Source organism: Arachis hypogaea, chromosome 18 (assembly GCF_003086295.3).
Source record: "Arachis hypogaea cultivar Tifrunner chromosome 18, arahy.Tifrunner.gnm2.J5K5, whole genome shotgun sequence".
NCBI classification, from domain to species: Eukaryota; Viridiplantae; Streptophyta; class Magnoliopsida; order Fabales; family Fabaceae; genus Arachis; species Arachis hypogaea.
Window position 1 is genome coordinate 108,579,709 of NC_092053.1, and position 72,089 is coordinate 108,651,797.

General features: G+C 36.2%; 1 protein-coding gene across 3 annotated transcripts; it reads right to left on the reverse strand.

The window, feature by feature from the left end:
- Nucleotides 1-36,361: 36,361 nt before the first annotated feature.
- Nucleotides 36,362-49,246, reverse strand: LOC112771008 (myosin-12). Of its 3 annotated transcripts, none has more exons than XM_029295108.2 (40): nt 48,818-49,246; nt 48,611-48,739; nt 47,819-47,962; nt 47,575-47,720; nt 47,332-47,488; nt 47,193-47,251; nt 46,941-47,100; nt 46,706-46,855; nt 46,469-46,605; nt 46,241-46,387; nt 45,764-45,865; nt 45,623-45,680; nt 45,439-45,540; nt 45,305-45,342; nt 44,979-45,105; nt 44,687-44,857; nt 44,475-44,606; nt 44,269-44,375; nt 43,873-43,933; nt 43,564-43,741; nt 43,231-43,436; nt 42,974-43,093; nt 42,740-42,838; nt 42,160-42,375; nt 41,509-41,648; nt 41,330-41,431; nt 40,752-40,920; nt 40,622-40,669; nt 40,469-40,528; nt 40,173-40,343; nt 39,906-40,058; nt 39,620-39,826; nt 39,032-39,181; nt 38,870-38,940; nt 38,670-38,769; nt 38,523-38,579; nt 38,378-38,434; nt 38,108-38,188; nt 37,609-37,691; nt 36,362-37,155 (listed from the first exon to the last, which is right to left on the reverse strand). In XM_029295108.2, exons 1-40 carry the CDS (start codon nt 48,818-48,820, stop codon nt 37,014-37,016), a joined length of 4,740 nt encoding a protein of 1,579 aa, XP_029150941.1. In that variant the 5' UTR covers nt 48,821-49,246; the 3' UTR covers nt 36,362-37,013. The 3 variants fall into 3 exon arrangements, with proteins under 3 accessions (XP_029150941.1, XP_025671327.1, XP_029150942.1); XM_025815542.3 differs by having other exon boundaries at nt 40,734-40,920; XM_029295109.2 differs by lacking the exon at nt 40,622-40,669 and having other exon boundaries at nt 40,734-40,920.
- Nucleotides 49,247-72,089: the final 22,843 nt, after the last annotated feature.

Genomic DNA, 72,089 nt, shown 5'->3' on the forward strand with positions numbered 1-72,089 from the left:
ACCCTTGATTTTTGTTTCTTTATTGGCACAATCACCTTGGTGTGCAACACCAAAGTTAATTCCTTGCAATGCATAGAAATTCAACTAACTATTTATTCTGGAAAGAGTATGAAATAGTTACCTAAGGTTGGGTTGCCTCCCAACAATCGCTTCTTTAATGTTGTTAGCTTGACGTTTGTCCCTTATTAGGGAGGGTGATGATCGTAGTGCTTCAGCTCTTCCCCTCTCACAGTAAGTTTTCTTCCAGTGCTTTCTTTGATTATCTCAGCATGCTCTAGTGAGAGGATCTTGTTCACTATGTAACATTCAGACAATTGTGGAGATTGCTCCCTTGATTGGTAGCTCAACATCACCTTATCCCCAGGTGAAAAGCCTTCAGTCGGGATTTTCTTATTTCTTCAATCCCTTGACACCTTTTTCTTGAGATTTTTTTCTTTTTCAGGAGATGATTTATGCATTGGGGTCTCAGTGTTTGGAAGGTTCTTGCTGAGGGTCTCATATGGAGGCCTTGGTTGTAATTCCTTCTTGACATCTTGAGCCTGTTGCACCATTTCTACTTCTTCTCTGTCTTTCAAGCATGGGCTTAGAAGCTTTGGAGGTGGCTCATTGAGTGCCTCCTTCAAGTTTGGATCTCTCGCATTAACCTTCATGCATTCCTCTTCTTGAGTGGGCTCATGCAAGGTCTTGAAGACATGAAACACTAGGTGCTCATCATGTACTTTTAGCATCAATTCTCCTTTTTCAACATCTATTAATGCTCTGTCGGTAGCTAAGAAGGGCCTTCCCAGAATTATGGGAGTATTGAAGTCCTCCTCCATGTCTAGGATGACAGTCAACTGGGAGAAAAATTTTTCCCACTTTTACTAATACATTCTCCACAACCCCAAGTGCATGCTTGATAGATTTGTCAGCCATTTGGAGAGCTATCCGAGTGGGTTTCAGTTAAGGAATTTGAAGCTTCTTCATGAGAGACAGAGGCATCAAGTTTATGCTTGCACCAAGGTCACAGAATGACTTCTCAATTGTTATGTTTCCTATTGTGCACGGGATATGAAAACTTCTAGGATCCTTTTTCTTTACTGGCAAATTTCTTTGGAAGATAGCACTACACTCCATTGTCATCTCAACAATTTGTCCTTCTTTCAAGGATCTTTTCTTTGTCAACACTTCCTTCATAATCTTAGCATACAGTGGCATCTGTTCAAGTGCTTCTATGAAAGGAATATTGATGTGGAGTGTCTTGAATATTTTCAGAAATTTGGAGTATTGCTTCTCCTTGTTTTCTCCCTTGAACCTTTGAGGATATGGAAGTTTGGGGACATATGGCTTCACCTCTTCCTTCTTCTCTTGTGGCTGTGGTTCAAGGATGTTCTTGTCTTCCTTTGAGATTTGTGAGTCTTTGGTCTTGTGATCCTCCTCACTTTTCTCCTCTATCTTTTTCTTTTGGAACTTCTCTGTTATGTTCTTCCTGAATGGTGGCTTCTTTTTCCATAATCTTCCCACTTCTCAATGTGATTGCCTTGCACTCGTCCCATTTTTTAGCTTTTCCTTTGTCCTTTGGGTTGTCTTCTGTGTCACTAGGGAAAGCATTTGCTCGCTTCTCACCTATCTCTATGATTTGTTTAGCCATTTGTCCCATTTGCCTTTCAAGATTTCTTATTGAGGCCTCCTGGTTTTTGCTTGTCAGGGCTTGATCTTGTCTTGCCATCTCTTGATTATTGATAAGTTTCTCCATTAATATCTCTAGGTTAGAGATCCTTTGAGAGTCTGGATGTGGATGTGGTTGCATGGGATGTGATGGTTGCTGATGAAAGTTATTTGAGACATTGGGATAGGTGTTTTGTGAGTTAAATGGAGGTGTGGAGAAGTTGTTCTGGGAAACTTGTGAAGTGTTATGGGGTTGGAGGTATGTGTTTTGTGGTTTTGTGTATTGGTTGTTGTTAGTAGGGGGTGGTTGTGATTGTTTATGTTACAGAAGCTGTTAGAATTAAAGTTCCTTTTTCCTTGATTTTGGTTGTCACCCCACCTCAAGTTAGGATGATTCCTCCAAGATGGATTGTATGTATCACCATGGAAGTTATGTTGGAAAGAACTTGAGGTGTTGTTCATGTACTGCACTTGCTCAGGGCCTTGTTGCTCATATTTCAATGACTCAAAGCCTTCTTCAGATTGATTCCATCCATTTGATCCTTGAGCTTGACTTTGTGTGCTCACAGCAGCTAGCTGTAATCTGTCCATTCTCTTAGCCATCATTTTCATTTGTTACTGGATTTGTTGGTGCATGAGTTTGTTCTGTGCCAAAATTGCATCCACACCCTCAAGCTCCATCACACCTTTCTTTGGAGTTGAGTTATGATGCCTCTCAGAAGAATAGAAGTATTGATTATTTGCAACAACATCAATGAGATCTTAAGCTTCTTCAGGGGTTTTCATCATGTTAAGTGATCCTCCTGAGGAGTAGTCTAATGCTCTCATTGCTTCTAGATTTAAGCCCTCATAGAAGTTTTGGAGTTTTACCCAATCACTGAACATGTCAGGTGGACATTTTCTCATCAAAGCCTTGTATCTCTTCCAGGCTTCATACAATGACTCCCCCTTTATTTGCCTGAACGTTTGGACCTCTGTCTTCAGCTTGATGATCTTCTGAGGTGGGTAGAATTCAGCTAAGAACTTGCTCACCAACTCATCCCAATTAGTGATGCTCTCTTTGGGGAAGGTTTCCAACCATTGGAATGCCTTGTCCCTTAGAGAGAATGGAAATAAAAGTAGCTTGTAAATGTCAGGATGCACCCCATTTGTCTTGATTGTTTCACAAATCCTTAGGAAAACAGACAAGTGTTGGTTAGGGTCTTCAAGAGGACCTCCTCCATAAGAGCAGTTATTCTGAACCAAAGTGATGAGCTGAGGTTTCAACTCGAAGTTATTTGCATGAACATTTGTGGTGAGGATGCTGCTTCCATAGTGTCTGGGATTAGGAATGGTGTAAGAGGCTAACACTCTCCTAACAGGTTAACCAATGTTGTTGGCAACCTCCTCAGTGGGGTTGTGCATGTCATCTTCCATGATGTGGTCTTCTTCTAATTCCTCTTCACCTACTACTCCCTTCCCTCTTACTTCTCTTCTTAGTCTCAAGAAGGTTCTCTCTGGCTCAGAATCAAAGAAAGTTGATCCCACTTTTCTTCCTCCTGACATAACAAACACAAACAAAACAAGTTAAAAAATGGACACTCTAGTGCTTGAGTGTTGTTAGAGTTAGGTGACACAAAGTGTCAAACAGTTAGTGTGCTTAATCAAAACAAAATAAAAGTGTTTAATCTAGAGTATCACCAACTTAATCATTGTCAATCTAAATCAATCCCCAGCAACGACACCAAAAACTTGATGGGTGAAAATTGCACAACACAAATTCCTCTGGCAAGTATACCGGATCGCAGTCAAGTAATAACTCACTGTTGAGTGGGGTCGATCCCATAGGGATTGATGGATTAAGCAACTTTAGTTAGGTGATTTCTCTAGTCAAACAAATATTTGATAATTTTCTGTAATTGAATGAACAAAGTGTAATTGACAAAGAAAGTAAATATGCTGAATCTAAATTGCTGAATAATAAAGAGCTGAAAGTAAATTGCGTAATAATAAAGAGCGGAAACTTAAATGACACGAAAATAAAGAGTTGAAACTTAAATGACAAGAAAGTAAAAGCAAGAATGTAAATGGAAATAGAATGTAAATTTCATGAAAGGTAAAGGGGTTCTGGGTGCTGGGAATCAAAGGAAATAAGAAATTCAAAGCAATTGAAATGAAGAACAACAATGGGTGAGATTCATTAGGGATCGGAGATATTATGATCCTTCATGAATCAATGGGTCTCAACTTCTTTCTCAATCATATGAAGTAGATCTATGGCGGATTGTAATTAATTGAATTCTAATTTCTTGGCAACTCAATTTCTCTTAACACAATCAATCGCCAATCTCTTGATCTAATTATTCATGAGAAGAGGTGAAGTTCCATTTCTAATCCAAGAGCCACACAACCTTTAGGATCTCAATTCAAAGAGGTTATATGTCACGTACCAACTAAGAACGTATTGATCAAAAGGATTATGAGGGAGAAGCTTCAAATTGAATCTTATGATCCCTTTCTCAAAGCTCACATAGAGATTCTAATAGATCCAAACCCTCTCTCGGTAGTAAATGGATCTTTGAAGCACAAAAGCTTTCCCTTAGCTACAATAAGTAGATTGAGAAGAAGAAGAATTTCATTGATTTATTTTGAATTACAACAGAGCTCCTCCCCTAATGAGTGGGGGTTTAGTTGATCATCGCTCTAAGAACAATTGAAAGAAATTGAAATTACATGAAAGTAAACTAAAACTGAATACAAGCAAAATGTAAAAGTGCAGAATGTATAGTGTGTAAAAGCTAAGAATCTCCAAGCCCCCTTTCTAGTTCAAAGTTCCTTCAATATATAGTGCTTCCCCAAGTCTTCACTTGATGTACTTCCTCTGGGCCTTTGGACTTCATTCTGACACTTGGGCCTGACGCTTGCTAGTGAACTTGACAAGTGAGCACCAAGTGCAAGTGGTTCAGTTCCTCTCTGAAGTAAGCATCGAAGACGCTCGCTTGCGAGAGTGGTTGCAAGCGATGGGGCGAGCGTGACTTTAGACTTCATTTTCTTTCTCATTTGTTCATCGAACACACTCTCTTGTGAGCTTGAATTCGAGCGCTAGTTGCGAGCGTTGCTCTTCTCAGTAGAGCGCCACGCTTGCTTACGAGCGTGACTTGAGAGCACTGGCAACTTTTCTTCTTATGCGTGCGCACACCTGCTTGTTTGTACGTACACACTTCAACTTTTTCTTGGTGCAGTGTCAAAGGCTCTTTCCAACATGAGCTTGCAAACGAGCGCTAGAAACGAGTGCTAGAATCCTCTTTTGTGTGTGTGCACAGGCTTGTGCATGCGCACACTTCCTTAAAATTGCATGTTTTGTGCGTTCACAGGTTTGTGCGTACGCACACAATAAGAAAAATTCAAATTTTTAGAATCGAAGGCGCTCTTGAGTGAGCGCCCATGTGAATGCTGCCTCTTCTCCAGGGGTGTTTTTGTTGCTGGTGCTGGTGATCAAGCTTGCATGTGAGCGTGGTGAGTGAGCTTGACACTTCCAAGAGAGCGCTAAGTTTGCTCAAGAGCGCCCTTTGAGAGCGTGACACCTTCAGGGCCTTATTGATGGTTGGCACTCTCTAGCAAGCTTGCTGAAGAGCGCCCTAAATGAGCGCTGACACTAAGGTTGGTGTGCTTGTCTTGGCGCTCTTGAGAGAGCTTGAGATGGAGAGCGTGGCCTTGGTTAATGCTTGTGACAAGGGGTGTGTCAAGGTTTGTTGGTGTCATGGTGGTTTGTGTATGGGAGAGTGGCGCTCTCCAGCAAGAATGAGCGTGGGGTGAGCAAGGGTCATGAGTGAGTGGCGCTCTCCAGCAAACTTGCTGGAGAGAGCGTGGACAAGGCATGAAGGTGAGTATGGCATGGGGTGTCAAAGTTTGTGTCATGACAAGGGGTGGTGTTGAGACTTGATGGTGTGTGTGGCATGTTGAGGTTTGGTTGGTGTCCTAGCAATGTTGGTGTGGCATGGGGTGATGCTTGACAAGGAACTTGACAAGGTTAAGGTAGAGCTGGCGTGCGAGCATTGAAGCAAGTGCCCTTCAGATTGAGTGATGTTTTACTTCGCGATGTGTACGCGTCGCCCTTGATTCTGGCGCTCCCCAACGAGCGTGGATGCGAGCGTGATGCCGACCGTTGGGTATTTGGCACTCTTGGAGGCAAGCGTTGCAACAAGCATAGCGCTGTCAGCCTTGTCACGCGTACGAATCGCCTACGCATATGCGTGACCCTTGTATTTTCACCTTGTCTCGCATACGCGTCACCTACGCGTACGCGTGACCCTTGAGTCTGGCGCTCTTGGACAAGCGCTGAAGGAGAGCGCTGGGTTGCTTTGCTGGGCGCTTCAGTGTGAGCGCTGGGTCTTCCTGTCACGCGTACGCGTTGCCCATGCATACGCGTGACCCTTGATGCTTGCGCTCTTTTGCGAGCTTGAAAATGAGCGCTGGAAGTGAGCTCTTGCTCCTTGCCTCTACCTCAGGTTCCCCTGTCACAAACCAAAGAAGGTGCGTCAAAGTTTGAAGTTCATGAGCATGCAAAAACTTCTTTTAAAGGCCATAAAAACTGCTTGATAATCAGTGGCTAAGACTCATAGGCAAGCTACAATTTAACACATTCAAAATAATCTTCAAATGCTTCATAATCACCATCATCAGTCCACAAGCTCAGCAAACAAGTCTATAAAATTAGGAATCACATATAATCTAAGAGATGCATTCACGTAATAACATACAGAAAAGAAGATCCTGCCTTGAGTGAAGCTCAAACATGTTTTCTATAAAACCAGTTATACTAAGTATAGAACTTTAGCACTAAATCTGGTTAACATCCAAATGTTAATTTCAACTATGGAAATTTCAATAATCTTGGACAAAGACATATCTTTCTCAAAGAAACTCATGCTACGGACTTAGTTTCTTTAAAATCAATTATCCATCATCCGTATTATAATTAGCAAACTTATTTAATATTTGTTTAACCAGAAACCAAAAAAACACATTTCAAACAGATCATAACAATTAAAGATTGAACAAAATCTAAAACAACATAATAATTTAATGTCTTAAGGTAGATAAAAGTGAGGTTAAATATTAATTCATAATATGTACCATTACAAGGAAGATCACTAGTTAGTCAAAAAGTCATTAAAAAAAGATTTTATTTTATTAGATTTGATTTTATTTTGATTGAGTTTGAATTTAAATTCTAGGTATAGTCTTAGAGGTTTTAAATGACTTCTAGTCCACGAACAGGGGGGACGACTCATTATCTTCCGTCTTTCATTCATTAGTTTTAGGTTTTACATATTAGATTAGGATTTTAATTTTTTGCACTATGAGGATTTAAATTTTCTGCACTATAGGCAACTAAACCTCCATTGTTAAGGTTAGGAGTTCTGCTTACTTTAATAGATTAATAATTATTTGTTTTTTTACTCTTGATTAATGCATTGATTATTGTTTAAGAATTGGTTTGGGTCTTCATCCTAAGGATTAGTGATTATTGAAAAATAACTCTAAATTTAACTTGAATTCTATTTGAATCTTAGAATAGTTATATCATTAGAATTACAACTTGAAACCAATTTCTCACAACTCCTTAATTATTTGGACTTAATGTGGTATGTGACATATAACTGTATCATGCTTTTAGGTTCTTAGGGTTTGTGTGGCTTATAAATCAGAATTTGAACTTAACCCTCTAATACAATTTTATGATCAAAGAATTGACGGTCGGTTGGATTAGAAGAAATTGGATTGCCTAGGAATATGTCACGACCCAAAATGAGTCATGACCGGTGCTCAGGAAAATAATCCTATAGCAAGCCTAACATAGTCAAATATAAGTTGAATATGCAAGTTACAATTATTTTACAAGTTCTAAAATAAATAGTTATATATTTTTAACAAAAAAAATTAAAATAACTAAGAATGGTTGGATCCTGCCTGTGACATATGGAGCATACACTTCTAGGAATTCGACAAAGAATAAGTACTCATTGTAGACCGTTGCTCTTGAATAGAAAGTCTCACATAATCAAATATTTGTTCCTAAAAAATATTTTTAGAAAAACGGGGTGAGTTTTACAACTCGGTGACTAGACAATACATCTATAATTGACATGAGACTATACAAAAATTATTATCAAAGTAATTTTAATTAGGAAATAATAGTTGATTATAATAAGTGAATCAATAAGGGAGTTCTCATACAGAAATCAAATCAAAAGTCCACACTTGGGCGGCTCCACTTCTATGGGTAGCCCTTTCCTCGTGTATCCTAACAGAATAACAGATCTAACATGTGGCCTACACGTTAGGCTAGCAACACCCCTGCTAGCAACTACGGTTTTCTAATACGAGCCTCCCAAACCAATTGAAAACATATAATTTCAAATACAACAAATATTTTATCCTTCAAATATATAAGATATCGAATCAAATCAAATCAGATAATACTTTCTCATCAGAAATCTTTTTCAGTCATACTTTTTCAATCATAAGAGATTTCAAATATATTTCACAATTTTTAAAGTAAGTGACTACCAACAAATACTTCAAAAATAGATATTCAAGTAAAATCAAACATTTTAGAATAATGCAAAACTTCATAAAAAATATAATAGTCTCATGTATAGTTCCAAAAGTATAAACTTCATAAAAATGAATTATTTAATTCTAATAAATCAATTATTCTAATCAATTTAAAATCGTTCAAAGCAAATATAATGAGTATAATTCAAAGATCATAATAGATATATGTCAAAATAATTATAGATGCATAATCAAACAATTATAAATGTAAAGCCTACTCACAATGAGGTCCCAAGGGACCGAAGATACCAAACCCAGAGTGGCAAATTCAAGGTAAGAAGGATTGAAGTAGAATAGAACTGTAGAATTTGGACCAAAGTAGCGACAAGATGGAGCTGGCGATAATTCTCGATTGTTGAAACTATAATCCAAACGTGTCAATGGAACCTTTCCTCTCAACCCGAAACTGCGGCAGCCGTAACCTCACTCCAAACTTCTTTCTCAGCAACCACAACGACTCGGACTTAAGGGAAACATGTAGCGGCAGCACCGGTGGTGGTTCCGGCAACAACAGCACCATACCCATTGACCATAAACCCCGGCAGCGGCGACGACAGAAGAACGGCGACCTCAATGTGACTTCCCGGCAGCCGGAGGTGCGATGGCGTTTGCGGCAGCGGTGAGCCACTCCAGCAACCCCTTGTGCAAGCTCTCTTCCTCCGGCAGCGACCCAGACATTGACGACTCCCCATGGATGGCGACGGGCCGTAGCCGGCGGTGAGCTCCTCGTAGCAGCTCCCCCGACAGCCAGCCCTCCAGCACGACGACAACAACACGGCAGTAACTGGCAGCGAGGTGTGGCGGGTTCGGCGGCTCGGTGGGGAGGACAGCGGCAGGACACGCAGCGGCAATCCTCTCTTCTCCCTCACAACGCAGCTCTCCCTCCATTCTTCTCTTCTTTGTTCATGTGATTTTGTGTGTGTTGTGAGTTTTGTGTCTGTGTGTGAGTGAGGAAGGGGGTTTGGGGAGGGTGACGACTAGTAGGGACTGAAGGTTAATAGAGAGTGTTTGTGTGTGATTAGGGTTAGGAAAAAAAGAAAAAGAAGAGTGGCCCACAATTTTTTTTATTTGCATATCTTTCTCCATTTTATTATTTATTTTTTTGAGCTATTACATTCTTCCCTCCTTTAAAAATTTGGTCCCCGAATTTTAAACCAACTTACTATTTATATTATCTCTTCGGCAATACAAGTCACATCTATTTCATACAACTAGACCCTGATGCAAGAAATGATGCATTTCAGAATAAGGAAAGAAAACAACATTGAAACAACCTTAACCGAAAGAAATATAACCGCATCATGACACCATAAGTTTAATAATTTGCACAAATAGTTAGCAAGAACAAGGCTAAAAATCAAGCTATCTGAGCAAAGTTGCAGGAAAGAACTTAAGCACTTCATCTATACAATATTACATCTAGATACAAATTGAACTCAATGCATAAAGAAAAAACATTTTGCGGATATTATGCAACGATCAAATGTTGGACATTTTCTTAATATTCACATATACAATATAGCAAAAGGAATCGATATGAAGTACCATCAATCTCAAAGAACAGATGTCATAATTAGATTGATAAGAAAAATCTCAAAAGCACACTACAAACTCAAATTGAAGACCAAATAACACAGCCAAAAGTGTAAAACATATAGAGTAACACAAATTCCAACAATACACCCAAAACATAAAATAATAATTAAAAAGCACGGTCATATGAGATTCTAAGAGTTCGAGTGTAATTATGTGGTGGATAAAGATGACAAAGGAGAGAGGCAAGGTGAAGAATTAAGCAGAATATACATAGCCAGATTCCAGATTTAGGACAAACATAACCAACACATCAAACCAAGCATGCAAGAAATAGCCAGTAAAACATTTTCAAATCATATTATGCATATTAACCTTAAATGTCAAGTGATAAGGGATAGTAAGGTTAAACAGAAGGATGAATTTAATCGATCTACAAGGCTCTTTAAGGACATTGTGAGAACAGCATATTAGGATGAACAGTTCCGTTTACTCAAACATAGCATTGTTCCTAGCCATCCTTCAGGTTAGCAATTGACAATCCCAGATAATAAACTAACAAATGTGCTACATATACACCAACAGATAAACTAAAGACATAAAGTGGTTCATAATCAACCAACTAAACAAACAGAATTTCATTAGTTGGAAAACAATACCACCAAATTTAGCAAAATTTCAAATTTCATTACTCAACCACCATTACAATGCAGGGGACTCAAGGAACAATAGAACCATAGATTTAGTGAAGCTCACAAATATCGATAAGGCAACAACATATTTCAATTAGTTGCAATCCTGAGCAACTTGAAACCAGCAAGGTGATGTCTCAAAAAGGTCATACAACATAAGATCAATTAAGCAACGAACAAATGAATCAATATAATTGCCTAAAAAATTTGATCATGTTAAGAGCTTTGCAAAGCCTATATATCTTTGGAAGAAAAATGGTTAATACAACAATTTAAAATAATTGTACTTAGATCATAATGTGCGAATTTAAAGAATAACAGTGCAACTGATATCAAACCCTTAACGATAAAGAAATGTCAAGCTAAGATGTGGGCTATGAACTAAGGCAAAAGCACTAGTAATGAAACAGTCAATTCTCAGAATTTTTCCACAGACAATATTCGAAATACACTGTGATTGTTACGGGAAAAAAATTTGGCCAAAAAGGAACAACTTAACACAAAACCCTTAATGTAAGGACTCTTTAGTCAAATTAAAATCTTTATTGGGAAAACAAAGTAGAATTCGCGACAGTTGGATAACCAACAAAACCAATGGGGTAATAGAAAATATTGATTCTCCAAATGAAACATAATTAGAAAAAGAAAAACCTCTCTTTTTTTTTGAAACCATTAGTAGGAAGGAGTAACTAAATACAAACCCAGCTACTAAATATCACCAGAATTTAAATCTACATAACAAAATCAACAATCCTATCAGCCAAGATGATCCAGCCAAAAGTACAAAGCTAATTTATCTCATTGCCTTTCACTATTAAAACAAACGAATCAAAGCTCAACAAGCTGTAAAATGATAGGCTAATAAATTTATTACACTAGAGCATATAGTCTGCAATCATGCAATCACCAGAAGCATATAAAGCATTTGCACTCAATAAGCGATGATAGACCTGAATCAAACATCCATTCGCAACTCAATTCATTTCACAACCATCATTTAAGAAAATTATACAGTAACAAAAATAGCTTATTGACAAAAACATTCATGATGCTTGACATTACTTAAGAACCAAAGAAACCGTCGGTGTGTCACTACAAAGTAACACAACACAGCTTTCTAAAAACATACAAGAACGTAATTTTAAAGGCAAATGCCATAGAGATAAATAAAAAGGTGTACCACAACAACTTAAACTACAGGCTAGGAGCATTTTAAGGGAGAAAAATGAAGAAACAAGCCAAATCTACAAACAAATTGGGCGGAACAAAATGAAAATTCATGAGTATGAATAATAGATATAAAAAGAGATTGCATATACAACAACAATTTAAACTAGAGGAAAGGAGAAAAAAAACATAAATAGACACAGCATGTGAACAGACAAGCTAAAGCCACAAACAAAGCAAGGCAAAATGAACATTCATCAGAAAATTGTCAAAAATGTGCCACTCTGAAAATAGAAACACGGTAATCCTATTTATAAAAGAAATAGTCACATAGCACAATTGTAAATTGCATGATAAGCACAACACTTGATAGTTTTGACATGTTAAAAATTAATTAGGTTTTAAAAAAATAATGTGGAAAAAGAAAAATAAACAAGGCAAAGTCATTAAGCATTTTTTTTACGGAGAATGTGACTGCAATACTAAACATTTTTACATAAATCTTATAGTGCAGACCAGAGAAAATTACTTTTATGTTAAGCATCATGTAATGGACCACCAATGAGAAAATATTGAGTAAAAGTTAGAACAGCATGCTGAAAGAGTTGGAACCATTTTTCTAGTCAATAAAATAATTAATTTTGAAGGGAAAAAAATTCAGATGCTCAAGTGTGTCACAAAAGTATTGTTCAGATCACAAGTTTATCATGACAAACTTTAATTCAAAATTATCAAGCTCTCATCGTATCAGAGAAATAAAAATATTTATTAATCCACCATATATAACTACAAACAAGGCATATGATCTTCAACAACAACACAAGCAATTAAGAGTATTCATTACCTCCTTTCAATAGAAATTTTACAAGATAACAACCAAGATTTACCCAGTTACAGTCACATCAGTCACCAATTCAACAACAAATAATATTATTAACTCCTTTATAGCAACAACAACCAATACCCTTATGGATCCCTAAAAAATAATTAACCAAAATTATTTACTTGTTAGTTACTGTAATAGTCACTAATCAAGTGACATGAATCAACAAACAAGTATCTAATCAGTGGCTAACACTCATAGGCAAGCTACAATTTAACACATTCAAAATAATCTTCAAATGCTTCATAATCACCATCATCAGTCCACAAGCTCAGCAAACAAGTCTATAAAATTAGGAATCACATATAATCTAAGAGATGCATTCACGTAATAACATATAGACAAGAAGATCCTGCCCTGAGTGAAGCTCAAACATGTTTTCTATACAACTAGTTATACTAAGTATAGAACTTTAGCACTCAATCTGGTTAACATCCAAATGTTAATTTCTATGAAAATTTCAATAATTTTGGACAAAGACAAAGCTTTCTCAAAGAAACTCATGCTACGGACTTAGTTTCTTTAAAATCAATTATCCATCATCCGTATTATAATTAGCAAACTTATTTAATATTTGTTTAACCAAAAACCAAATAAACACATTTCAAACGGATCATAACAATTAAAGATCGAACAAAATCTAAAACAACATAATAATTTAATGTCTTAAGGTAGATAAAAGTGGGGTTAAATATCAATTCATAATATGTACCATTACAAGGAAGATCACTAGTTAGTCAAAAAGTCATTAAAAAAAGATTTGATTTGATTAGATTAGATTTTATTTTGATTGAGTTTGAATTTAAATTCTAGGTATAGTCTTAGAGGTTTTAAAGGAGTCCTAGTCCACGGACAGGGGGGACGACTCATTATCTTCCGTCTTTCATTCATTAGTTTTAGGTTTTACATATTAGATTAGGATTTTAATTTTCTGCACTATGAGGATTTTAATTTTTTGCACTATGGGCAACTAAACCTCCATTGTTAAGGTTAGGAGTTCTGCTTACTTTAATAGATTAATAATTATTTGTTTTTTTACTCTTGATTAATGCATTGATTATTATTTAAGAATTGGTTTGGGTCTTTGACGAACTAACTTTTGTTGGTAAAGAATTTTATAGATAAATTCTTGTTGCTAGTATAGATTCTAAACCAACAAAGAATCCTTTCGTACAAAAGTTTGGTTGTCACTTAAGCAAACCCAATAAAAATAAACCAAAGTATTTGAACCTCGGGTCATCTCTCAAGGAATTACAGGGAGGTGTATTTATTATTGGTTATAGAAGATTCTCTTTTGGGGTTTTTGAAAGGTTGAACAAGGAATGTAAATTGCGAGAATTAAAGTAATAACTAATAAAGCTCTTGGCAAGGTATGAAAACTGGAAATCCTATCCTAGTTATCCTTATCAATTGTGATGAGAATTGTTCATTACTTCCACCTAGTTAACCCTTACTAAATAAAGGAAAGTCAAGTGGACTAATCAATTTGATTCCTCAAGTCCTAGTCAACTCATACGAAAAGACTAGCTTTAGAGGGATCCAAATCAACCAGCAAATTCCAATTATCAATCAACAAAGGAGTTTGATAACTCAAGTGTCACCAATTAATCAATTCAAACTAAGAATGTAAGAAGCTAAATTAAAATCATAAAGCTGAAACACCTCAAATTGCATTAAATAGAAATTCAAATCTAACATGAAGAGTTCATAAACCAATTTGGCAACATAAGTAATTAACAAGAGAAATAGATAAACCAAAGTATTAGAATAAATAAAAGTAGAAGAGAAACTAAATTAAAGGAACATTGAACCTAGAATGGAGAAGAAGTAAACCTATCCTAAGAGAAATCCTAAATCCTAAAACCTAAGAGAGAGGAGAGAGCCTCTCTCTCTAGAAACTACATGTAAAACCTAAATTGTGAATAATGAATGAATCCTCCATGATTCCCCCATTCTCCAGCCTCTATTCTGTGTTCTTGGGCTTGGAATTGGGCCAAAACAGAGCCCAAAAATCGCCCCCAGCGTTTTCTGCAATTTTCTACGCGTAGCGCATGTCACGCGTGCGCGTCATTTGGCGAATTCCTTTTTACGCGTACGCGTTAGTCACGCGTACGCGTCACTCGTGTTCTGTGCTAGGCACACGTCCGCATCGTCCATGCGTGCGCTTCGCTGCCAGTTTCTCAAAACTTCATTTTCCCGCATTCCTTCCACTTTTGCATGTTTCCTTTCCGTCCTCTAAGCTATTCCTGCCCTATAAAGCCTGAAAATACTTAACACACAAATCACGGCATCGAATGGTAATAAAGGTTATTCAAAATTAACAGTTTAAAGGTCTAAGAAACATGTTTTCAACCATATCACAGAATAAGGAAGGATTTGTAAAACCATGCAAATCATATGAATACGTGAGCAAAGACTTGATAAAAACCACTCAAATTAGCACAAGATAAACCATAAAATAGTGGTTTATTAATCTACCCACACTTAAATATTAGCATGTCCTCATGCTCAACTTAAGAGAAACTGAAACAGAGTGAAGGCAGAATGGTGGAATCTATGCAATGCAATCTATCTAAATGCAAGCTACCTATATGAATCATGCAATTCTAATTACTATCCACCTATATATATATAAAGCTTACATGTGGTTAAATTGAGTCAGATTTTCAGGGAATCATATATGCACAACCAAGGGCTAAATCATATTAAAACACATTCACAATTGAGTTGAGTTAATCAAAAGAGTCACAAACTTGCAAGACAAACAGTGATCAAACATGGATATATGGAGATGAGCTATTGAACCCTTACTGGATTTGTATATGCACTTTAATCACTCAGTGTTTGGGGTTAATCACTCTACTCTTCTCTAGTCATGCTTTCTAAGACTTTGTTCTTCATCTAATCAATCAACAAATATTTAATATATCAATGCAAACATCATAAGGTCTTTTCAAGGTTGTAATGAGGCTAAGGTAAAAGTGAGGGTATATATATGGCTAAGTGAGCTATAAATTGAATCCTTGACTAACCTAAGCTCTCACCTATACACACACTCTATATACTTCTAAAATTATGCCTAACTACCCATAATTCCCACTTTTTCATCTCACACTCATGTACCAAATTATTTTTAATTTTATTACATATGCATTGATCTTTTACTAAACTTAATACTGGGGTAATTTTGTCCCTTTATTTATTTATTTAATTATAGGAAATTTTTTTTAAACATAACATATCAATGCACATGGTATTTTAATTATTTTGGTTTCACATGAGCATGCACCCAAATTTCAAATAATTTGTAAATTTAATACTTTCTTTTCAACCCAAGTTCCCACGGTTCCCCACACTTAATTGAAACATAATCTCTATCTTAATCAAACCAAAGATTCAATTTGGGATAATTAATTTGTTGTTCTGCTTAAGGCTAGTGATGTGGTAAAATGCAGAATAAATGGGGATTAAAAGGCTCAAAGTGGCAAACAAAAGTGATTGAAAGGGCAGGTTGTTTGGGATAAATGAGCTTTTAAAGAAACATGGCCTCAATCATATGCAAGCATGTAAACACACTAAACATTGGACATATAGAATGAAACAAAAGTAAAGATTGCAATTATAGAGAAGAAAACACATAAGAATAAAATATTATGGCTAAATAATGTAACCATGTAATTAAGCTCAAATCTCACAGGTTGTGTGTTCTTTGGCTCACAAACCATATATCAGTCATGTATATCATGCAAGTAAGAATAAAGAGTTTCAACTCAAATCAATGTGAATCTTTAAATGGCTTTTCTAAAAATAAATATATTCCTTGAAAATGTCATCCATTGGACTATATATATATATATATATATATATATATATATATATATATACTAAGTGGATTGTTGTGATTATGAAAAACTTAAAATTTCTAGTTTACTCTCTATTTTCAATCAATACCAAATTCTCATATGCTAAAAAGGGTAAACTAAACTTAATAATCCATATTTTTCTATATCACAACTAATAACTAAGAGTGAAATTCAAGCTAAATATCTAAGATATATACAGCCCAAAGTGCAAAATGTAATAAAGTAGAAATAAACAGAAATACAGTAAAAGAAAATGTGCAAGCACTGAAAGAAAAATAAGATAAAATAAAATAAAGTAAAATAAGAATGCAAAAATGAAGCAAAATAAGATGAAAAGGTCTAAAATAGTTCACCAAAATAAGATCCGCCAGAGATGGCGACCTCCCCACACTTATATCATAGCATCGTCCTTGATGATCAGTCAAGCCGGGTGCGAACGGTCATCACCTCCTGAAGGGTGTGTGGCTGCTGACTCTGTGGGCTCTAGTAGTGTAGGAGCCTGTGGCTCTGCCTGTATAAGGGCCTGTGGCTCTGCAGACTGCTCAAGCTGAGGCTCCTCGTGCTGGGACTCCTGGTGCTAATCCTCTGCCTGTGCATCCTCCTCATGCTCATCCGCCTCCTCCTCAGAGGGCTCCGATGGTGTGTTAGGCTCGGAGGGGATGTCAGTATGTCCCGGCCTGATCATCAGCTTCAGATGCTCATAGCGTCGCTTACTGCGACGCTCAGACCGCTCATAGCGCCGCTGGTTGTGGCGCTCCATCAGATCCAGGCGCTCAAAGAGTCGGTGCACTAGGTGGTAGATGGGCTGGGAAGCGGGTGATGGTGCTGTGGATGTGGGTGTTGCAGCAGGTGCTGAAGGGGCTGTAGAGGATGTGGCTGCGTCAACAGAGGCAGTAAGAGAAGGAGGTCTGTGGCCCAGAGCATCGAACCTCTTGCCGTGTGGAATGATCTTTTTGCATTCGGCAACTGGTGGCTTCTCATCCTCAAGCTCCCAGGGTACCTCAGCCCGGTGGGCCATCTGGGTAATCAGATAGGGGAATGGCAGAGTGCCTCGAACGTGAACTCTGGCCATATACTGCCTGATGAACTATGGAAGGTACAGGTCTTTGCCTTTCATAACGCACCAGATGAGAATTATCATAGTAGCTGGCACCTCTGTCTCGTGAGTACTCGGCATCACATAGTTGCTCAGGATTTGTTGCCATAGCCTGGCCTCATCATTAAGATAGATGATCTTGATGCCCTTTGGATTTACCGTTGACTTACCCATAACCTAGGGAATAGCAGGATCGATGGCTATGGTGCGCCTCACAGCATCCCAGTCAAAGCTCATAAACCTCATGGACTCCTCAGCCTTCTGATAACCATCTGGCTCGTCTTATTTAGGCTGGAAATGGAGGATATCCTCTATGGCCTCTTCAGTAACCAAAATCTGTTTCCCTCTTAGCTGTACTGCATCCAGGGTCATCTTGTAATAGTTGCAGTAGAATTTCCAGACCGAGGATGCATTAATCTCAGTCAAATTCCTCTCTAGAAAGAACCAGCCTCTCTGTTTGATCTGCTCTGTAGTGTACTGTTGTAATTCAGAGGGTATTCAGAGGGTCTTTTCCAAATATAAGTGCCTCTTATCCGCAAAGATCTGATATTTCAGTTCACAGTAGCGATTTGCAAACTTGATTGGATCAGTCGTAGGCACTTGTTGGTCTGCTTTTTCCTGCGGAGTGAAGTTCTTCTCACGCCAGGAATCATCATGCAGAATATCTGATAGAGCCACAGAAGATTGGCCTCTTTTCCTCTTACCTGTGGTGGCCTTAGCCTTACCCTTTTCTTTTGGGTCAGACATCCTGAAAAATAGAAATTTCAGGATATAATTTATCAAACTAAAGCAGAAAAACCAGAAGGCAAATAGTATGCAAGCAATATACGCAGTAGATGGGCAACTAAGGAATGAAAGCCAAAGCGTGAAGTGAGTTAAAAAGATATAAAGTTTTGGACTGAATTGCAAGATAAAATTCAAAGAATTCAATTAAAAATCACAATCCAAAAACTATTAAATGAAATGCAAGATGCTTGTTTTAGCAAGGAACAACAATCAACATGCCTTGAAAGGGGTGAAAGGAGTTAGTGTAAAACTAAGAGAGAAGTTAGGATGTCAAGATTTAAAAAGGTAAGTTAAAATTAGTGGCATGGTACTGGAGTTCCTAGTTAACAGAAGTTCACAAGTTTGAAGAACAAGCAACTCACTTTCAGGCAAAGAATGTGGATTATTGATGATAGTTCAAGTAGTAAAGAAAGCACAAAGGGAAATAATATCATCAATAATGCAATTCAATAAAGAAGGGAACCAATTGGAACGGAAATGCTAGCCCATCATCTCACGAAATGGCTTTCATGTTAAACCAAGTAAGTCACAATGTCAAAAGCATGAAAGTCAATTTATGAGTAGAAGTTAACTAAAATAGTGTTTCAGAAAAAATTGGGCAACATCCCGGCAGTAAAAGGAACGTTCCCGAAAAATCAAACAGCAGAATAATCAAAGCAAGCAACAGCAATTTCAAATAGAATTAGTAGCTTATATGAATCACAGAACAAGTTGTACCAAATTAGCAAGTAAAATGGCATTGAGCAGAATTTCCAATCAAGATAGACTCAAGGCAGAATATCAACCAAAATAGCAGTATTAGACTAAGGTAAGAAACAATCAAGCATGATTAAGTTTAAAGATAAAAGTGCAGGATTGAAATGGAAATTGAAATGGAGCACTTGATGAAACAAAGAAAATTTCATAAAAACAGCAACAGGAATCATGCAATAAGCCAGCATTGTCAGTTAGCACATGAATATTGATAGAAGGCAACAACATGAAGAACAAGGTAACTCATGTGACTTAGACATTAGAAAACAGAAGAAAGTAGCAGGCTAGTCATAAATTTAATTTATCAGTTGGGACTACCTATGAATGCATTAACCATTAGGAGCATGAAAACCATATGTAAATTCAGAAGAAACTAGCAATTGAGCCAATCCAACGCAGCAATAGACAGGTAAATGCAATTATCCTGGCCTTATCAAATTTAGAAAGCAAGCAATAGGAAGGGATATATATTCAAGGAAGTAATTTCACGGAATCAACAATGAAGATCAACTTGCAACAAGAATTTAATAATAACTCAGATTTGAATTCTACTAAAATCAAACATGAGGAATCCAATATCAAGGAATCAAATTGACTCAGATAGGAGGTCAGCAATTTCAGATATTACTCAGCAACAACAAGAGACCAGTGTAGCATAAAAGCAAACAATGAAAGATGACATGGTATCAGTAATAATGCAGCACGGGGCATAGCATTACCAGCATAGACAATAGAAGGTGCAACCAATTCAAATAGCAGGGCAATTGTGAAAAGCAGATAAAGCAAACAGCAGGAACGGGGCACTTATCAGGCCTAGAATCCTCTAACCACAACCTAGCTACCTAACCACCTAGAATCCACTACGAACATGCAATTCTAACTATCCTAATTTGAACAAAAAGTAAACATGCAAACTAACTTAAGTGAACAGAAAGTGAAATGGAAATGCAGGAGTGTAGACATAGGAAACCTGGGTGCTTAGCAATGGAATTGGAAAGAAAGGGGAAGGGAGTTGTCACTCGGAGATGGTGGCGCTGGTGGTGGCGGACGGCGGCTCTGGTGCTCTTCGCGGCGGCCTTGGGGTGGCGGGAGGAGAGTGGTGAAATGGGGGAAGGAGAAGAGAAGGAGAAATGAGGAAAAGGGGGGGTAAACGGCGGTGGTCAGGGGTCGCCAACGGTGGCGGCGTTGGGAGGCTGGTGGTGGTGAGTGGTGGTTTGGGGGTTTGGGGGGAGAAGGGAAAAAGGCAACGTTGAGGGGTGAGGGAGAAAAACACGCAAGGGAGGCTAGGGTTTTCGCGTCAAGGGGGTTATAAAATTGAATCCACGCGTACGCGTAGATCACACGTGAGCGTGGGTGAGGAAAAAATCGAACGACGCGGATACGTCATGGACGCAAACTCGCGAGAAGGGAATAATGAAGATGACGCGTACACATGAGACACGCGTACGCGTCCACTAGAATCGTGCTAAACGCACGAATCCAGCGTCGTTTTGGCGCAACTCTCTGTTCCAATTGAGGAGGCAAAAATTTGTGTGCGACGCGTGCGCGTCGCTCACGTCCACGCGTGGTGTGCTAAAATGAAAGTGACACGTACGCGTCATGGACATGCATGCGTGGGCAAATTTGTGCTTACAGCACACCAGCCGCATGATTTCAACCCAACTTTCTGGTCGTTGGATGGAGATGCCGATTTGGGATCGACGCCCACGCGTGGCCTACGCGCACGTGTGGTGTGGCCCCCTTTATATATATATATATATATGTGCAAAATGCAGAATGCAGAATGCAGATGCTGATGCAGACATTATGAATGAACACTAAGAAAAACAGAATAAAATAAAATAAAATAAAACTAAGACTGAAAAAGAAAGATCATACCATGGTGGGTTGTCTCCCACCTAGCACTTTTAGTTAAAGTCCTTAAGTTGGACATTTGGTGAGCTCCCTGTCATGGTGGCTTATGCTTGAATTCATCCAGAAATCTCCACCAACGTTTGCAATTCCAATAACCTCTGGGGTCCCACACTAGGCATATAAAGCCTTCGAGCAAGTTAAAGCAAGTGCCAAAACTCCAGGAGTGTTGATTATCAGAATGAATTCCAGGATCCCAAACCTTGCTTTTGTACCCGTCTTTGCCTTGATCTATATTGTTCCAACCGGGTGGTGTGCATCGGAATTTTCACTAAGATACCCAAACATCTTCCGAGACCCATTCAGTCGAGCTCTATACCAATCCTTGTACTTCAATTTGGAGCATGGAACCATATTGAACCTTGCATGCCAACTCCTATTACCAACCATCTCCCTCTTACTCTTAAAGCCACAAAGAGCTCTAAGCTGGCCGTCTGTTTCAAGCAAACCATATTCAAGTGGGAAAGTAAAGATATAGGCTAAGGATTTTACCCACTTGAAGTTTGTATTGGGTGGTAATGGCCTTGGGAGAGGTGTTTCCAGTGGTCTTTCAAGCTCCACTCCTTCGTACTCTTCTGTGAATTCTTCCACCTCCTTGCAAACCTCTTCAACTGCAACTGCGTCTTGATCAAAGTCTTAGACTTCTTCCCCATCACTCAAGTCATAAGTTGGAGGTTGAAAAAAGTCTACCTCCACATCATCTTCGTATTCACTTGGGGAAGGCTCTTCAAGCTCAAGGAGTTCAATTGCGGATGCAAGTTTATCACTAGGAGAGCTTGATTCATGATCATCATTGCCAAGGAAACTTGCTTCTTGATCTGTTCTGCCCAATTCTTCATAAGGCATATGCCTCGGAGGTTGTGCACTATCCTCCTGAGCATCAATTTCAAACTTCTTGGTAGAATTCTCTACAACTCTCGATTCCCATGGAGGTTCAGTGTCTCCTAGGTCTTCAACCACTTCCTTTTCTTCGATGAGTATGGCTTCCTCTAATTGTCCCAATACAAAGTCACGTTTTATCATTGTCCACTGAAGTTTCTAGTGTCTCCTTCATGCTACGTTCTTCATTAGATTCTCCATATGAAGCTATGGGAGTTCCTTGAGTGTCCAATCGCTGGGAGGCTAATCGATTTACTACCTCAGTTAAGGCAGCCGTGAATTTTAGTACCTTCTCAGTCATCCTTTCTTGCCCTTGAAGAAGTACACCAAGGGTTTTATTCATTGAGGATTGGGGTGGTTGGAAGGGTTCATTGCATGGGAAGAATGGTTCATGATAGGAAGGTGGTTCTTCTTGATAAAGATAAGGAGATGGTATATATGGGGTTGGTAGTTCTTAGGAGTAATTGTGTTGGAATGGGGGTGTTTGGTGGTAAGGTGCTTGTGAGTATCGTGGTTCAAAGCTATGTTGAGGAGATGGTTCATAAGCATATGGTGGGGCTTGTTGGTAACTACAAGGGGGTCCACCATATCCGTAGTCTTGGTACGCATCCTGGAATGGCTCTTGACCATAGTAATCTGGTGGAGGTTGGTTGTCACGAAGAGGTCTACCATAACTATTGTCTTGGTATGCATCATAGAATGGTTGTTGGTTATAGCGCATTGGAGGCGGTTGTTGCCAAAAGGGTTGATCAAATCCTCGTGGCTCCTCTCATCTTTGATTGTTTCAACCTTGATGCATATTCCCATTATAGCTTCCATTCCTTACAACAACATTGGAACCAAACTCTAAGCGACAGGGGTGAGAATTCATAGTAGCAAGTAAAAATAAAAACTAATAAAAATTAAAGAAAATAAACTCCTAAAACTAGAAACACTAACAAAGAAACGAAAAAGCAAATATTTACAATAACCAATAATAAGGCACACGTTTGCAATTCCCCGGCAACGGTGCCATTTTAACGAACTGACTTTTGCTGGTAAAGAATTTTATAGATAAATTCTCGTTGCTAGTATAGATTCTAAACCAACAAAGAATCCTTTCGTACAAAAGTTTTGTTGTCATTAAAGCAAACCCAATAAAAATAAACCAAAGTATTTGAATCTCGGGTCGTCTCTCAAGGAATTGTAGGGAGGTGTATTTATTATTGGTTATGGAAGATTCTCTTTTTGATGTTTTTGAAAGGTTGAACAAGGAATATAAATTGCGAGAATTAAAGTAATAACTAATAAAGCTCTTGGCAAGGTATGAAAACTGGAAATCCTACCCTAGTTATCCTTATCAATTGTGATGAGAATTGTTCATTACTCCCACCTAGTTAACCCTTACTAAATAAAGGAAAGTCAAGTGGACTAATCAATTTGACTCCTCAAGTCCTAGTCAACTCTTAAGGAAAGACTAGCTTTAGAGGGATCCAAATCAACCAGCAAATTCCAATTATCAATCAACAAAGGAGTTTGATAACTCAAGTGTCACCAATTAATCAATTCAAGCTAAGAATGTAAAAAGCTAAATTAAAATGATAAATCTGAAACACCTCAAATTGCATTAAATAGAAATTCAACTATAACATGAAGAGTTCATAAACCAATTTGGCAACATAAGTAATTAACAAGAGAAATAGATAAACCAAAGTACTAGAATAAATAAAATTAGAAGAGAAACTAAATTAAAGAAACATTGAACCTGGAATGGAGAAGAAGTAAACCTATCCTAAGAGAAATCTTAAATCCTAAAACCTAAGAGAGAGGAGAGAGGCTCTCTCTCTCTCTCTAGAAACTACATCTAAAACCTAAATTGTGAATAATGAATGAATCCTCCATGATTCCCCTATTCTCCAGCCTCTATTCTGTGTTCTTGGGCTTAGAATTGGGCCAAAACGGAGCCCAGAAATCGCCCCCAGCATTTTCTGCAATTTTCTGCACATGGCGCATGTCACGCGTACGCGTAGGTCACGCGTACGTGTAGGTCACGCGTGCGCATCATTTGGCGAATTCCTTTTCATGCGTACGCGTCAGTCATGCGTACGCGTCACTCGTGTTCTGTGCTAGGCACGCGTCCGCGTCGTCCATGCGTGCACGTCGCTGCCAGTTTCTCAAAACTTCATTTTCTCGCGTTCCTTCCACTTTTGCATGTTTCCTTTCCATCCTCTAAGTCATTCCTGCTCTATAAAGCCTGAAAATACTTAACACACAAATCACGGCATCGAATGGTAATAAAGGGTATTCAAAATTAACAGTTTAAAGGTCTAGGAAACATGTTTTCAACCATATCACAGAATAAGGAAGGATTTGTAAAACCATGCAAATCATATGAATAAGTGAGCAAAGACTTGATAAAAACCACTCAAATTAGCACAAGATAAACCATAAAATAGTGATTATTAAAAACTAACTGATAAACCACTATTTTATGGTTTATCTTGTGCTCAATTGAGTGGATTTTATCAACTCTTTACCCACTTATTCATACAATTCGCATGTTTTATATTTTCCTTCCTGATTTTGTGCTATGATTGGAAACATGCTTCTTTGGCCTTTAAATTGCTAATTATTAATCCTCTCCTATTACCATTCGATGCCTTGATATGTGTGTTAAGTGATTTTAGGGATTACAGGGTAGGAATGGCTTAGAGGATGGAAAGGAAGCATGCAAAAGTGGAAGGAATACAAGAATCTGAAGGAACTGCTAAAGTTGTCCAGCCTGACCTCCTGGCACTCAAACGACCATAACTTGAGCTACAGAGGTCCAAACGACGCGGGTTTAGTTGCGTTGGAAAGCTAACATCCGGGCTTCGATTTGATATATAATTTGCCATAGCTGCCCCGAAGCCAGGCGACGCGAACGCATCGGTCACGCGGACGCGTGACCTGGCAAAACCCCAATCCATGCTAACACGTGGACGACGCTTCTGCGTCACTTTTCCGCGACCTGAACGTAACAGAAATCGCTAGGGGCAATTTCAATGCTGTTTTTGACCCAATTTTCAGCCCAGAACACACAGATTAGAGGCTATAAAGTGGGAGAATGCATCCATTCATGATCATGCTTTCATAATTCACAATTTTAGGAGTAGATGTAGTTTTTAGAGAGAGAGGTTCTCTCCTCTCTCTTAGGATTCAGTTTTAGGATTGGGATTATTTCTTCTTCATTACAGGTTCAATGTTCCTTTTTATTATTTTCTTAATTTAATTTAATTTATGAACTCTTCCATGTTACATATGATTTTCTTAATTAATATTATTTGAGGTATTTCAGTTTATGATCGTTTTATTCTATTTATATGAATGCTTTTAATTTAATTTAGATATTTTCTCCCTTTTGGCTCTGGTTAAGTAATTGGTAACACTTGAGTTATCAAACTCATTGTTGATTGAAAATTGGAATTCTTCAAGAATTAATTCGAGTTCCAATAACTCTAGCCTTTCCCAAGGAAAGACTAGGACCTGAGGAATCAAAATTAATTCATCCATTTAACTTACCTTCATAGTTAGAGGTTAACAAAGTGGGGGGAAAATCAAATTCTCATCACAATTGATAAGGATAACTAGGATAGGACTTCCAGTTCTTATACCTTGCCAAGAGATTTTATTATTGTTAATTTATTTTACTTGTCATTTAAATTACCTGTTCATTACTTTCAAAACCCCCAATTTACAAAACTCATAACCAATAATAAGAACATACTTCCCTGCAATTCCTTGAAAAGACGACCCGAGGTTTAAATACTTCGGTTATCAATTTATTTAGGGGTTTGTTACTTGTGACAACCAAAAAGTTTGTAAGAAAGGACTTTTGTTGGTTTAGAAGCTATACCTACAACGAGGATTTATTCCGAATTCTAGACCACGCAAAAGTTCTCTCTTCAAAATGGCGCCGTTGCCGGAGAATCGCAAACGTGTGCCTTATTATTGGTTATTGTAAATATTTGCTTTTTACTTGTTTATTTGTTTTTATTTTTGTTTTTATTTTTGCTTTTTCGTAAATTAAGAGGTTATTGGTTTTCATTTAGTTATTAAAAATTTTTCAAAAATTTTTCTTCGTGTTCATCTTGATCTTCGAGTTGTTCTTCGTGTTCATCTTGACCCTCAAGTTGTTCTTAGTTGTTTTCTTTGTTTTGATCTAAAAATTTTAAGTTTGGTGTCATTTTATTGTTTTTCTCTTTCCTCATTTAATTCAAAAATATCTTTTCTCTTTATTTTTTATTGAATTTTCGAAATTTCCATAAAAAAAAATTTTTCAGATTTTGATTTTAAAATTTTTATCTTATCTTATCTTAGTTTTAAATTTCAAAAATCATATCTTTTTCAAAATCTTATCTTATCTTATTTCAAAATCAAATTTCAAATTTCAATATTTAAAATCCAAAATTCAAAATCCAACTTTAAAATTTTATATTTTAAATTTTAAAAAAATTAAACCTTTTCAAAATTTAAATCTTTTTCAAATTTTTATCTTATATTGTTGACTTTTTCAAAATTTAAATTTCAGTAACCTTTTAATTTAAAATTTGTTTTTATTTTTAATTTTTATTTACTATTATGAGTTCTCACCCCTCTCGCTTTGAGTTTGGTTCCAGTGTTGTTGCAAGGAATGGAAATTATAACAGGAACATGCATCAAGGTCAAAACAATTAGAGATGGAAGGAGCCACGAGGATCTGATCAACCCTCCCGGCAACAACACCTTCCACAGTACCACAGACAAAGACCATTCCATGATGCATACCAAAATAATAGTTATGGTGGACCCTTCCATGACAACCAACATCCACCAAATTACTATAGTCAAGAGCCATTCCAAGAGGCATACCAAGATGATAGATATGATGGACCCCCATCATATGCCTATGAACCTCCTCAACACAACTTTGAACCACCACACTCACAAGCCAACTACCATCATTCACCTCCATATGACCCTAACCCGTATCCACCATACCAACCACCTTATGAGCCAAATGAAACACCACCTCAATATACACCATCTCCTTATCATTATCAAGATGAACCACCTTCTAACCATGAACCCTTTCTCTCAACCAATGAACCCTCATATCCACTCCAACCTCCAATGGATGACAAACTTCGTGTTATTCTTCAAGGGCAAGAAAAGATGAATAAGAGTGTGCTAAATTTCACGGCCGCCTTAGGCGAGTTAGTAAATATAATAGCTTCCCGACATCTAAGCACTCAGAGTGCTCCCATGGCTACATGTGGAGAATCAAAAGAAGAGCGTAGCATGGAGGAGACACTAGAAACTTCAGTGGATAATGAGGAACATGGCTTGGTATTGGAACAAGTGGAGGAAGCCATAATAGTTGCAGAGGAAGAAGTGGTTGAAGACCTGGGAGATGCTGAACCTCCATGGAAAAGTCAAGATATAGAGCTTCTTTCCAAGACGGTTGCATTTGATGTTGAGGAGGGTGTACAACCGCCAAGGCATGTCATGGTTAAGGACTTGAAAAAGGTCGATTAAGAGATGGAGATTCAAGAAGAAAAAACACAGCCTCCCATGCCCTTAGAAAGCAATGAAGAAGAGATTAAATTGGAGGAAAGCTACCAAGAGGACGAGGTTAAAACTGAAGAAGCTTGCAAAGAGGTGGAAGTTGTCAAGAAAGAACACAAGGGAGTAAAGCCTACAACTACCTTGCCAAAGTTGTTGAAAACCCCTCCTCCTAAGTTGCCATCATCCTTCACAACATTCAAGTGGGTAAAATTCATATCCCTTAGCTTTCTAATTCCACTTGAATATGGGCTACTGGAGACGGATGGTCAACTTAGAGCTCTTTGTGGCATTAAGAGTAAGAAGAAGATGGTCAGTGGTAAGAATTGTCCTGCAAGGTTCACTATGGTTGGAAACTTTAAGTTTAAACGCAAAGGTTGGTGTAAAGCTCAACTAAATGGGTCTAGGAAGTTATTTGGCCGCTTTAGTGAGAATTCAGTTTGCTTACCACCCGGTTGGAACAAATATGGTCAACAAGAAGACGAGTGCAAATGCAAGATTTGGGACCCCGGAATTCATTCTGGCAATCAACACTCTTGGGGCCTTGTCACTTGCTTTAACTTGCTTGAAGCCTTTCTGCGCCTAGTTTGGGACCCTGGAGGTTACTGGAAGTACAAACATTGGTGGAGATTCTTGGATGAGTTCAAGCACAAGCCACCATAACAGGGAGCTCACCAAGTGTCCAACTTAAAGACTTTAACTAAAAGTGCTAGGTGGGAGACAACCCACCATAGTATGATCGTTCCTTTTCTTCAATTTTAATTTAATTTTGTTTTCGTTTGTTTTTCGTTTTATTTTATTTTTATTTCATTGAACCTGGAATTACTCATAGCATCCATATCATTTTGCATTCTGTATACTGCAATATAAAAAAAAAACACTCACGCGACGCGGCAGCGTCGCTGACGCGTCCGCGTCACAAGTGCATTAGGAAGAAAAGAAAAGTGAACAGAGAGTCACGCGAGAGCGTGGCTGGAGGCGTGCCTTTGGCACAAATTGATCCACACGACCGCGTGCTCTACGCGTCTGCGTCATGTGCAAAATAGCCTCCCACGCGTCTGCGTCACCCACGCAAATGCGTGGCTCTGTGGAATCAACGTAAATGGGTGTATGGCAGTAAGTTGGGCTGGAATGGCACTGGACTCGTGCTAGAAGCCCAAGCCCTCCCACGTGAACACGTTCCCCACGCAGCCGCGTCGTTTTTCAAAAATGGCCATCCACGCGATTGCGTCAACCACGCGACCGCGTCACCCAGATTTTTGGCAAAAATGCATTTCAAATAGAGAGTTGTGCGAATGCGAGGCTGCACTTGCGCCACTAGCACAAATCGAGTCACGCGATGGGTGACCTACGCATCCGCGTCACCTGACCTTATCGCGCACCGCGCGACCGCGTTACTCACGCGTCCGCGTCGCCTACGCCGCACAACTTATCTAGATCAGCGCCAATTATCTTATCTTTTCTTTTCTAATCCTAATCTCTTCTTTTCTTTTTTCTTCTTTCTTTATTACTTTATTTCTTTCACTTCTCATTCCTTTTCACCTTCATTCTATTTTACTTAATTTATTTGCATATTTCATTCATTGCATTTTAATTTTGTGCATATTTTTCTTTTCTTTTCTAAATTTATTATTTTACCATTGGTGTCACTTGTTCATATTCAACTGTTGTGTCTTTTCTGGTATTATTTTGGTGCTTAGTGACTTGTTTTACACTGTTGGGTAATATTATTTAAGTCAATGCTAATCTTTTATGATATTTGTATTAATTTTGCATTGACATGAATTTATATTATCTCTCATTCCCCACTCTCTTCCCCATTGTTGCAAATTTTGCACCATTTGAAGCTTTCATGTAAATGAGACCCTTATCAATTGGCATTAACCCATCCATACTTCATTTATTTTCTTATCTTTATTTCTGGGTTACTTTTCTTCCCTTTTTCTTTCAGGATGGCCACTCGGAAGGGAACCGGAAGACGTTTACATGGGGAGACAGACAAGTCCATCTACAAAATCTTCAGAGAAAAGCATCAGTTGGAGCCACCCATCCACTTGTACATCTTAGCATGCACCGAGGACGGTGCAATCTTTAAGTGTGGGAAGGTCGATATTGATCTCCATGGGTTAGTTACTCTTCTATCTCAACACCAATGGTTTATTTTCCTTGTTAATTGTTGCATTTACAAATTTGATTGCATATTTGTTTGATTTTGTGCATATTTTACCACTTGGTTGAAGAAATATTTTCTTTTTCACAAAACTTTTAGAGCATTTCACTAATTTGAATAAAATTTAATGTTACACTTGTTTGAAGAAATATTATACTGGAACATGGTTCAGAGCTCGAACACACAAAACCTGTGAGATTTTTGAGCCTATTTGAATTGGTTGCATTTTACCAACCAATATTTTATTTTTGGTGTGTGTTTTTTTCTCTAAAATTGTGATCTTTGTCTTGCTTAATTCTATATTTCCATGGTTTGATGTATGCATGCACTTATATGATTGAGGCCTTTGTTTCACTGAGCTTACATACCCATATGGCCTTAACCCTTCATTATCCCTTGCAAACCAATTTGAGCCTATTTTTACCCTTCTGTTCTTTATTTTTAGCACATCATTAACTCTAAACGAAAAACAATAATGTCCTTAATTTGAATCCTTGGTTAGCTTAGACTAGTGAGAGTGCTTATGAATTAAGTATGGGGAAAGTTGAATTTGGAAACATTTGGTTTGAGAATTGAGTATGTTAGAATTTTCTGAAAATGTGAAAGAAATGTTTAGGACATGTTCATGCATTCAATAATTTAATCATATGCATTGAAAAAAAATAAAAGAAAAAAATATAATATGAAAAAAAAAGAAGAAGAAAAAGAGAAAAAGATGAGAAAAAGAGCAAATAAGTAAAAGGGGACAAAATGCCCCAAGGTAAATGGTGAAAGCAATGCATATGTTCTGTACTTGAAATTAGAATGCATGAATATATGGAAAACATGCTTAATGGATAGTTAGAGGTGGTATTATGATTACATGGATTGTCTAAGTAAGGTAAAAAGTTTAAGTTAATTAAGGATTCAGATTTTAGTCCACTTGGCCAAATACAATCCTACCTTGACCCTAACTCCATTACAACCCTTAAAAGACCTCTTGATATGTGTATTTGTGCATTAAATTTTTGTTGATTGTTAGATGAAGAGCAAGCCTTAGAAAGCAAGGTTAGTAGAGAATTGAGAGAACCGAACCTCAAACACTTGAGTGATTAGAGCGTATACACTTCCGGTGAGGTTCGACGCTCGATTCTTTGTTCCCGGCTTTCATAAGCTATTTTCTTCTGCAAGTTCACTTGTACTTTATTTTGTGATTTGAATTAGTGAAATCCAGTTCATATATGTTCTTGGAAGATTTATTTACTTTTAACCAAGTAGGTAGAAACATTTTGCATGTAGTTGCATTCGCATAGATAGGTTGCATTTCATACATTCTACCATTCCTCTTCACCCCTTTATAGCTTCTCTTGAGCTTAGCATGAGGACATGCTAATGTTTAAGTATGGGGAGGTTGATAAACCACTATTTTATGGTTTATCTTGTGCTCAATTGAGTGGATTTTATCAACTCTTTACCCATTTATTCATACAATTCGCATGTTTTATATTTTCCTTCCTGATTTTGTGCTATGATTGGAAACATGCTTTTTTGGCCTTTAAATTGCTAATTATTAATCCTCTCCTATTACCATTCGATGCCTTGATATGTGTGTTAAGTGATTTTAGGGATTACAGAGCAGGAATGGCTTAGAGGATGGAAAGGAAGCATGCAAAAGTGGAAGGAATACAAGAATCTGAAGGAACTGCTAAAGATGTCCAGCCTGATCTCCTGGCACTCAAACGACCATAACTTGAGCTACAGAAATCCAAACGACGCGGGTTTAGTTGCGTTGGAAAGCTAACGTCCGGGGCTTCGATTTGATATATAATTTGCTATAGTTGCCCTGAAGCCAGGCGACGCGAACGCGTCGGTCACGCAGACACGTGACCTGGCAAAACCCCAATCCACGCTAACGCGTGGACGACGCTTCTGCGTCACTTTTCCGCGACCTGAACGTAACAGAAATCCCTAGGGGTGATTTCTGGGCTATTTTTGACCCAATTTTCAGCCCAGAACACACAGATTAGAGGCTATAAAGTGGGGGAATGCATCCATTCATGATCATGCTTTCATAATTCACAATTTTAGGAGTAGATATAGTTTTTAGAGAGAGAGGTTCTCTCCTCTCTCTTAGGATTCAGTTTTAGGATTTGGGATTATTTTTTCTTCATCACAGGTTCAATGTTCCTTTTTATTATTTTCTCAATTTAATTTAATTTATGAACTCTTCCATGTTACATATGATTTTCTTAATTAATATTATTTGAGGTATTTCAGTTTATGATTGTTTTATTCTATTTATATGAATGATTTTAATTTAATTTAGATATTTTCTCCCTTTTGGCTCTGGTTAAGTAATTGGTAACACTTGAGTTATCAAACTCATTGTTGATTGAAAATTAGAATTCTTCAAGAATTAATTTGAGTTCCAATAACTCTAGCCTTTCCCAAGGAAAGACTAGGACCTGAGGAATCAAAATTAATTCATCCATTTAACTTACCTTCATAGTTAGAGGTTAACAAAGTGGGAGAAAAATCAAATTCTCATCACAATTGATAAGGATAACTAGGATAGGACTTCCAGTTCTTATACCTTGTCAAGAGATTTTATTAGTGTTAATTTATTTTACTTGTCATTTAAATTACCTGTTCCTTACTTTTAAAACCCCAATTTACAAAACTCATAACTAATAATAAGTACATACTTCCCTGCAATTCCTTGAGAAGACGACCCGAGGTTTAAATACTTCGGTTATCAATTTATTTAGGGATTTTTACTTGTGACAACCAAAAAAGTTTGTAAGAAAGGACTTTTGTTGGTTTAGAAGCTATACCTACAACGAGGATTTATTCCGAATTCTAGACCACGCAAAAGTTCTCTCTTCGCTAACTCTAAATTTTACTTGAATTCTATTTGAATCTTGGAAAAGTTATATCATTAGAATTACAGCTTGAAACCAATTTCTCATAACTCCTTAATTATTTGGACTTAATGTGGTATGTGACATATAAATGTATCATGCTTTTAGGTTCTTAGAGTTTGTGTGGCTTATAAATCAGAATTTGAACTTAACCCTCTAATACAATTGAGTGATCAAAGAATTGACGGTCGGTTGGATTAGAAGAAATTGGATTGCCTAGGAATATGTCACGACCCAAAATGAGTCATGACTGGCGCTCAGGAAAATAATCCTATAGCAAGCCTAACATAGTCAAATATAAGTTGAATAAGCAAGTTCCAATTATTTTACAAGTTCTAAAATAAATAGTTATTTATTTTTAACAAAAAAAATTAAAATAACTAAGAATGGTTGGATCCTGCCTGTGACATATGGAGCATACACTTCTAGGAATTCGACAAAGAATAAGTACTCATTGCAGACTGTTGCTCTTGAATAGAAAGTCTCACATAATCAAATATTTGTTCTTGAAAAATATTTTTAGAAAAATGGGGTGAGTTTTACAACTCAGTGACTAGACAATACATCTGTAATTGACATGAGACTATACAAAAATTATTATCAAAGTAATTTTAATTAGGAAATAATAGTTGATTATAATAAGTGAATCAATAAAGGAGTTCTCATACAGAAATCAAATCAAAAGTCCACACTTGGGCGGCTCTACCTCTATGGGTAGCCCTTTCCTCGTGTGTCCTAACAGAATAACAGATCTAACGTGTGGCCTACATGTTAGGCTAGCAACACCCCTGCTAGCTGGAGTCTGAGTTAGAAGCATCTAAGTTAACGTCATAACCGCCGTTAACTACGGTTTTTTAATACGAGCCTCCCAAACTAATTCAAAACATATAATTTCAAATACAATAAATATTTTATGCTTCAAATATATAAGATATCGAATCAAATCAAATCAGATAATACTTTCTCATCAGAAATCTTTTTCAATCATACTTTTTCAATCATAAGAGATTTCAAATATATTTCACAATTTTTAAAGTAAGTGACTACCAACAAATACTTCAAAAATAGATATTCAAGTAAAATCAAACATTTTATAATAATGCAGAACTTCATCAAAAATATAATAGTCTCATGTATAGTTTCGAAAGTATAAACTTCATAAAAATGAATTATTTAATTCTAATAAATCAATTATTCTAATCAATTTAAAATCGTTCAAAGCAAATATAATGAGTATAATTCAAAGATCATAATAGATATATGTCAAAATAATTATAGATGCACAATCAAACAATTATAAATGTAAAGCCTACTCACAACGTGGTCCCAAGGGACCGAAGATAAACCCAGAGTGCCAAATTCAAGGTAAGGAGGATTGAAGTTGAATGGAACCGTAGAATTTGGACCAAAGTAGCGACAAAATGGAGCTGGTGATAATTCTCGATTGTTGAAACTATAATCCAAACGCGTCAACGGTACCTTTCCTCTCAACCCAAAACTGCGGCAGCCGTAACCTCAGCTCCAAACTTCTTTCTCAGCAACCACAATGACTCTGACTTAAGGGAAACATGTAGCGGTAGCACCAGTGGTGGTTCCGGCAACAAAAGCACCATACCCATTGACCAGAAACCCCGGCAGCGGCGACGGCAGAAGAATGGAGACCTCAATGTGACTTCCTGGCGGCCAGAGGTGTGGTGGCGCTTGCAGCAGCGGCGAGCCACTCCAGCAACCCCTTGTGCAAGCTCTCTTCCTCCGGCAGTGACCCAGATGACGACAACTCTCCATGGACGGCGACGGGCCTTAGCCGGCGATGAGCTTGTTGCAGCAGCTCCCCCGACAGCCAGCCCTCCAGCACGACGACAACAACACAGGCTTCCCTCTCTCTCCTCGTGTTCGGCAACAACACGGCAGCAACTCGCAGCGAGGTGTGGCGGGTTCGGCGGCTCGGTGGGGAGGGCAGCGGCAGGACAAGCAGCGGCAGTCCTCTCTTCTCCCTTGCAGCGCAGCTCTCCCTCCATTCTTCTCTTCTTTGTTCATGTGATTTGTGTGTGTTGTGAGTTTTGTGTCCGTGTGTGAGTGAGGAAGGGGGGTTTGGGGAGGGTGACGGCTAGTAGGGACTGAAGCTTGAGAGAGAGTATTTGTGTGTGATTAGGGTTAGGGAAAAAAGAAAAAGAAGAGTGGCCCACAATTTTGTTTTGTTTGCATATCTTTCTCAGTTTTATTATTTTATTTTTTTTTGAGCTATTACAGAATAGGAATTTAATCACTTAGGGATTTGCCATAAACTGCCTCATGTGCAATCACGGGCACAGATGAAGAGGCACCAACAGGCATTGAACTAGAGTAACCAGCCATTGCTAAAGGTTGAGAATTCCGATTCGAACTTCCTGAACTGCAGACCACATCTACAAGCTTGGCCAATAGCTCAGGGGTCCTCATCTCGAAAAATTGTCGACGACAATGGAACAGAACTTGCAAATCTTCGTTACTACCTATGGCGAATGAATCGTACTTTCACATCATCTCGCAACACGAAAATCAAAATTCCATAGAATAACTTCTCCACCCGTTTCACGCCTTGCATTCCCAGTTTTTGGATTATAGTATTATGAAACTTGATGAAACTTGTTGAAGGTTTCAGAAAAATACTAAGTGTATCCTTATCAGTAAATGTAATTCCAGAACATGCTTTTTTCTTAATCGTCCCTCTATAGTGTATCAGCCAGAACTAAAAAACTATCATCACTAGCCATTGTGACTTCAACTATAATAAATCCATAACGTTCTGATCATGTTTATATAGGAACCAATCCTTTATAAATCGAATTAGTCGAAATTGATTTATATCACTTGTTGGGTATCATAATAATTCGAATTAAGTAGACTCAATTTACTTTGGTTATTTCAAACAGTAAATCGAAATCAGCTGAGTCGATTTACAAGCTCCTTGTAAATCGACTCAGCTGATTTCGATTTACTAATGGTTTTAGTAAATCGGGTCTATTTCATTCGATTTACTTGCTTGATAGATAAATCCATCTTACCTAATTCGATTTACATTGTACACTTGTAAATCGAATTTCACAACTTCGATTTATATAGATCTGATTCTAAAAAGGGACATGCATGTAATGTTTTGAGTGTTGGGACTTTAGTGTAATATTGAGTGGCATTTGTATTGTTTATGGAATTTATCCTAAATTTTAGTTTTAGTTAAGCTATTTTTTAATTTATATTTTAAATTTAAAAATATTAAATTAATTTGGATGTATTTATTTATTATTTTTTTAAATTAATATAATAAAAAATTGACTAAAAAAATAGTTTAAAAGATATCTAGTTGAATTATTATGAATTTATGGCAAGGTGGTTGTATTGGGATTCTGCCGCTAGGAACGGTTCTTCGTTGTGAGCTTTTTGCTATTTGGAGAGGATTACTTTTGGCTTGGGAGGCAAGGTACAGGCAGGTTTCTTGTGAGACAGACTGTTTGGAAGCTTTTCTCCTAGTTCAAGACCGTTTTACTAACATCCAAAATGCTGATCATGATTTAGTTTCTAAAATTCATGATATTTTGACTTGGAATTGGAGAGCTGATGTCAAGGTAATTCAGAGATCAGCCAACCATGTTGCGGATCTTATGGCAAAGTTTGCAGTAGTGAATAATACCCCCAAACTGAGTTGTTGGAGCCTTGGAATGAGATTCACATCTTACTTACAAGGGACTTAGCTGCTGGTTTTTAGGGGCCCTTCCTCTTTCTTTTTGTTTCCTTTGTTTTCTTTTCTTTCTTGTTTAGTCACCAAAAATAAATTTGAGCATGTGAACAACAAACAAAATATGTCATGATTATAACATTTTCCTCACATGAAAATATAAATTTATGTCTTTTCCTAGTACTATGCATCATATTCAAATATACATAACAAAAATCAAGCTTTCCTTCATTCCATTTCTTTCAAAAGTTATACTGTACAACAATATCAAATTTCACTGTGGCATTCCTTTTTCTTGAAAAGAAGCCCTAGAAGAATAAAGGGTAAAGTATACTTTTTGTCCCTGAAATTTGGCAAAAGTTTTAAAAATACCCCTAAGTTTTATTTTGTTTCAATTTTGTCCCAAAAAATTTTTATTTGCATCAAATATACCCTCGACGGCTAAATTCTCAAAAAATTTAAGACCAATCTAACAATAATGCATAAAAATTATGCTTGATTTGCTTGTGTTGAGGGTTGTTCTTATGAAATTGTTGTTGAATTGGTCTTGAATGTTATGAAAAATTAGCCGTCAAAGGTATATTTGATGCAAATTGAAAACTTTTGGGACAAAATTGAAACAAAATAAAACTTAGGAGTATTTTTGAAACTTTTATCAAACTTTAGGGACAAAAAATATAATTTACCCAAAAATAAAAAATAGGGAACTTCCAGAAAACAAATGAAAAGGAATAGATTAAAAAAAAATAATTACAATCCCTCACCTCTTCACTCAATTTACACTCCTCACACCAAACTCAAATCAAATAAATAGAAATCAAAAAGTATAACTGTGTATGAACACCAAAGTTTTGCTAGGTTACTGAGAATCGCTTTCAATGTGTTGCAGCAAGAATTGGAAATCAGACCTTTGCCTGAGGATTGGTGGTGGATCCACTTCCATATCTGATAGTCTGATGTCACTCATAGACCTGAACATCTCCTCCATCATGAATGGTATGCTGAATGTTGTACAAGGAAACAGTGCAATAGCTTGTCAAAGAATATTTTTCCATAGAGCAAACATCTAAATTGGTCCCAAAAAAATTTAAATCGGACATTTTTTTTATCCTCAACAAAATTTTATTATTTGAGGTCTTGGAGACGAATTGGTCTCTATATAAGGAGGACTAATTTGTCTTATAATAAAATTTGTTAAAGATTAATGTACCAAATGCACATATTATAAATTTCATTAAAAGTGATAAAGGAACTAATCTGCCTTAGAGGTATAATTTTCAGGGACTTCTAAAGTAATAAAGATTTATTGAGGACCAAAATGTCTGATTTAAAATTCGTTAGGAATTAATTTGAATATATACTGTTTTCTATATGCTGCATAATGACTTCTGGGTATGGATCATACAAAAAGTAAAGTTTAGAATGGATATAGGAACAAATTAATAATTAATTACCTGGAGTCCACTTCAAGAAGGAATGAGTTATTGGGCATGCTTGTCGAGTCTTCTGTCATAAGTACTCTCATTCTACTTATGACCTGTACAGAATAATAATAACAAGAAATAATTTGAACATGCTTTTAGGCTTTATCTGTAATTTTGTGTAAGGTTATCTAATGCAGAATGAACTCATGATAGTTGTCCCAATTGTTTTAATTCTCAATGTGAATTCAGGGTCAGTTCTTTTGGTGTTAGGATATATTGTTCATAGTTATATTTCCCATTTTGAAATTTGGTCAGTTGCCCCAAGATTTAATACCTATCTGTGGATTATTGTAGCAGATTAGCAATAGTTTTTTAGGTATTGCTACTTGATTGTCATTTATTATGCCTTTTGAAGCAAACAATGTATGCAAGTATTTGCCTTAAAATGGAAATGAAAGCTTGTGAAAAATATTTGGACAACCGAGCATTAGTTCTGCATATATATGTGAACAAAGAGACAAACACTTACTTCTGGAGATAATCCCTGAGATCCATACTTGTCATCCCAGAACATAGTTCCAATACGATATATTTGTGGAATACTTAACACCTGATATAGGAAAATAGTAAACAAAAAAAATGTTAGATTATATATATTGACATGAATTAAAATAACTCCATTTTCCCCTAGAACTTTTAACCATGTGAATTTAGAGTTTAGAGAGATCATCCTTAATAGAAATCCTTAAGTTTGAGTGAAGCATATTGATGTGTTGGATGGATGAGTTAGTCAAGTTACCGGGCAGAGTTCATTGGTGATCTCTTCCAAAGATTTGTGAGCCTTTTGATGCAAGACCTGCATAAATGAAGCAATTTTTAAGAATTGAATAGAGGGAAAGGGAAAGGAAGAGTGAATTCTCTTTAATCTCAATCAGATTGTGTACCAGAAATCCGACAGCTTGGCGTATTTGTTTGAGTTCATGCCAAGATGACCCAGCAAACTGCAGTGTAAAAATACATAGAAAGTGAGTTTCTTGTGCTTCTGTCCTTTTCACTCTGGCCATGGTTTATGGCAAATATCTAATCTTTACCTGATCTGTTGCTTTAAGGCACCACAGTTCCAACTCATGCAAACCTGCCTTCAAATATTCTCCATTGCTAAAGGAGCAGCACTCTCGACGAAGCAACAAACTGAGAGAATCATGTTCACAGCATTAGGAGAACTTACATTAAATTGAATCAGTGTTTACTACTCAAATATGCTTAGAGCAATTGAAGAAAATTGTCTCACCTATTAAAGAGTTGGACATTCATGAATGAGAAAACCTGACTAAATATCTTCCCTGTTATCATGGAAGGGACCTGAAGTCACAAGATCATGGAATATTGTGAAATCTCTTCTCTTGTAAGTATAACCCAACAAAGAAAATATTGAGTACTACTTCATACTTACATAGTTATCAGACAGTACACCCAAGATTTCATCTAGCTTGTTGACAATGCTTTTCCAGTGCATGTGCAGTGCCTGTTGTTTTGCAAGTATATTCGAATGGATGTTTCTGGATGACCCTCTTATTGATCTGGTTCTTATGGCTCTTGGTGCCTGTTAATGGTGATAAAAGATTTATTAGATCATCCCATATCTAATCCCATGTGATTTGGAAGTTTTTCTTCTGGCCTAGCAAATTGGAGGTTGATATATATGATGTGTGGAAATGTGTACATGACAACATTTGTCTCGTGAGAATTTGTTAGTTTTTATTGTGAGGTGATGCTTTAATTTCCTAAGGAGTTAGCATTTTGATGTAGTTCTTGCTAGTTGCCTTACTTTTTTTTTTTTCAGAGATGTTTTGAGGAGATGTGAGTAAATTGGACTTCTATAATTTGTTCTTTCTTATATTCAATTTATCACTAGATAAATACAAAAATACAAATTTTTGTGTCTTGTTCTGTTTTCAAAACCAAACGCAGCTTAGTATTCTATCTTACTGCTGGAGGTACTAGATTCTTATAGAAGGTTTTCTTGAAAATGATGATTTACCTGAATACACAAATTCAAGAATGGGCTGATCTCCTTCTTTAAACTGTCACGGATCATTCCATATATCTTCTCAACATATGCAGTCAAATGTTGCTTAAACAGAATTGCTGGGTACTTGGCTTCCACTTTAGATTGGTCATTGTGCTTGTCCACCATTCCACTATAACCACTTGAAATCCCAATTCCCAATGAAGATGAACGTAAACCCTGGTTTTGTATATCAACAACCAATATAGTTTCTTTTATATTGATATAATACAAGGAAATTGGAGTCTTCAAAGCTTACCTGTGCCATTTTTCCAAATAGAGTGGCAGGGGAGTTTCGATTGCGCGACACCGTCTTAGTTGTGTTGCTGACCTTGAGTGTGCATTGCAGATAGAACAGAAGTGTTGAAGTTGTTGAAAGCCAATATGCTAGATCATTGATTCCTTCTTGACTCTGCCAACATAAAAAATAGTAAGTTGATTTAATAATACATGAAGTTTCAAGAGACGATGTTAACTAGAATTACTTAATCTTTATTGATGTATTAAAGTTCTTGGAAGATTCTACCTCTATAGATGATCGGATGGTGTGACTAATTTTATCAAATATATGTGTCTTCTCTGCTTCAAAGGATCTCCAATGAAGAAGTGCTTTATAAACAATACAAGCAACTGCTGGTCTGTTGTTCTCGAAACGCTTATCTACGGTAAGGCACTTGAGCAGTGCATCATAACTTTCCTGTTTACAGGAGAATTCAAAGTGGTAAGCAACCATTTATTTCAATGTTCAACTGCATGCTATCTCGAAATATTTCGATCTCTGAAACTTCTTTCCCTAATTGCTTTTAGATTTCAGAGACATACCTGCTGCCTGTCTGTGAGTGATCTTTGTTTTGTAAGGAAGGGGGCAGCTGCTCTTGGTTCCTGAAAATATAATTTTTATTATTTGATATAGAACATTATTTTATTTAGTTACCCAGAAATACAAAATGAACAAATGAGGTGAGTTGGAAATACTTTTCTTCCACGGCATTCTTCCTCGGCTAGATGTCCATTGTCTAGATTCTGCACCCTCATAAAAGATAATGTCATAAAATGATTTGTTTTTGTAAGAAAATTTAAAGTATACCTTGATTTGTGGAGTCACATTATCTGCTACAATTCTTTGTTGGATATGTTGTTCGTGTTGATCAGCAGAAATTTCCTGGTTTGTTGCTATTATATCTGGGTGAACTTTCTGCTCCATGGCAGCTGTTTCTGCCTGGTCCCGCAGGCGTTCATTCTCTGATTCTAGGTTTGCTATCTGATCCTTTAGGCTACAGAAAGCATTAGAGTTTCAGTATTTCACTATAGAAGACTATATATTATGCCAGGATTATTGTAGCAATTACTTCTGGTATTTGATGTAAGTTCTTAAATCTTCACTAAAACTATTCACTTATTTGCATTATCTGTAGAAGGTACAGAAAAGAAAGTAACAAATATTGTAAAAGACGCCATGAATTTTTATTTATTTATTTGTTTTTTGCGGAAAGGAAAATAAAGGAAGAGAGAGCCTAAAATTAAAGTAAGCATGTCATTTATATTATCACCATATTGCCAAGGGATACTAAAATTTAAAGTTGGCTAGATTCAAGTTCATCAGTGCCAGACTGATGTTTTCTGATGCTAGATATCACAAAAGAAAAGGAATAATAGAAGGTGCAAATAGTATATAGTTCTTACATTTTGATCTCTTCAGAAAGATCTTCATTTTTTGATTCTACCAATGCCTGCTGGCATAGCACTTGATTTTCAGTTTCGAGGTTGGACAGGCTCACTTCCAATCTGGAGTTAAAAATACTAGACCGTTAGTGGCAATATATATGATGGAAAGGATGTTGCATGATTCGGAGCTAAGCAACCTTTCAATAGTCTCTTGAAGTTGTGTTGCTTTTAGTTGTGCTTCTTCTGCCTCTTTAATCCTAGCTTGATTCTCATTTTCAATTGCTGAGCACTTTTCTTCAAATTCTTTAATCTTCTTCTTCAACTCCTCTACTTCAGTCTATGTATTCAGAAGTTAAATGAAATTACATGTCATCGTATTAATTATGATGTGAAAAACAATGCATATATGCTGCTGTATTTTTACTATCTGAATCGTCATTTGATGGTTTGACATTGCATCCGAAATTGTGTTAGCACTTAGCAGGATTTTCTATCTTAATACCGAAGAATCTATACGTTTTCTTGGATGAGGAAGTTTCTATTCTTCTGCAAATAATCATACATTCTATTCCATGAGGCACCATTTTATAACTTTCTTTTCCTACATTTCCTTCTACTTTTTTGTAACTTAAATTTCTACTGGAAAATGACAGCATTCTTCTTAAGAAAAAAAAGGGTTAAAAGTATAGTCCTTTCTTTCGATTTATACTCCTTAAAAACATCACATAATTTCTTTCATGAAATTTTATCCGCAGTATTGGAACTTCTACCTATAGTAATTCTGATGTTTTCAGCATTAAACTTCTGAAAGTAAATTGAACTATTCTGAGATGGAAGTTGAGATTTACCACCAGCTCCTCATTTTTATTTGTTAGTAACTCTAGCTTTGTGTTGTCCACAACAGGAACCTCTTTAATTACTGGTGGTGCTTGCTCAATTGCTAGTTTTGCTGCTTCTCTTTCATGAATAATTGCAGCGCGGGCTTCATCTAGCTGACCTTGTATTTCTTGTAAAGTGTTTTGTAGTTTTGCAATCTCTTGTCCTTTAGCTTCTTCAAGGTCAACCTGAAATTTGTTTTTTCTTGATTAGTTGATGTGGATACAATAGCTTTATGAACAAATTAGTTTCTCCTTTCACTGCTATTTTGAATGATTGGCAGTATGGACTGTGCAGTTGCTTTTGATTTAAGAGAATATTCTGAATCAAAATAATTCCTTTTATTTTACTTCTATTCACTGTGGAAACAGCCACTGACGTAATTATCAGGTTAGGCTACGTACATTATACCCTTTGAGTGTGGCTGTTCCCCGGACCCTGCGTTAATGCAGGATGCTTGTGCATTGGGCTGCCTCTTTTTTACATCTATCCACCATAACACTTAAAGCGATTTGGCATTCATAATGGAGTATTAGTTGAAAGAGTCCTTACCCTCATGTGTTTTTCGATGTCTAATCTCCATGTAAGCTCCTCAACACGCTTCTCCAACTTGTCCTTTGCTTCCTTAAGTGCTCCAGTATCCCTTGCAGCCTACACAGTAACTTAAAAATGAGCATGCCTTTTTATTTTTTGAAATATCGCTTCTTTCCTTAATCCTTATAGATATTCTAAAAGAATTGGAAGAAAGCTTATGAAATACGAAACATAAGAATAAATAAAACTCACTATCCGAAGCTTTCTGAGCTCTCTTCTAGCTACTCTGGCTCTCCAGAGACACTGAAATATAATAGCTGCTCTCTTTTGTTGTTTGTAATCAGAAAGAGCTTGAACTCTTCTCCATTGTGTCTTTGAGAGGAATATAAAATAGAATAGTCAACATTTAATCTAAAAACACAGTATTCATATAATTCATGTAGATGAATACGGTGGTCATAAATTCATGATCTATTTTGGTGTTAGATACTCCTTCTAGCTGTCTTTACCTGAAGTTTGATTGAAGCCTTCGTTTGTCTTCGGTACCTAAATTCATTTCGTGCGGCTAATGCTCTCATTCCAGATTGAATTACTATAGAACATCCTTGTAATGATGTGTAATTCATTCTTGCTCTATGTGCACGCACATGCTTCTGTATCCTGATTGAGGCTGCTTCTCGCCTCATATATTCATAGAGTTCACGTGCAAGTTTTGCTGAAATATTAATGCCAGAGGAAAATAATTCAGTTCAGTTACTTTTGGCACAACACCATCACAATGATGCAATCAAGAAATAGGAATACATGAACTGAAAACAGAAAGTTATGTGAAGACAGCTTACCTCTCCAAATTTTCTGGATATGAATTGTAGCATTTCTCAAGGTGATAAACTCTTTTCTTGTTAAATGTGTACGGATTTGTCTCTGTATGAGTCTTGCTGCTTTGGCTAAGACTTCAGCTCTTCGTGCATCTAATTCGGCCATCTGTCCAGCTCTGAGGAATACCTTTGTTTTCCCCATCTGATCGAAAGTGACATTACATGGCGAGGGAAAATGAATTAGAGCTTATAACTTATAAGTTACTAGCAATTTTTTTGGAACAATTGTGCCTTTTTCTTGAATCTGACATGTTATGGAATGTATATACTTACTTGGTAGCCTGTTAATCCCATCTTATCACATATGGCAATAGCTGCCTTTTTCTCATCCGACCTACACAGAAGAAAGACTCAATTGTCATGAGGTTTTATATGTGAAGACTTAACAATATATATTTGTTTGAGTTAAGACTTAACAATGAGAACAATAGGCCTATGCTTTTATTTCAAGTCAGTCTCAATTCATTTTCTGATATCTATATGAGCTACATAATAGATAATTCTTATTGTTATTTTCAAGTTATGCTTCAGGTAGTTTTACATAAGATTTCTTGTATTACATCTTCGATTTATCATTCTTACACTATAATGTTTTATGAATATGATTTTCAGTTTTCTTTTAATAAAACTAAAATTGTCATTTTCTTGTAAAGTAAAATAATCTAATACCCATCAAGGACATCCGGAGCTAGCATTCCAAAACGGTCAAGGAACTCTTCAAATGTTCTTTTTGTTGGATATCCGGCACAACTAATCCTTATCGCCTCAAGTACTCCCTGCAAGTTCACCGGTTGAATAAACTTCTTTGGTGGGAGGGAATAATCTAATTTACTTTACTCTTGTACATTTTAGAGAGTAGGAAACATTTAACTTACTCCACATCTTAACTGATTTAGGACATTGAAGTTCTCAAAGATTCCTGGCTGCAAGACTGTATTTGGCTTCACACACCTTATGTAATGTGGTTCTGTTGTGTTCAGTGTCTCCATGAGAGATTGTAGTTGTTGCTGGATGTTTAAGATTAGATTCAGAAGCAATTCATGCATTGGTTAAGTGTTCGAAGCAACAAGTGTCCATTTGATATTACCTTAAACTGAGAACCAATGGAAGAGAATTTTGATTGCTTTGATGTTTCGTCAGGTAAAGGAGGGAAAAGATTTGCAACAAATGAGCACTTGGATGCACATAAAAGAGCTTGATGCTCCGCTACTACGTAATCTTTATTTTTATCAAGGAAATAATCTGCTTGATATGTGACCTGTACTAAGAAGGATTTGTGACAAGAAATTAACATTTTTACTTTTTGTTGACTGGATTGGATGGCCAAGAAAGAAATTCAAACTTTATGGACACAGAAAATAAGAGCTTATTGAGCTTACATCTCCAGCATAATGGTTAATTGTGAAGTTTGTCCGAGAAAGTTTTGGTTTGCTGAAGCGCTTGTGTGCTTTATATGTCTGGTACATCTTTTGTGCAAAAGTCTCATGAGTTGACTTGGGGAACATGCTGCAGAAAATACAAATACAAATTCAAATGGTGGTTTCACTTGTTTGAAGGGGAGCTTTTAATTTAGTACTGTATAAGCGAGTTCGACCAACATGTTTGCGCCTCTTTTGGAAATTATTTTCCATGCTTGTTATAAATTTTGTTTTCATCTGTCTTGCTATTTGGATATATTCACAATATTTTGAGAAAAATGACATACCATGCTTCATCAAGAAGAGCAATTATTCCCCCAGGTTTCTGCAAGCAAGAAATAATCAGTTTCATGTCTTTCGTGGTTTCGTCTGGTATAGTTGATCCATACACAAGCAATGATGACACAAAGTCTCTTGTTACCTTCTCAATAAGATCAAGAACATCTTGATTATCCACAAATTCAACATAGCTCCAATTGATTTCCTCTTTGGTGTACTCTTCTTGCTCCATCTTGAATACATGCTGTTGAAACATATACATTTCTATATTAATATTTGCAGCAACAAAAATGCTCAAATTGTGTTTGTAAGGTAAATAGCCTTGCCTGGTTGAAATGTTGTTGCAACTTCTCGTTCGTTAGGTTGATGCATAGTTGCTCAAAACTTACAAAATGTAGAAAAGGTTAAGACTATATAATATAGGAATGCAGAAATTTTCCTTATTATGCAAAATTATTGTACTATACCTGTTGATTTTGAAGCTCTCAAACCCATAAATATCAAGGACTCCTATTATGCTTACTGCATTGGAGTCTTGACCAATTGAACTGTTAATCTTGTCAACAATCCTGCCATATTTTGATAATTCATTTAATAAGCTTACCATTAGTGGAAGGTTTTAAATTTTTTCATTTAATAGATACAGAACAAATGCATTGGAAACTTAAAACTTTTTGTATTTCCAATAAAAACTTTCTCAATTTGTAATCTGCACATGATAGATGAACCCCTCTTATTAATTGGAAGTAGAGATAATTTATTTGCAGGATGGTTTCTTAGGATTTATTGTGAATTAATATTATGATTGCTGTTGTTCAGTAGTAGTAGAATATTTCCAAGATATCTAAGTTTTGTTATTGCTGGTTTTTTTTGTCAGAATTATTGTCTTAAATCTAGTATCAGACTGCTAAAAGACAGTATATAATGATATTAATTTCTTTTACCAATCAAACAGTTTGGAGTAAACCGTCTTTGACAAAGCATCTCGGCTCAAAGAAGCCGAGTCCGGGTCGAGTGGTTTTGTAATATTGCCATCAGGAGTAACAATGACACGCTTGCAAAGTGAGTCCTCTAATGCTTTCTCATCACACCTGAACAAATGGTGAGTCAAAGGACACTAAAGGTGAAACACTGAAACTAGAGGCATTTGTGGATGGATCTATGAATTTTACATGAACAACTCTGCAGCTGTCCGAAGGTGGAAGAGTGATTTTTCATCTTTCAGTTTGGAAGAATCAACTTCAGTCCCTTTGACAAAGTCAATGTTACCAAGGTGGAGGATTGCGGCGACCACACGAAAGATAGCATCCTGTGTAAGGAAATTTTGTTAAATTAAATGTATGTATAGAAAGAAATTAATGCTTCATTGAAATAATAAAATTTGATGCACAAATGTGATGATCCTATACCTGTTCTTCCTGGTTGATTCCTACAATATCCATTGCATTTCTGGTCTCCAAGTATTCTTTTGCATCATCTACATTTGAAACTTCATAACAGTTTGATTGATTAAGATAGTGGAATTGCTTTGGATTCCCCAACTTGTACTTCTTGACATCCTATTGAGTAAATTGTAACAGTCAGTCTTGTGAGTGATAAATTATGTTCAATTTCTTTCAGGATTATTATGGAGAATTCATTCACCTCTGGTGGTGCTGAACAAAGCATGTAAAAGCAGTGATAGTTTCTCTCCGGGTCGGACACTTGGCATACTCGTGACCTTTCTAGGAGATATGTTCGAATTGCAGCTCCAGAAATTTTCCCATTCTTGTCGAATTGGATTTCTACGAATTTGCCGAAACGACTGCCACAAACTCCGACAGTTTTATAAGGTTAAGAAAAAAAGTGGAAACTATGACATAAAATCTGAACTGAAAAACAGCCTCTAAAATTTACCTTGAATTGTTATTTTTGACAGTTTTGGCATTTCCAAATGCTTCTAACACTGGATTGGACTGAAGAAGTGAAAATGTTACTACATGTACATGGTGTTAACAGCGGTTGAAGAAACAATTCAATAAGTATTCAAACTCACCTCCAAAACCTGTTGTTCTACCGTTCTTCCTTCCGTACCTGATCTTCCTCCCATGAATGCTAGATATCTCATTAACATTTTGGTGGTTTCTGTTTTACCAGCTCCACTCTCTCCACTCACCAGAATGGACTGGCTTCTACTTTCATTTATCATTGCCCTGACATGTTAAATGATTTTGATTTTCATCAAATTCTTTTCCTGATTTTAAATGTACTCCAAATCTATTTCTGCACTGTTATATACCTGTAGCAGGTGTCGGCAACGGCGAAAAGGTGAGGGCTAAGCTCTCCAAATGCTGCTCCTTTGTATTGCTCCATCATATGGATATCATACAAGTGTGGCAGTCGTCGAAAAGGATTCACTGCAATTAAGATATTCCCTGTATATGTCTGTTTATTTCAATTTCAAGATGTTAAATATTGCTCATTTCTCTTAGACTATTGGCCTATAAATACATATAGAGTTTTATGAACCGGTTGCGACTCACATATATCTCGTTAAGAGAAAAACGAATGGCAAGGTTATGAAGGACTCCTGGCTCATGGAGGTATGCCAGCTTTGTCATGTCATCAACTCCTGCTGCTGGCGCTTCTGTATCTTTCGGATAAATACTCGAAATCTCTGCCACCACCTGAAATTGAAGGTAATGCTAATGTTTATCTGCCTTGTTTACTTGTATCTTTAGCTCAAGAGTATAGTGATACATGCTTGACTTTCAAGTATAGCTTTTGGTCTCTTATTTAGAAAACAAAATGCTACTTTATGATTTGAAACTCTAATTTGGGCATATTTGAGGGAAAGAAGTTATATATATTTTTTATGTTCTGAAAAATATTTTTCTGTGACTAAATTTAAATTATATATTAGTAATAGTGAAGCTGAAAATTGCAACTGTAGCTCTAATGCTAAAACTTTGGCATTGATGCTATTATGAAGTAAATAGCAACTCATTGGTCAGCGACAATGCTTAAATAGATCTCCGATTCGCGACGGATTAGTTATTGCCTTTAGGTGGAGAGATATGAGAAACCAAAAATCAGATAATCACAGAGTATAGTCTTAGTTTTGACATATTTGGTCGAAGAAAAATCAATGACAGAAGAAGAAAAAAAAAAGAGAGAAAACATAGCTTAATTCTTTCTAAAGCTCCCCCATGTCTACAATTTGGATCCATAATAGTCAAGAACAAGGTTCTGAGGAAGTTTGTATTGTTTCACTAATAGCTAACAGAGCTTTTGAGTTTCCAGTTATATGATCAGGCAAAAGAAAAGAAGCTTACAGTTCTTCCATTTGAAGTAACGATGGTAGCATTTTTGCCATGGATTTCTGTCACCACACCATCAATCCATGAAATCTCAGGATCCTCAACCCAAACATGTGATCCGACGATGATATTCACAGGCGTTCCCTGAACCATCACAAAAAAAAAAGGTAAGGAGATCAACAAAAAAATGAAGTAAAATGTCATCTATGGTGTGAAGCTTACCATTATGCTAAATTCTGCTTTTCATGAAAATCAGAGCAATCCGAGCCGAACTGAACCAAGCCAAACCGATCCTAACAAGATAGTTACTAGAAGATAGAGGATGGAAAGAGGCTCAGAGAACAGAAATGAATGTTCTAAAGGGAAACTAAAAAAGCTGAAGAAATGCCAGGTTGGTTACTCTTTAAGCTAAAAAGTTGTAGCAATAGCATATTAGCATGCATTACTTTCCTTTACCTCACACCTCACTTACCACCCTTTCTCTTCTTAGTCCCATGTAATTTTTTTATTTATTTTTATTTTTTTATTGCTCCTTCCACGGTAGATGCTTACATGGAACCAGGAGAGCTAAGCCTCAGAATTTTTTTAAAAAAAAAAGAAAAAAGCAAACTGTTTAAAATATTGAAATCATGTGTCTGCGGCTTGCAGCATGATCACTGTGGTGGGGCCATGTTGCTTAAGACATACGGAGAATGAAACCACCACCGCCCAGGTGATAATAGTTCACAACTTGTTCCTTTCGGAATGTGATATTATTGTTTCTTTTTTTATTTTAATAATTTTGGCTTTGATTTGGTATGATCTGTGTCTGATGTATTTATATGGTAGTGAGCGGTAGCATGAATAAAATGAAACAGCTGGTTCATTCTGGTGACTGTAATCACAAAGTTAGATTTTAATCTAATTTACTCATTGGTAAAGATTCATGCATAAATGATTATATGTCATTATCTAACATTAATATTCAACTTCAATCAGAAAACAATAGGTTGGCCAAACATCCAAAGATAGTGGCTACAATTTTCAAATAAGATTTTTCTTTTTTTAGATTATTTTCAAACAGAGTGAATATATATTTTAGGAACTAATAATGTTTCTGCATATAAATTTTCATACATTCGGTTGGCCTTTAATATTCACTCCATTATATCCTTAAATTCTTAATTCAAGCATGGTTTTTAATAACTAATTTGAGTTAGGTTCATGTAATACGTTTTGGTATTTAAATAACATACCTTTTTAATTTTTTCGACTTTGCAATTCTAAGGAAAGAAAAACTCAATTCATTGTTCCCATAGTCAACATCTTTACTAACCATATTAAGTTTTATGTCCATATTTTCGTCTTAAATAGTAGAAGTAATAAAAATCTATACTTACATGTTAATTTAGATGTATATTATCCATAGACGGCATGTTACTTAAAGGAGAGTTGGTATATTGTTAGGGGAAAAAACTTTGGTATTCAATGGAATATCAAAATATTCTTAAGGTCAAATGTCAATGAAAGGTAAGCCATACACTGGCTTACATGTGAAAATGGTGAAAGAGCCAATAGGGACCCATATAATTCCCAACTTTATGTAAGTGTCCACCATCCAACAAAACCTTTTGACACTATTGGTCCTTTCGGCACAAGTGTGTAACTTCCAAGAACATGTGTTTTACCAATTTTGATTCTTTGCATGTCTACAATCAGAGTGAAATGGGCGGTTGGGTAAGTCAGGCAAGTGTAACTAACATTTGCAATTTGTTTTTTGGACTGGTATAGGTGCTCATTTTCGGAAAAAAAAAAAAAGGAAAAATTGCACACATATATATATATATATATATATATATCAAAAGTTTTCTATACAGTAGTTAATAGTTAAATTAGTCCTTAAAAGATTATTCATTTTTTAAATTCGTTTTTGAAATATTTTATCAATTAAATTGATCCTTTAAAGATTACAAATTAATCATTTTTGTTCTTCAATGATTTCATTGACAATTTTCGTCAACGATTGATGATATGAAATGTTAACTAATAGTATACATGACACATATTATGTTTAATTGGACGTTAAATAAATATGTTTATGAAAATCTATCAATTTAGTTACTAAGTTATATTGGAGCTATGGTTTATATAATTGGAAAAAGAAGCTAAATTAATAGATTTTTATAAATATTTTTATCAGCGTCCAATTAGGCATACTAAGTGTTATATATGTTGTCAGTTAACATTTCACATCATCAACTGTTGACAAAAATTGTTAACAAAGTGATGAAATGAAAAAAATTAATTAATTTGTAATATTTGAAGGACCAATTTGATTAATAAAATCTTTCAGAGACAAATTTAGAAAAAATACTCATTTTTTTAAAATTAATTTGACCCTTAACTCGGTTACATAAATAAAAATAAATAATTTAGTCATTTATTATCTCAAACATTATAAAAGGACAAATATCTAAGTAAATATAAAATATTTTTAGAATTCTGCTTAACAAACACTAAAAAGTAAAAACTGAAGAAATAGATCAGAGAATACAACAGTTTGTTACAATAACAGATGGATGAAATTTGAGATTTGAGAAAGAGGATTGTAGAAGAAAGAGAAAGAGAGAAGATTATTGATTCTCCTTGATCCAAAGATAATGGCAAATCATACAAATTATTTCTTAGTTTTCTTTATATATATATATATATATATATATATATGCACTGATCAGTAGGTTAGTTAAATGATGGGTTAAGTACGATTTTAGTTTCTAAGGTAGGGATTGAAAATTTTTTTCGTCTCCGGCCTTTTTTGCTACAAAATGATTCTAAAGGTTTAATTTAGTTTTAAAATCGTCCTTTTTACCAAATTTTTAATTTTTATTCCGAAAATACCCTTAACTAAAAAAATAAAAATAAAAAAAAAAATTAAAAAAAAAAAGGAAACGGGTTAAGGGAAAAGGGGGAAAGGGAATCACGCTTCATGGGGGAATTGGGGGGGGGGGGGGTTCCAAGGAAGAAGGTGGGGAAGGGAAGGTGGGAAAGGAAAAGGGAAGCGCTGCTGCTCCTTGCCGCCGCTGCTGCCGCTCCTCATCGTTCGGTCACACTAACGGCAAGAGAGGAGAGAGCGGAGGGAGAGAGAAAGAGAAGCAGAGAGGAAGAGAAGAGAGGAACGGAGGCTCTGAGGAAGACCGCGTCCAGCCACGCCCTGCCGTTGTTCTCATCGCGAACTGCCGTCGTCGGTCACTATCAAGCCATGTCCCGTCGCTGCTGTTGGAGTCAGGTCACGTCAACGCCAGCAGATTCGCGAGGTTGGACTATCATCAATGCTCCTCGCCGAAGCCAGCAGATCCATTGGTGTTTCATTGTTGTTGCTTCTGCTTTCTGTTTTTGTTTCTGCTTTTATTGTTGCTGTGATTCCATTATTCATTGTTGTTGATTCTGTTTCTGTTTTCTAGTTCTTTTTTTGCTTCTGTTTTTGTTGTTGTTGTGATTTCATTATCCATTATTGTTGTTGTTGTTGTTGATTCTGCTTCTGCTTTCTGCTTCTGTTTCTCCTTTTGCCTCTGCTTTCTGGTTGATTTTGGAGAAGAAGGGAGAAGGATATTTTCGTCCGAATGACGATTTTAAAATTAAGTTAGACCTTCGGACCTTTTTTTAGCAAAAAAAAGACCGAAAATAAAAAAAAATTTCAGCCCATACCTTAGAAACCAAAATCGTACTTAACCCTTAAATAATCAACTAACAACTCTAAGAATTTAGCGGCCTGTTGTCTAAATAACTAACTTTTCTAGTTTGGTATTTGATCTACATTTACATTTGGAAATAAACATGTGTATCATGTTACAAAATGAAAGCATAATACATAATATTTAGATTCTTAATTATATTTATTATATATTGATAGGACCTATAAATACTTGAATGTGTCATAAAAAAGTTAGTAAAATACCTTCTTATTTTGAATTTACTTAATTATAATTTGTTAATAATTTTTTGTTGTTGGATCTTTTATAATATTCATTGTCGAAGTAGTAACTAATTTTTTTCCTACTATTAGTTATTTAAGGCTGTTTTGAGATTGAGATTAAGAGACAAAACTAAAATTTCAGTTTTGACATATATAATTTAATCTTTTTAATATTTTTAAAAAATGAAAACATAGAAGACTGAAATTTTTAAGAATAGAGATTAAAATTTTAATAATATTTTTTTTTTAATTTTAAATTTTTAAAAAATACTTTCATTTAATTTTTTAAATTTTAAATTTATCTATCAATCTCTATATTTATTTTAAACTAAATATAATAATAAAATATAATTTAATCATATATATTTTATATTAAATAAGTAAATATAATATAAAAATTTAATTTAATGTTAGTCTTTTTTCTAAATGCCGCTAAAGAATGTAATCCACTGATCGTCAGTTTTAAAGAAAGCACTCTATGTAAAAGTGACTCGGTAAAGAATTACAAACCTATTATTCTATGCTTAGAGAGATCTTAAAATATTATTTATTTTGTGTTCATATACAAATTTTTACATTTTAAGGTATGGTATGGTGATTGACATGAGGAAAAGGACCCTTTGATTTGGTGGTGGGACCTTGAAGCACAAGAAAAAGCCTAACACAGCGTGGCTTTCCAACCAAGCATTGTTATTCATCATTCTTTCTCTTAATTCTGTGTGTTGTTTAAAGGGGAAATTTGCTGATGTGGGTGTCATTAATCATCATTACTCTCGCGTATTAAGAGGTTTTTTTTTTTCTTTTTCTTTTGGTTATTTCAATTTTCTGGCAAAGTTGAAAATAATTGCGTGGTCTATATGGGCCCGTCTTCTATAAAATTTAAATATTTGCTGTACCAAGAATATTATTTTAGGGATATATATGCTTCTCTTGTCGGTCACTGATTCAAAGTCATTTTTGTTGAAATGCCTCTTTATTTGCGAGATGCTTTTGACTTAATTTTCGCAAAATGGAACAATCAACTTCTTTTTTCTTTTTTCAATAAAAAATAAAAGATGGGAGAAAAATCTTGAACAAAATCAAAGAGAAATACTGTATAATGTTGGATATGTGAAATAAAACTATCCGAGATTGAGGTCAAACAATCATAACTTTATGAATATTCGTGCAATTAATTTGGCTTTTTTACTGAAAATGTTACTGTTTTAAAAAATTTAATTTACTGAATTGTCATCCGTTGCTACTTTTTGCCACAGTATAAATTATATTTTTAGCTAACTAGAAATTGTCACGCACTGATGACATTAGCATGCGAGTTTATATTTATCTAAAAATTCTATATGGAAGGAATTTGAATTAAACTCCACTCTATTATTTGAGATTCGCAAGTTGTATTAATTTAATCATTAATTTTTTAATTATTACAATTTAATCTTTAAAATTTAAAAAAATATACTAATATAGTTTCTGTTTATTTTTCATTTCAGAGCTCAATGCCGTCAATAATATGGCTCAACCCTTGTCACGTTAGACATATTAAAACGACGTCGTATGTATTTTGGCACTAAAGAAAGTATCGTTTGAGAATTTAGGAGAAGACGAAATGATTAAAATAAACACACATAACATAAAACAAACACATTTGAAAATGTCTAACAAATAGTCAAATACTATCTTAAACTCAAACTACAAACCAACAAACACACTTAAAAAATAAATAAAAATAAAGCCAGCCACCATGATTAATTTGAATCCACACCAGATTCATCATCATCTTTTCCGGTTGGTCTAATTTCTACAAAACAAAACAAAGATTGGTGCTCAGCTACAAAGAGGTGCTTCGTGACAGCGCTATCTTTTTGGCAACAGAGAGATGCTTGGTGACAGAGAAGATTGCCGCAGTTGGGACCTTGAACTCCCGACGGCACAGCGAGAAAAGTGCCACTACCGGGGATTGCATGAGAAGGATGGAGGAGACGGAGGAGGATGGAGGAAGAGGGAGGGAGATGGCTACGGTCTATGACTAGTGCAAGGAGGGAGGCTCTATGGAGTAGAATGGAGGGAGGGAGGGAGATTATGAGATTCTTCAGAGTTTAGAAGAAGAAAAGCGAGGGAAGGGAGGGAGGCACTGCATCCTTATGAGTTACTGAGTAGTCGCTTAGGGTTATTGATGTTAGGTTAAACGGTAAACTAGTAAACACATTAGTATTGCATGTTAATCTTCGGTTTGGTTTCCATTAAGCCAACCGAACCGAACCGATCGATTTTGTCAGGAAAAAAACCATTTTTTTTAGTTCCGTTGTTATAAATTTTAGTTTGGTTTTGCGACAATTTTCGGTCTGGTCCAGTAACTTACACCCCTAATAAAAAATTGGGATGTAGTGTATTAGTTTTGTTGAAATCCTCAAACGACGTCGTTTAGTGGCTTCTTTAGCGTAAAAACGCCAATGACGTCATTTTAATAGGTCCATCATGGCAAGGGTTGAGCCATGTCACTGATGACGTTGAGCTCCGGTGATGGAAAATACATGAGAGACTACATTGTTGAATTTTCTGAATCTGGCGGACCAAATTGTAGCAATTAAAAAGTCAGAGACTAAATCGGTGCAACTCGCTAATCTCAGGGACCAAAGTGGGGCTTAACTCAATGAATTTCGAAAAGAGAACTCGAGGAATGGAAAATAACTTAGTTATACATTATTTTTTAAATATATTACATAATCGTATATTATATTATGTATAGTTCAACAGAATATCCTGTTAATTCCAACGTTTTTGTTACGGTAGGGATTTAGTTACAAAATATGATATGATATAGGGACCCAATTGAAAATTCAGTGAAACTATAGGGACCAACAGAGTAATTAAACCTTTTTTAAATTGTAAATACCAAAGTCAGAGGGAATGATTTCGCATGCACATGATCTGTAGAGAAATCAGACTGTCTAATTTCTTTAGCACAGGGAATTTTGAATTTCTAGAGGTATTCAGTTGGTCCAATTTTTCGTTTTGCAATTTTTTTAATTAGAAAAAACCCAACTCGCTAGGTTTGATTTGATGTTTTTAAAAAAATTAAAATGAAAAAACACAAATCAGACAGTCTGATTTGTATGGTTTATAAATAGGCAGCATCTTTACCAATTGCACAATACTCTTTTTCGCTTCACCACATGCTATCATTCTTTACTTACAAACGAGAGTTTGAGTGAAAGTGATTTTGTCATTATGAGTAAAAAAATAAAATGGATGATAGAATTGTATAAAGAGTATATTATCATGGTCATATTTTATTACAAACAACTGAGTGAGTGAGATTTGTATGTGAGAATTTGTCTGATATTGTTGTTCCTTTCATAATTTCGTTTGAAGAACTAAAATATGTGATTTGTGAAAGGATAGATCCTTAAACATTGAAGAGGGTATCATGTATTTTGTATAGATATCCTATATCAGTGTTTGGTAGGTTCATTCAAATTCAAACTAAGTAAGTGACCGACAAAGCGAGCATGCAAAAAGATGTTTAGAATCTATTATGAAACTCACTCTCAGATGTCATTCATCGAGCTGTATATTGAGTTCGAACAATCTCAAGCCGACCGAAATATCGAATGGGAAGATTACAATAGGGATAGCAAGGAGGAGTTTGAAAGCAACTATGAGGTTGTTGATCCAAATGAAGATGAGGATCAAGTTGATGGCACTATAGAGGTAAATGTCGTGGAGGTGACGAATGCACTAGCAAACCAGCATCCATTTTAGGAGCCATCTTTCATGCATGCCTTGGATTCGGAGGCCATGCATGCACCAAAGTTTCCTGAATATATGAATGCAAGTATGTAATTTGAAAATTTATGTGGTAGATTAATATTATAGATTTAGTTAAGTTTGGTATAATATAATATGGTTAATCTTAAGTTCATTATGAGGGTGCAAATTGCAATGATTGGGTTTGAGGAATATATAGGGTTAAGAAATGTTAAGGTGCTCTTGCAATGGTGGTGCTTATGGTTGGAGCTGTGGCAGTAGTGGTGGTTGCAGCTCTGGAGTTGGTGACTGGTCCCCCATTGCATTGCCCTCTTGATTCTCTTACAACATAAGGTCAAACAAGTGCAAGTGATTGCCATATTGCACGATACCAATACATGTAAAGGTCCACAGGATGCTATAAAGGCATAAGATGCTCTGCAAGAACGTGACTATACCAGTTGGTCCATTGCATTACCCAAAAAGAGTGGTTGATGGACCAATAAAAATTTTTAGGGCCAGTTAGGACTTCCCTATGTGCACCGTCTAGATCCTTTCCTTGTTGTGGAATGCCCTAGATAAAACCAAGTTATCTCCTTAGTCATATTTGGCTCAATGTGATCAACACCATAAGTCTATCAAATAAACTGAACACACTAAAAGAAATATAGGATTACTCACCAAATAATAAAAGGGTTTAGTATAAATAGATATTGATATCATTTTATATTATTTTCTTATAACATACATGGCCTTCTTGCATATCGTCTTACAACCTCTTAAAGTAAGCAAGAGAATGGAATCCATAAGGCCGGTCAGCATGCTCCTAGTTATGCCACCTGATGTCATTATTTTTGTTAAGCAAATTTTCTTACTAAACATTAAAATACAATGTGCAACACTTAGTAAAACTTGTTAATAATTAATGTTACCTTGTACCAAGCATGAAATGCTGGGGCGGGGAGGCATCGAGAATCGGCAAAAGAAATGGTTGACATATCCACACCCAAGTTAGCAAAAGTGTCAGTGGACCATCAATCACATTTGAATCAAAAGAGATGCCCGACATAGCACTCTGTTTAGGTGCATTAGGCATGCTGATCCCAACTGAATTCCCTGATCCCAGCGAAGTTGTGGAGAAACGGCAAAAACTTTCAATACACTACTGACCTAGACTTGTCTGCAAACAAGATTCACCCAAATAATAACATGATGTGACACTTCACATACCTCTCCATGCTAATTCGATCGGTCAAATATAACTGATCTTTCATATTTCAAATCCACATCAACTTGATGAAGCTTCCTCTACAATTTGCCTTCCTAGGTTCAATCCCAAACTGGTGTAAATCTAAATCGATTAAAGTGTTCGTCTCTTCTTTCTCTTCACAACCATATCAGATTTGTCAAGATGAGTTGAAGTATTTTTCTTGTAATATCCTCTTGATGATTTGGCCATGCTAAAACCATGGAAGAACTTGATATCGTTGATGTTCTTGCTTAGGAATTCTTGCTTAGAAGTCTTAAAGAGCAAGAATCTATCAATTGTAGCTTGAGAAGGTGAAGAATTCCTTCAGTTATCATGTATATCTTGCTTTAAATGTTGTTTTTATTTAAAAATAGGAAGGAAGTGAGCTAGTAATCACCGAGAGGAAACCAATTTTTGTAAGCTAAAACAAAGAGGTAAGATTCGGTACATTAATTATGAGTTGATTGTGTTTTTGATGCTTGGTTGGTAGTTGATTATTTGATGCTTGAAATTAAATGTTTATGTAATGTTTTGATGTATATTGACTGGCTAAAACGCTAGGCGCTGGGCGTCCGTTCTCTGAAAATTTTTGGGTGTTGGGCGCCCTCTTCATGAAGCACCTTGGGCGTTGGGCGCCCTCCTCTTGGAATCTCATGGGCGTTAGGCACCCTCCCTTGGGAACTACATAAGTGATGGGCGCCCTCCTTTTAAAACATCATGGGCGCTGGGTGCCCCACAATTTAAATTCTTTAGGCACTGGGTGCCTACATCTTGCTATGAAGTTCACGCTTCGAAGGTGTTGATCACTGGTTATGGGTGCTAAGTGCCATGCGTTATGACTTGAGGCACTGAGTGTCTACCACTGGCGTTAGGCACCAGGACACGATATAACGAGTTTTGTGAATAACTAAGGAAAATTATAATTTGGTGGAAATTCAAATTAAAGGTAAAAGTGTAATTAGTCCAAAAGTTAAAGGGTTAAAATATAATTAACTAAAACTTTAGGGGCTAGAATATAAATAACTAAAGTCTTAGGGTTAAAGATTAATATTTAAAAGTTAAAGGATATAAGAAGAATTAAAATAAAAGATGTAGACGTAAAAGGTAAATAATGTAAAAGTTTAAGGAATATAACGGTAATTATAATAAAAGACGTAAAAAGAATAATTCAAAAGTCTAGAATCTAGGAATTTCTTCATAATACACTTAGGGAGAAGTACAAGAAGAGGATTATACTTAACTATGGCACTAAAAAAAGACCAGGAACATTGAAAAAAACATTAATAAGAAAGAGAAGAAATACGAGATTGATGAAAGTGGACTTGGCCCTAAAAGATTGAGAAAAGCAGAATATGTGAGCTAAAGGTTGCTTATAGATATTATTGTTGATTGCGCCTTTGGGCTGGATGATGACTGTTGATTTAGGCCTTTTGGCGGATATGAAAGACAGGAATGCCCGTAGATTGATTTTCTTTCCAAACAAACATCAGCCCAAAAGTGTTGTTCCTGTAAGGCAAGGTCACGTATAGAAGTTATGACATGCATACTTGTCCCTAGAAGTGTCGTTCCTATAAGGCAAGGACACTTACAGCAGTTATGCTATAATGTTCTTAAGCCCTGCTTAGCTCTGGAAATCCATATCTGGCCAAGTGCACCGGGTTACGTTGGGAGCGGGTAGAAACTGACATATGAGCTCATGACCTGCACTAGAACTAGACATATATCATATTTGTTTGTGCATCCTTTTCTGTTATGTACTCTGTATGAATGTGTGTGTTCTCTATATTGTTTTCTGAGTGATGCCTTCTATATTCCTTGTTTGTTTACTATTTTTCATAATTTCTGTTTATATGCTGCACGTCTGGTAAATGACAAAGGATTAATAAACTTAACTAGCAACCTGATTCTACTAAAAACTCTCCAAGTTCTTATCCCCTATTCTTCCCTTTAGATGGATATGGGAGTTCTTTTCCATGAGCTACCAGAGATTTCATAGGATGATGTTGCATTTTGATAACATTCATCTTAGCCCAAGTCTTGAAGACCTAGAGTGTGATTCCCTCACTTTTGTAGCCTAGTGGGAGTAGAAAAGTATAGAGTTTAGGCTAGCTTGGGTGTCAGCTTATAGATTTCTTAGACAGGTCAGGGCCTGGGAGGTCATATGTATATGTATATAGTTAATAACTAGCTACTTCTATGGATGTCATAACTAAGTGGTGTTAACCGACGTGCGATGTATATATGTGTGATAGTTTTAAACTGCTTCATCTGTTATTACCTGTGATTTTATCTTTGAATGTTTCTGCTTATCAAACCAAACATTTTTAAAAAAAAATTACCCCACAAAATAACTACGTTTTAATAACGAATCAGGCTCATATAATAAACAATAGTTAAAAATTAATAAGGCAAGTTAGTGACACTTAGCTTCTAGTATGATCATGACATACTAGGAGTTAGATCGTTACACTGTACAATGGTCGCAAAATTACATAGCCCTTATACATAGTTTGTATGTTGTTTCTTTTTAAAAAGTCAATGAAATATAATCTGAATAAGTTCACACACAAATTCTTTAATGTTGTGCTAATCCAATGTTGCCTTTAATAAAATTAGAATTTTTATTTAGTACTTAAATTGAGTTTGTTCGTATTAAGTTTCCGTTATATATACTAAAAACTTATTCCTCAAAATCTATTTGAATTACTGTTACTTAAACCATGACATTAATTTTATATTTCTTTTAAGATAGGAAAAACAAATTAGAATATTAAAAGCAGTATATTTCTAACCTTTTGCCAATTATTTAAATAAAAAAAATTTTGAATTTATAGTGCATTTCACAAAATAAAAGTTGTTGTCAAAAACAATTTAAGAAAAATCTAAAACAAAATAATCAAAATAATGTTTCAACTTTTTTTTATCATGTGCACCAATTCACTAATTAAATTTTCTCCTTTAGCATAAGATCTGTCAAATTTGCATTTAGATAAATTTAAAAGAAAAAACAAGTTGATGTCTAAGATGAATTTGTGAAAATAAAATAAATTTCAAAAAGCATAAATTAACGTTTCTTTTAAGTTGCACCTTACTTAACATCACCAAGATATTTGTACTGTAGTCAAATATCTAATACTACGACTTTAACCATCAAGATTTGATAAATCAACCCAAGCTTTAAAATCAAAGATCAACAAGTCCGTTACATCATCAACTGCAAGTACTTTGTTCAGATCAATTTTTTTTTGAAACATCATATTGACTTGGGTAAAAATACTTTGTCATGAATTTACATGCTTTATGTGCTAGAGGATCTGATAAGTCATCTCTAAACCATGGCTTTTTGTTCAGATTGAAAACCTTATCTGCAACATGTACATCATCTTTTATTTGTTGTCCATCTAAAACTCAATTTTCTAGAACCTTATTGAGATTGAAATGCATGGCAATATTTGTTCCAAGGGAGGTAGCCTAAGCTAAATTGTCATGTATCTTAGTCTGTGCTCCATTTAGAGTATCATTAATTATTTCGACTAACTATTATGCTAATCCTAAAAATTTTAACATGCATAAAACAATGTAAGCATATCAAGTCAAAAGTAAGAACTCCTAAGTTTAAATAAAAGCTAATTTAGAAAAAAGGTACGTTAAAATATTAAGACATTTTTCAAAATTAAACAAAATAAATAGCAAGTACCATCTGCCTTGTTAGCAGTGATACCAGATTTCTTAACAATTTTAGAACGATTTTTTTTCCTCATAAAAACGTTTTGTAAGGTGCAACTCTATAATGTTCATTTTCTCTTGTGATGCAATATCCAACTCAACAAGATCAGTGACAGATCCAGAAATTTTATAAGAGGAAGGCTAAATTAAATACAAAATAAATTAAAATATAACAAAATAAAAAGTCAACAAAATATAATTTATAGTATATAGGTCAAAATTAATAATTATATTATATAAAAATCAACATCCAATTACATACTTTAGGATTTTGATATTTTTAAATTTGTTCTGCGATATTTCATATAATTACAATTATCAATTTATCATCTGAAACAAATTTTGAAGCATTCTCTTTTTTAATATATACAATCATATAATCAAGATTTGAATTTTGAAATTTTAAAACTAAGATAAGATAGAAATAAAAAAATTTAGAATAAAAATCTGAATTTTTAAAAGTAAAAATTGAGAATTCAATTAAAATAAAGAGAAAAGATATTTTGAATTTAATGAGGAAAGAGAAAAACAATAAAATGACACGAAACTTAGAATTTTTAGATTAAAACAAAGAAAACAAACAAGAAAACTTTGAATGTCAAGATGAATACCAAGAACACTTTGAAGATCAAGATGAACACCAAGAATAAATTTTGAAAATTTTTAAGGAAATAAGGACACAAAGGACTCCAAACATAAAAATTTTTATATTTTGGACACTAATAATTCGAAAATGCACAAGAAAAATAAGGAAATACACAAAACAAGAAAGACTAAAGATCAAATAAGGAAAATAAACAAGAACAACTTGAAGATCAATAAAGAACTAAGAATATGTAATTCAAAAAATTGAAAGAAAAATAAAAACACACAAAGGACACCAAACTTAAAACATGAAACTAAACTCAAACAGAAGATTAAATTATGAAGTTATTGGTTTTAAAAATTTTCGAAAATAATTTAGAAAAAGAAAATAAGGATTCTAAAATTTTAACCAAAACCAATAATAGAAGACACAATTTTAGTGACTCTAAACCAAAACGATAAATTTTTCCTAATCTAAGCAACAAAACAAACCATCAGTTGTCCAAACTCGAACAATCCCCGGCAACGGCGCCAAAAACTTGGTGCACAAAATTGTGATTACACTTTTCACAACTCCGCACAACTAACCAGCAAGTGCACTGGGTCGTCCAAGTAATACCTTACGTGAGTAAGGGTCGATCCCACGGAGATTGTCGGCTTGAAGCAAGCTATGGTTATTTTGTAAATCTTAGTAAGGAGATTAATAATAAGAGTGATTGTATTTATGAAAAATAAATAACATGAAATAAATAGTACTTGTGATTCAGTAATGAGAAACAGGCTGAGGTTCCGAAGATGTTCTGTCGTCTGAATCTCTACTTTCCTACTGTCTTCTTCTCCAAACACGCATGGCTTCCTTCAATGGCAAGCTGTATGATCCTCTCGGATGAAAAATACCAGGTACGATCTCTACATGGCTAATCAAATGTCGGATTGCTCGTCTCGGATGAAAAATACCATATACAGCTACCGCACGGCTAATCATCTGTCAGTTCCCACTAGCGTTGGAATAGGACCCTTGTCCTTTTACACACTGTCACTGCGCCCAACATTCGCAGGTTTGAAGCTCGTCACAGTCATCCCTTCCCAGATCCTACTCGAAATACCACAGACAAGGTTTAGACTTTCCGAATCCCAGGAATGCTGCCCATTTGATTCTAGCCTATACCACGAAGGTTCTAACCTCCAGACTCGGTCCGTGGATCAGAAACCCAAGAGATACGCACTCAAGCTGTCGCCCAATGACTACGTTGAGCTTAGATAGAACGGAGTGATTGTCAAGCACGCGTTCATAAGGTTGAGGATAATGATGAGTGTCACGAATAATCATGTTTTCATTGTTGAAGTACGAGTGAGTATCTTAGAATAGAATCAAGCGTGATTGAATAGAAAACAGTAGTAATTGCATTAATCCATTGAAACACAGCAGAGCTCCTCACCCCCACCTATGGGGTTTAGAGACTCATGCCGTAGAAAATACAATATAAAGTGTAAAAAATGTCATTAGTTACAAAATGAATCTCTAAAAGTAGTTTTTATACTAGACTAGTAACTTAGGTTTACAGAAAATGAGTAACTAGGTGCAAATAGTGCAGAAATCCACTTCCGGGATCCACTTGGTGCATGCCTGGGCTGAGCTTTCAAGATTTCACGTTCATATGCCCAAAGTTGGCATTAAACGCCACCCTGAGTGCCAGAATGGGCGTTTAACGCCGAGAAAGGTGCCAATTCTGGCGTTTTACGCCAGAAAGTTTTAAGCTGACATTGGACGTCAGTTTGGGCCATCAAATCTCGGGCAAAGTATAAACTATTATATATTGCTGGAAATCCCAGGATGTCTACTTTCCAATGCAATTGAGAGTGCGCCAATTAGACTTTTGTAGCTCGAGAAAATCCATTTCGAGTGCAGGAGGGTCAGAATCCAACAGCATCTGCAGTCCTTTTTCAGCCTCTGAATCAGATTTTTGCTCAGATCCCTCAATTTCAGCCAGAAAATACCTGAAATTACAGAAAAACACACAAACTCATAGTAAAGTCTAGAAATGTGATTTTTGAATAAAACTAATAAAAATATAATAAAAAGTAACTAAAACATACTAAAAACTATATAAAAATAATGCCAAAAGGATTTAAATTATCCGCTCATCACAACACCAAACTTAAATTGTTGCTTGTCCCCAAGCAACTAAAAAAAATAGGATAAAAAGAAGAGAATATACAAAAAATTCCAAAATTATCAATGAAGATTAGTCTTAATTAGATGAGCGGGACTAGTAGCATTTTTGTTTCTGAACAGTTTTGGCATCTCACTTTATCCTTTGAAGTTCAGAATGATTGGCTTCCATAGGAACTCAGAATTCAAATAATGTTATTGATTCTCTTAGTTCAGTGTATTGATTCTTGAACACAGCTACTTTATGAATCTTGGCCGTGAGCCTAAGCATGTTGTTTTCCATTATTACCACCGGATACATAAATGCCATAGACACATAACTGGGTGAACCTTTTCAGATTGTGACTCAGCTTTGCTAAAGTCCCCAGTTAGAGGTGCCCAGAGCTCTTAAGCACACTCTTTTTGCTTTAGATCACGACTTTAACCGCTCAGTCTCAAGCTTTTCACTTAACACCTTCACGCCACAAGCACATGGTTAGGGACAGCTTGGTTTAGCCGTTTAGGCCAGGATTTTATTCCCTTGAGCCCTCCTATCCATTAATGCTCAAAGCCTTGGATCCTTTTTACCCTTGCCTTTTAGTTTAAAGGGTTACTGGCTTTTTTTGCTTGCTTTTTCTTTTTCTTTTATTTTTCGCCACATTTTGTGTTTTTTTTTCACTGCTTTTTCTTGCTTCAAGAATCAATTTTATGATTTTTCAGATTATCAATAACATATCTCCTTTTTCATTATTCTTTCAAGAGCCAATAATTTTAACATTCATAAACAACAAAATAAAAAACATGCACTGTTCAAGCATTCATTCAAAAAACAAAAATCATTCCCACCACATCAATATAATTAAACTAATTTCAAGATAAATTTTGAAACCCATGTACTTCTTTTTCTTTTGCAAATAAAAATATTATTCAATTAAGAAAGGTGAGGGATTCATGGAATCATTCATAGCTTTAAGACATAGACTCTAAACTTTATTGATCATGGGATAAAAATAAGACATAAAATAAACATAAAAGCAGACAAATAATAATAAAAGAAAGGAAATTAAAGACATAAAAATAAATGACTCTAATACTAATGCTTATGTAACTCTTAAAACAGGTTTCTAATAATAAAAGTTATCACAGAGTTAGGACTCAACAACCTTGATTTTGAGGGGTAGGTGCTTCTTCAGTTTGTGGGACATCCAACTCTTCAAGGAACAGCTTTTGGCGCTTTAGTTCCTGTAGCTCACGCCCTTGCTTCTCTTGTTCTCTGAGCAGTTTACAGAGGATGCTGTTCTGATTCTGCTGCTCTTCTTTGAGTTGATCCATAGATTCTTGCAGCTTGTTGACAGATGCTTCTAAGCGGGCCCAATAGTCAAATTGAGGAATTTCTGGGAGGAGCTCATGTGCCCTCCTCTTGATGAGATTGTCTTGAACTTGAGGTCCATCCATTACCCTTTTGGTGATTGGGTGTTCAACTGGGATATACTCATCCACACCTATATGTACCCCCGCATCTTTACATAACAGACTGATCAAGCTTGGGTAAGCTAATTTGACCTCAGTGGATTCCTTGTTTGCAAATAAGTAAATTTCACAAGGAATTAATTGATGAACCTCCACTTCTTTTCCCAGCATAATACAGTGGATCATCACTGCTCTTTTGATAGTAACTTCAGAGCGGTTACTGGTGGAAAGTATAGATCGCCCAATGAAATCCAGCCAACCCCTAGCAACTGGCTTAAGGTCTCCTCTCTTCAGCTGGTTTGGGATACCTTTTGAATTGGTTATCCACTTAGTTCCAGGGAGGCATATGTCCTCTAGAACTTGATCCAACTTTTTATCTTTAGCCATTCTCCTATTAAAGGATTCTGGATCATCTTGTAGTTGAGGAAGTTTGAGGACTTCTCTCACTTTGTCAAGATGGAAGTAGATAATCTTCCCTCTGACCATGGTTCGAAAAGTATGGAAGGTAGTTCCCTCTATTCTTTGCTTATCTATTAGCCACAAATTTGCATAGAACTCCTGGATCATGTTTCTTCCCACATTCATCTCAGGATTAGCCAGGATTTCCCAGCCTCTATTTTAAATCTGCTCTTGGATCTCTGGATATTCGTCTTCTTTCAGATCGAACTTGACTTCCGAGATCACTGATCTTCTGCACACAATTTTGAAGTAATGATCTGCATGTTCTTTGGTGCAGAACCTCTCATGCATCCATTGTGGTTTTGGATTGTTTTTTTCTTTCCTTTTTTGGTGGTTTGTTTTTCTTTAGGGGCCATGATCTTAGTCAGTAATAACGGAAAATCACACCAAACTTAGAGGTTTGCTTGTCCTCAAGCAAAAGTAAAGAAAGAAGATGAATAGATGGACAGAAGGATTCGAATGATGGAGAAAGGGGGATGGCCGAATGTATAAATAGAGGGGAGGGAAGGAATGGTTTCAAAATTTTAGAAAAAGATATGATTGATAAAAGATAAACATGATATGAAAAAGATGAGATTCTTTTCAAAAATTTAAAAGATAGGAAAAATATATGAGGAGGTTAAATCTGAATTTTTGTTTATGCATCTAAGAAATAAAAGATAATATGAATGAATTGAAAAGATTTGAAAAGAAATTGGAAAGATAAATGAGTTTTTAAAAAAGATTTGAAAAGATTTTGAAGGAGAATTAAAAGGAATTTATAAGATTATGAATTTTTGTTAATGGAAGTTAGAAATTGAATGTTTGTAATGTTTAGATGCAGAAAATTTTGAATTAAAACAAGAAAGTTTGAAAAAAATTGAATTGGAAACAAAATTACCTCTCCCCTAGCTGTTCTGGCGTTAAACGCCCAGAATGATATCCATTCTGGCGTTTAACGCCCATCTGGTGGCTATTTTGGGCGTTTAACGCCCAGCCAGATACCCTGGCCGGTGTTAAACGCCAGAAATCCTTTCTCACTAGGCGTTTTTCTGAACGCCCAGAATGATATCTTTACTGGCGTTAAATGCCTAGAATGATAGCCATTCTGGCGTTTAACGCCCAATTTGCCTCTTTACTGGTGTTTTGACGCCAGTGAGCTCTTTTTCTCTGTGATTCTTCTGTTTTATGTTCTTAACTTTCATTTCCTTGACTTTTTCACTGATAAGAATTAACAAACATAATTAACAAAATTAAATAAACTTATATAATTGTTATAAATATCTAATAATGGCTGGGTTGCCTCCCAGTAAGCGCTTCTTTACTGTCTTTAGCTGGACTTTACTGAGCTTTTAATTTAGTCTCAGCTTTGAGCATTCTTGCTCAACATTGCCTTCAAGATAATGTTTGATTCTCTTTCCATTAACAATGAACTTTTTGTTAGAATCAATATCTTGAAGCTCTACATAACCATATGGTGACACACTTGTAATCACATATGGTCCCCTCCACCAGGACTTCAACTTCCCAGGGAACAATCTGAGCCTAGAATTAAACAGCAGGACCTTCTGTCCTGCCTCAAAGACTCTAGAAGACAGCCTTTTGTCATGCCATCTTTTTGCTTTCTCTTTATAGATTTTAGCATTTTCGAAAGCATTGAGTCTGAACTCCTCTAGCTCATTCAACTGGAGTAATCTTTTCTCTCCAGCTATCTTAGCATCAAGGTTTAGGAACCTGGTTGCCCAGTAAGCTTTGTGTACTAGCTCCACTGGCAGATGACAGGCTTTGCCATACACAAGCTGGTATGGAGAGGTCCCTATAGGAGTCTTGAATGCTGTTCTGTATGCCCACAGAGCATCATCCAGACTTCTTGCCCAATCCTTTCTACGGGTACTTATAGTTCGTTCCAGGATTCGTTTTAGTTCTCTATTCGAGACTTCAGCCTGCCCATTTGTCTGTAGATGATATGGAGTTGCCACTTTGTGGTTAATTCCATATCGGACCAGAGCAGAGTCAAGCTGTTTATTGCAGAAATAAGTGCCTCAATCACTGATCAGTATCCTAGGGACACCGAACCTGCTAAAGATATGCTTCTAGAGGAACTTCATTACTGTCTTAGTATTATTTGTAGGCATTGCAATTGCCTCCACCCATTTAGATACATAGTCTACTACCACCAGAATATAAGTATTTGAGTATGATGGTGGGAAAGGCCCCATGAAGTCAATACCCCATATATCAAACAACTCAATCTCTAGGATCCCTTGCTGAGGCATGGCATAACCGTGAGGCAGATTACCAGCTCTCTGACAACTGTCACAGTTACGTACAACCTCTCGGGAGTCTCTTTAGGGAGTAGGCTAGTAGAAACCACATTGGAGAACCCTTGTGGCTGTTTGCTCACCTCCAAAGTGTCCCCCATATTGTGATCCATGACAATGCCATAGGATCTTCTGTGTCTCTTCTCTAGGCACACATCCACGGATTACTCCGTCTGCGCACCTCTTAAAGAGATATGGTTCATCCCACAAGTAGTACTTTGCATCAGAAATCAACTTTTTTATTTGTTATTTACTGTACTCTTTGGGTATGAATCTCACAGCTTTATAGTTTGCAATGTCTGTAAACCATAGTAATTCCTGAATGGTAAAGAGTTGTTCATCCGAAAAGGTTTCAGAGATCTCAGTAGGAGGGAGGGACGCCCCTGCTACTGGTTCTATCCGAGACAGGTGATCTGCTACTTGGTTCTCTGTCCCTTTTCTGTCTCTTATTTCTATATCAAACTCTTACAGAAGCAACACCCATCTTATGAGTCTGGGTTTTGAATCCTGCTTTGTGAGGAGATATTTCAGAGCAGCATGATCAGTGTACACAATCACTTTTGATCCTACTAAATAAGATCTAAACTTGTCAATGGCATAAACCACTGCAAGCAACTCCTTTTCTGTGGTTGTGTAATTCTTCTATGCGTCATTCAGAACACGGCTAGCATAGTAAATGACGTGCAGAAGCTTGTCATGCCTCTATCCCAATACTGCACCAATGGCGTGGTCACTGGCATCACACATTAGTTTGAATGGTAATGTCCAGTCTGGTGCAGAAATGACTGGTGCTGTGACCAGCTTGGCTTTCAAAGTTTTAAACGCCTACAGACACTCTGTATCAAATACAAATGGCATGTCAGCAGCTAGCAGATTGCTCAAAGGTTTTGCAATTTTTGAAAAATCCTTTATAAACCTCCTATAGAATCCTGCATGCCCCAGAAAGCTTCTGATTGCTTTAACATTGGCAGGTGGTGGTAATTTTTCAATTACCTCTACCTTAGCTTGATCCACCTCTATTCCCTTATTTGAAATTTTATGCCCAAGGACAATTCCTTCAGTCACCATAAAGTGACATTTTTTCCAGTTTAAAACCAGGTTAGTCTCTTGGCACCTTTTCAGAACAAGTGCTAGATGGTCAAGACAGGAGCTGAATGAGTCTCCAAATACTGAGAAGTCATCCATGAAGACTTCTAGAAATTTCTCTACCATATCAGAGAAGATAGAGAGCATGCACCTCTAAAAGGTTGCAGGTGCATTGCACAGACCAAATGGAATCCTTCTGTAGGAAAATACTCCAGAAAGACATGTGAATGCTATTTTCTCTTGGTCCTGAGGATCTACTGCAATTTGGTTGTAACCTGAATAGCCATCCAAAAAGTAGTAGTATTCATGACCTGCTAGTCTCTCTAGCATTTGGTCTATGAATGGTAAAGGAAAATGATCCTTTCTGGTGGCTGTATTGAGTTTTATGTAGTCAATACACATACACCACCCTGTAACTGTTCTTGTAGGAACCGGTTCATTCTTTTCATTATGGACCACTGTCATGCCTCTCTTCTTGGGGATAACTTGGACAGGGCTCACCCAGGGGCTATCAGAAATGGGATAAATAATCCCAGCCTCTAGTAACTTAGTGACCTCTTTCTGCACCACCTCCTTCATGGCTGGATTCAGCCGCCTCTGTGGTTGAACCACTGGCTTGGCATCATCCTCCAATAGGATCTTGTGTATGCATCTGGCTAAGCTAATGCCCTTAATATCACTTATGGACCACCCAAGAGCTATCTTGTGTGTCCTTAGCACCTTAATTAGTTCTTTCTCTTCCTGTGGTTCTAAAGTAGAACTTATGATCACAGGAAAAGTGTCATCTTCCCCCAGAAATGCATATTTCAGGGATGGTGGTAGTGGTTTGAGCTCGGGTTTAGGAAGCTTCTCCTCTTCCTGAGGAGTTTTCAGAGGTTCTTATATTTTCTCTGGTTCTTCCAGATCAGGCTGAACATCTTTAAAAATATCCTCTAGCTCTGATTCGAGACTCTCAGTCATATTAATCTCTTCCACCAGAGAGTCAATGATGTCAGTGCTCAGGCAGTCTTTTGGTGTGTCAGGATGCTGCATAGCTTTGACAGCATTGAAAAACTGAAGATTGATGGTTTAGAGGTTATAGTAAACTCTCGTTGCAAGTATAGTTACTAAACCAAGCAATCAACCTTTCTTACAAACGTTTTGGTTGTCACAAGTAACAAACCCCTTTAAAATTGATAACCGAGTATTTAAATTTCGGGTCGTCTTCTCAAGGAATTGCAGGGGAGTATGTTCTTATTATTGGTTATGAGTCTTGTAAATTGGGGGTTTTGAAAGTAAGGAAGCAGTATGTTAAATGATAAGAAAAATAAAATAGTAATAATAAAATAAACTCTTGGCAAGGTAATAAAAATTAGAAGTCCTATCCTAGTTATCCTTATCAATGATGATGAAGATTGAATCTTAATTCCACTTAGTTAGTCTTTACTTAAAGTGAAGAAAAGTCAAGTGACTAATTAGTTAGATCCTCAAATCCTAGTTAATCCCTAAGGAAAGATTGGGATTATTGAAGTTCAATTCAATTAGCAAAGATAACAATTATCAATCATGTTTGAGTTTGATAACTCCTGAGTTACTGATTTCTTAACCAAGACCAAAAAGGGAAAAGTAAATCTACTGGAATAAAAATGCCTTCAGATTGGAAGCAACAGTAACATGAATAAAAGAAACAATTGTAAACTGAAATACCTCAAATAACATTAATTCAAAAGAGTAATCTGTAACATAGAAGAATTCATAAATTAAATTGAAAAGATAAATAAAAGGAACATTGAACCTGTGATCGCAAAAGATGAAATAATCATAAAGTGAAAAGAATCCTAATTCTAAATCCTAAGAGAGAGGAGAGAACCTCTCTCTCTAAAAACTACATCTAATCCTAAGAATGTGAATTATGAAAGCTTGTTGATGAATGGATTCATTCTCCCACTTTATAGCCTCTAATCTGTGTTTTCTAGGTCAAAAATTGGGTCAAAAACAGCTCAGAAATCGCCCCCAGCGTATTCTGGTACGTTCAGGTCGCGGCAAAGAGACGCAGAGGCGTCATCCACGCATCCGCGCGGATTGAAGTTCGCAGATGCGATGTGGGCGCGTCATTCACGCGTTCGCGTCGCCTAACTTTGGGGCAGCTATGGCAAATTATATATCAAATCGAAGCCCCAGACGTTAGCTTTCCAACGCAACTGGAACCGCGTCCTTTGGACTTATGTAGCTAAAGTTATAGCCATTTGAGTGCGAAGAGGTCATGCTGGACAGCTTAGTAGTTTCTCTAACTTCTTGTATTCCTTCCACTTTTGCATGCTTCCTTTCCATCCTCTGAGCCATTCCTGCCCTATAATCTCTGAAATCACTTAACACACATATCAAGGCATCTAATGGTAATAAGAGAGGATTAAACATAGGGAACTTAAGGCCAAAGAAGCATGTTTTCAATCAAAACATATAATTAGGAAGGCAAATATAAAACCATGCAAATAGTATAAATAAGTGGGTAAAGAGTTGATAAAAACCACTCAATTGAGCACAAGATAAACCATGAAATAGTGGTTTATCAAGCATTCAACTTGAACTCATCCTCATTGACTCTCAGGGTTATCTCCCCTTTTTGGACATCAATGAGGGTTCGTCCAGTTGCTAGGAAAGGTCTTCCTAGAATGAGAGTTGCACTCTTGTGCTCCTCCATTTCCAGCACTACAAAGTCAATGGAAAAGGCAAACAGCCCAACCTTGACAATCATGTGCTCAATTATGCCTGATGGGATCTTAATGGAGCCA

Bases quoted from the DNA above. Each gene is read 5' to 3' on its own strand.
- LOC112771008 (XM_025815542.3), bottom strand. The intron at 41,432-41,508 runs GTTGCTTAGCTC...TTTTAACTCCAG, and splicing joins CTTCAAGAGACTATTGAAAG to ATTGGAAGTGAGCCTGTCCA. The intron at 39,182-39,619 runs GTAAATCATCAT...CACCATTAACAG, and splicing joins TCTTGAATTTGTGTATTCAG to GCACCAAGAGCCATAAGAAC.